Here is a 72,089-nt window from a genome sequence, read left to right as displayed (position 1 = left end):
TTTCGCACGGTGCGAGTTCCCTGCTGGACAGCATTTTTTCCGGAGGCCATATCTCTCTCGTTACTTGGGCAAATGAGGCGTGTGACCTACCGTTGGAAAGCTAAGAACATAAGCTTTCACCTCCACTTGGCCTTGCATCGATATGAGCTCTAGAACTCAAGATATACCAATTTTAAGTCGATCCTTATTCAAACGACGCTTCAAATCTTCAATTGCTTCATCCTTTCACTTCTTCATGTCTTAGCTAGTCTTCCTTCTTGCTTGTAGGTGTTTTGTACAATGGTAGACTTCAAGACATGCCTTTGCTTCCGATCATTTCTCAAAACTCCATTACTTACTCGGCATTAAGAATATGGTAAATGTGACGTAAATCATGTGAAACCACGTCCCAAATGCCGCTTTATTATGCATAAAATAAGCTAAATAGATAGTATAAATACGAGCTTATCAGAAGCCAATCGTTCAAAGAGGCGGCCTAGTATGTCTTAGCTATGGCACAGATGAGGAGCCTGATGAGGAGCCAGTCAAAGTGACGGAGTCCGACTTGGATTCTGATGAGCCGGACGAGGTCATTGATTGGGGAGATGCTGAAGCTGTTGATCCATTGAGTTCTGCAGATGTTGAAGTTGATAGGAGTGCAGCTGAGGAGATGAGAACTGTAGAGGCTACTTCTTGTAGCCAGGAGCCGAGCAAGTAGGCCATTCCGTGGCCATTCTTGATCAACTATTAGTTGATTACGACTTTTTCAAAAACATTCATTTTATTGCTTTTAGACTTTTTATTGCTTTTGTGTGCGCGAGACTTCGCATTTTAATAAGCTTGCTTAGGATTCAAACACTTTAGACTGTTACTTTGGGTTTTGCGCAATTTTGGGCGTGTTATTGTGTGTATTTGCAGGTTTATAGACCATATTGGCTCAATTTATTGAGCTAATTCGAAGAAAATCAGAACTTACAGCAGGTTTTCCAGTCGATCGACTGGCCAGTATGGTCGATCGACTGAGCTGCGACTTCTAGGAGTTTCTGTTCCTGTTCACTCTGATCGATCGACTGGGTGATGTGGTCGATCGACCATGTTCGCTGTTGTACCTGTTCACGACCATTCCCCTGCTGTGTTTGGTCGATTTGCGGAGTTGAGGGAGTCTTTTCTCCACTTTATTCTCCGACTCATTTCTGTTTCTTTATTTTACACATAATTTTGCTTTTCGTAAATTGTTTTATCGAAATTATGCGCGGTACTTTTGCTTCTTTTTAGGGACTTATTGGTAGCACTGCTGGCTACTAAAACCTCCTAGCTCACGCTGGTTTGGGGAGGTTTCCATTTGCTGCGCTTAAAGTCTTGTGAGTTTCTGAGTTTCAACTTCATGTCTTATTTAGTTAATTTATCGCAAAATCCCATTTCCTTTGCTATTTTCATTGTATGATTTTGCACAGTGGGGACATTGTGTGATTTGGTTTGGTGAAGAGTTTTGCATTGCATTCATATGTTTTTGCGTTCACGTTTAATTATTCTGTTTGCATTGTTATTTAATTCCTCTATATATACACAGAAAATTCAAAAAGAAATTGAAAAATTCAAAAAATTCAAACAAATTTTCACGTTTATTTTAGCATATAGGTCGAGTCGGAACGATAGTATTTCTATGATGACGTTGCATTTTCATCTGTTTTATGCCTAAGCCGTGCTAATTGACATGTTATTAGTAGAATCATTTGCATGGTCTACGAGTTTTCGTTAAATTCCTGCTGGACTTGAAACTTGACTTAGATTTTTGGCAAACTACTTATATTTCTGAGTTTTAGAGCTTTATAACTGGTGACATTTATGACCAGTTTATCTAGGATGTGAGTAGTACTCCTTATGAGACATGTTACATAAATTTGCATAAATATGAACTTAATCTGGTTAATACCTGTGTGCATTCGGTTTGTGGTTTGTTGACACATGTGGAAGAGGTTACTCCTTTATTCATTTTGCCCATAAGCTCCACACTGCCAAAAATAGTCTTTTTGTCCCGTTACTACATCCTACACTTAGCCTGCCTTTGTCAAGCTAGTAGTTTATGTTCTTGGGATGGTTACCTTGTTTTTGGTAGTTAATGCTCTTTTTGAGATGTTGTTGGGAAAATGAAGAAGGAAGGGAAGGAAGAAGAAAAAAAATAGAATTGAAAAGAAAGAAAAGAAAAGAGAAAAAAAAAACGCATGATGTACTGTATAATCCGGTCGATCGACTAAAACCCGAGAAAAGAGAAAAATCAAAATCACATGGTCGGAGTTTTGATTAGTTGGTGATTTTATTCCCATGCTTTACTATCATCATTTGGGGAATTACAATTTTATCGGAGATTGTGAGATTTGTGCTTGATGATTAGCACCCGTTTTATTGTTAAACTTGAGCAAGAAGTTGGATGTTGTTATAATTTGGTTCCCTTAGTTACTAGCTTGGCTCTTAACTCTGTTTTTATCCAAATTTATCTTAGCCCCTTCCTGCCATAGCCTCACATATCCATATTTACCTCGGCATGTGTCATGGTCATCTGTTTGGTTGGAATGCATATGTACGGTGTTGGAATATGTGTCCTCAGACAATAATGCGATCACAACTGTTGATCATGATGATCACATGTTTAAATCTCATTTTAAAGAATATAATTGGTAAGTAATATTTTACTGTCAACTGGTCCACACATATCGGTAATGATTGGCTGACTAGAGTTTGACATTACTGTCGTGCGACGGTGGTGAACAGTTGATCCCCTTAGGTCATACCTAAAGGTTAACACACTTAATTGATCATTTAATTGATCGTATGACGATACGGGTCAACTAAATTACTTAAAATTGACGGACGATTTTGGAAGTAATATTTACGTGTCTCATTGTAATTTGATTAAATGAGATACGGTCTAAGTAATTGAATTATTTCATTACTTAGATGAAATTATTGTTTAAGGAAACAATTGTATTTGAATGAATAAATTATTATAAATACAAGATGTTGTGATTTATAATTGGTAAAATATTTTGGTACAAGTAATTGTGAATTACTAAGTCGATTTTTGTATATGACGTATTTTTATTAATACGTTGATTTTTAATATGTTAAAAATACATAACAATTTTATGTGACATGTGACATATGAGAAATTGACATTTTGACAAAGATAAAATGGAGTCCATTTTATCCATGTAAACCGAAATTAAAGGGGTATTAGGAAGATATTGTGTTTATTATGTTAGTGGTAAATATAATCATTTCCTTCTAGACCTAGCCATGCAACCCTAGTGCCTCTTGTGAAGAGCACCTTGTGCATGCATTGGCTCCCTTCCCTTCCCCATTCCACCCAGTTTTAAGAGGAGAAAAACCATGGGTTTTTCTTATCTTTTTACCTTATACACTACTAATTGTTAGTGTATTATTTCATTCATTCATTATTCATCTAAAATTAGAGTTTTAGAAAGATAAAAAATTCTTCCTTCTCTTCCTTCTCTCTAAACCGAAATAATAGAGAGTCCAATAATATTTTTGGGTCAATTTTAATACAAAATTAGTATTATTCTAGTAATAATAATATTAATTTTATTAAGTTGTTATCTTGGGTATAATACTTTTGGGAGGGATTCTCTTCTTGAATCCTTGTTCATCCACTAAGGAAAGCTCAAGAACAAGAGAGTAGGAGAACTCTCTTGTGCCCATATAAACCGAAATATCAATGTGAGATGATGATTTCTTCTTTATTTATTTTGTAGTTTGCATGCATAAGATCACCTTTTAATTTTATCACTAAATTAAAATTATAACATTATGAATATGTTGAGTATAGAGATATAGATTTCTAACAAGCGGTATCAAGAGCCTTGGTTGTTTGCATGCAAATCGGTTATAGTTTTTCCGAGTTATACGATTAACATATAAAACTTGTAAATTTGTGTTATTATGATATACCACGAAAATAATTATGCATGTTAAAGTTTCTGGTCTTAAAATATTTTTAGGATATTTTGGTTAATTTATGGATTTTTATTGTTCATCTTTTATAATAATGGCATTAAAAATATGATTTTATGATTAAAATGTCATTTTCGGACTAAAATTAGCTAACCTTCGAATTTTTCAGTGATTTTTGGATATGTTATCACATATAGTATTTTGAGATGACCTGTAAATTTTCATAATTTTTGGAGTTTTTATGCTCGAAATATGGATTTTTCATAATAAAAATCGAATTTAAATGAAAAATAGGTTAATATGAGATAAATTTCGAATCTGGTCATAGAAAGTTAGTATGTTGTCACATGAAATTTTACAAGATGTGTGTAAAATAATAGGCTATATTTAAGTCATTATGCATGATTTATGGTTTTTTGATGAAAAATAGCATAAATAGTGACTTAATTAGTAAATAATTGCTAAAACATACTCCATGACTAAGGAAAAACCTCACATGTTGTATTTTATTATCGTTTTCAGATCTAAAATTGAAAAGTTGATGAATATAATTTTTCTCATGTTTTAATGATTTTTATTGATAAATCCAATAAACCGCAACATAGTTTTTCCGATAATTTTACGAAATTGTAACCTAAGTTTTTGAACATTATGAGTGTCATGGTATTTTTCCAGAATGTTCATAAGTTTAAATTTCAAATTTTGAATTTATTTGGAATTTTTGTGATTTATTTGAAGTTTATAGCATTTTTATTGTAATTTTTAAGTCCATTAATGAACAATTTTAAGAAATATGAGTTAATTATAGTCAAATAATTAGTGAAGACTAATTTTGAGTCCTAAGAGGTTAGGGTAATTAACTTGTGCATAAATATGAATTTATGTAATTTTTGTGATTATAAAGCGTTAAATCACGCAAATCCGTAAAAACCGTGTAATATACGATATTGGCTCCTTAAATGCGATTTAGCATAAAATTGGGCATGTTCATACATATTATAATGCTACATTTTATTTATGATTGTCATAATTTTAATTTATGTAATTTTTGAATTATGTAATTTTACTTAGTATGGCCTTAGTTTTTCATTGGTATTACCCGAAATGTATGGGAATATCGATTCGGTTGTAATTTATTGTGATCTCGTATCACCGTTTTGTAATTTAATAGATTTATTTTAATTTTAATTACAAATGTATAATAGGAAGTTATGTAATTTGTTATGTAATTTTATTTCTTCCGGAGTTTCTTGAAGACGGTGTCACTCAAGAAGGCGATACATAAAGACGGTGTTACCTCGAGATGCGTGCCAAAACCGAAGTTCAAGGGACCAATGGAGTTGGTTTCCGAATATGTAATAGTTAATTAGATTTTCTATTTTAGGAAGGCCATACTAGGATTTATTTTATGTTTGCATTTTATTTATATGTCGCATGCATCGCTAAATCGCCATAACTAAAACATGCATTGTTCTTTTAATCTAGTTTATCGACCGTATCAATTAGAATTATCGTAGTTCACCGCTTTAGTTCACTTAAAACGTGATAGATAATAAATTGACATGACCTCTCGCTAAAATAATCAATTGAGGCATAGCCTTACCAAAAAGTAGAAACCATGAAAACCTATTTCGCGAGGGAGTGCACTCGGCCCTACCGGGGTACAAAACTTGTTACGTAAGGGAAGTGGGTGATAAATGTCTATCCACCGAATTCATGTTGATAAGGGATGAATCGGGCCTACCGTTCCCAAGTTGATGTGGATTTGGATCATGGACACATTTATTCGAAATTTGGATTGAGCTCAACGGAAGTATTCGTGACAGTAGTCGCATGTGTTCCGGGCTATAGATAAACATTAGAGTAATTTTATCGACCAAGAGTTCTAAAAGTAGAATCGATTAAGCGTTAATCCACCGAGTTATATTGATAAGGGATGAATCGGCCCTACCGTGCCTAAGTCGATATGAATTTGGGTCTTGGAATCATTTATCTAAGTTGGGTAGAGGTCACTAGATAAAGCAATAAAACTTGTTTAAACTTATTTTTACGAGTATTATTATTATTAAAACGACATATGTTTTATTCCTTCTATTTTGTTTTGTAGACCGCTCTTATTTCTCATAACAAATGGCAAATCCAAACACCAACGCCACACCTCTCACTAATACTTCATGGCTCCGATCCTTCATGGATCGATGTAAATTTGAAAAGAATGGGTCAAATTTCTCCGATTGGGATGCCCAACTCAAATTAGCCGCCCAAGGTGACGACAAGCTTCGTTACCTTACCGAGGCCTCTCCACCTGAACCTAATACTAGGTCGACCGCCGCCACTAGGGAAGCATATGAGGCTTACCATAAGGAGTCCGCCGCAATGAAAAATGTCTTGACATTTGCGATGGAGGCGGATCTACAAAGGAGAGCCTTTAAAATGGGCAACGTTAATGAGATTTACTCCACGCTTGTGACAATGTTTTCACAAACTCCGTGGATCGTCCAATATGAGGCGGCCGCGGCATTCTTTGATCTCGACTTCAAAGAGGGCCAAAAGGTTAGCCCTCATGTGCTCAAATTAATGGAGCTAGTCGAGACCTTGAAAATTCAAAAGGTTGAAATCCCCAAATAACTCATTGTAGATAGGATTCTACACTCCTTATCCAAAGTCAAGGCATATGTTCAATTCCGGGTGAATTTTAACATGCAAGACAAGGACGTGTCCCTTGAAGAGTTGCACAAGTTACTTGTGCAAGCCGAAAGGGACATGGGGTTAAATGTGAACCCACCAAAAGATGTGCTTAATATAAGCACCAAAAGCAAGGGGAAGTTCAAGAAGAATGGGAAGAAGAGTAAGAAGCAAGCTCCCACTTTTACCAAAGCTAAGACTTATGAAGCTAGCACTTCTAAAATCAAGAAGGGTCCTCTTGAGAAATGCCATTATTGTAATGGTGTTGGACATTGGAAAAGAATTTGTTCCAAATACCTTGGTGATATTAAGGCTGGAAAGATCACTCCAGTAGGTATATGACTATCCTTTCTTTTATGTTTCTAATTCAACTATGTTATTTTGATACAAAGTTGTGATAATGTATCCCCTTTTTATTGTAAATAGGGCCTCCACCAAACAAGGACAAGGGAAAAGAAAAGCAAGCTTGAGAAATCATCGAGAAGCTAGGAATAGCTTCCATGAAGCTTCGCTTTTTATTGTCTTATTTTAATTATGTTTTGGATTTTAGAACCTTTTGATTTCCGTGTTCGACATGGAAATGTATTTTGGATAATTGATTGTATTTTGGATAATGGTGGCTTGGTTTGCAACCCAAGTCACCCGTTTTATCATTTTTATCTTTGTTCTAAAATTCGTCTATACATGCTTGCTCGTAGAAACATATGATTATTCACTTAAAGTGATCTAATTAACAACTATAATGATAGGATTCATTATATAACCACAAGCTAAAGACTTGTGTATGATCATTTACAAAGTGATATTGAGTTAATGAACTCTCTTAAAGGAAAGTTAATCACCAAGTACACTTACAAAATCTAAAACAATTAGTCAACCTATGAGATAGTTTAGTCAACCTATGAGATAGTCCTCCTTATACTTCAAAAATCATTATTTGTGTCTCAGATGCTATCTTTGAATCTCTAGTGTATTCATTCTAAAGATAGGGTGGGATAAAAATGAGGACACAACACCAAGATAAATCTATGTACTTGTGTAAATGAGATCTACGCAAGGGAGAATGATTTGAATAAAGGTATATCTATTTATATATAGTATGCCCAATAGATGAGATCTATGGTCTCGAATATATCTACATGACAAAAGAGACCAAGTGAAGTAATCAAGAGAATGTTTTCTCAAGATAACTACAGGAGGAGACCAAAAGAAAGTTTTGGAAGAAAATGACTAATGTAAAGTCTTAACAAGAGTTTTGACTAGTTTATGATAAATTTTGACCAATAGTTTCAACATTGATATTTACTTAAGAGCCTAAATGAATCAAAGTTACATCCTAGAAAATAAATGAGATTTATGACTAGAGGTTAGGGATGGCAATTATGACCCAAACCGAACCGAACCCGAATCGAACCGAAGGAAAAAATTCGATCCAAACCCACTCTTTAAAAACCCATTTCCGATCCACTATTTAAAAACCCATATCCATATCCACTATTGGAAAACCCGAACCAAATCCAAACCCGATCCATTCATACGCGAACCCGATCCAAGTGGATATTATTGAAAATTTAGGCTTTATTAACCTTGAAATTTAAATTTTCTTATATAAGATTAAATTTTTATGTAGTAAAATCAAGTTTCGTATTGGGTTTTGGATTATGTAGTGGATCGGGTATGGATTTGGAGCGGGTATGGGTTTGAAAAAAGTATAATGGATCGGGTATGGATTTTAAAATTTTGAATATGGATCGGGTATGGATACGGATTTGTGATCCAATAAGTAAGTGGATCGGGTTTGGATCTTACAAAACCCGATCCAACCCGACCCATTGCCATCCCTACTAGAGGTTGCAAGGATTGATATACCGATATCCTTAATAGCTAAGTTAAATATTAACCACGCAAATGTCATTACTTAACCTCATTTTAAAAATGAAATGGTTAAACCTCCTTCCGAAAAGGGTATTTTGAAGGACGTGTATTAGATATTATTTATATTTAAACAATGACATTGCTACGCATCATTATGATATGAATGAGTTAGAGATTAAAATCTCTTTCCATAAGGTTAAGATGAGACCACTTCAAAATAAGTATTTTGAAAGGATATGATGGGAACATATATGGTTTTATCTCAAATAACTTAAACAAAGCAATATATATTTCAATTCTTGAAATGTCTCAATTGAGGAGTCAATTGCGAATTATGTGGAATTAAGTGGGAGTTGGAAGTTATCATGTGTAGACATGGAATTTAGTGGGAGCAATCATCTTGTAAAATTTATAACTCATCACTCATTGAAGAATGACGAGCTAATACCTTCCTTCACAAAAAAATGGGCTATGATGAATCCAATTACATCATGAGATGTTGGATAGGTATTGAGACATACCCATCGAATCAACGAGGAACGTAGGTTATTCATGTAAATGAAAATGGAATTTCCATTATCAGTCATGGACGTTCCTTGAACCTAAGAATAGTTGATGACATGATTAAAGGTTACTAATGTTTCCGCCATTAGAATAATCATGCACATGTCCAAAATAAATCATATGCATAAGAGCATGATGGATCATTGGAAGCCATAGAAGAAACATCATGAATTCTCGAGGAGAATCCGATAAACGATTTAAGTGTTTGACAGAAGACTCTGTTGTGTGTCAAGAGGTTGCACATATTGCAGTGCGAACACATGTAAGGATTTATGAAAATCCTAAGCTTTTCAAGCTAAAAGGAGAAATAAGAAGTTTGGAAAGATACTTAGTTGAATAAGAAATTACTCAAAACTAATCTTTCCTAATATGCTAGGACTTGTGAGAAGTGCTAGGCTAATCATCTTGACAATTGTTGCAAGATTCTACAAAACATATACCTAGTGCATTGTGTGTGGGTGGAGTACTTGACCAGTTCAAGTTACATCATTCACCACAAATTTGTTCGTTATGTGATAATCGACAAGGAAGTTCTCTCAAGATAAAGAACCGAAACCGAGGTTGGGAACCTGGATGTGTACTTGGTAAGGTTCATGCTATGAGAAGATAACATGAACGTAAAGGAAAATGCGATTAAAAGAAGATTGAACACATGGACACGTGGTATGTTAAACTTCTATTGCAATCAAACAAGTGTTTACACACTTAAGATATGCATCACAAGGTTGTAATATGGTATTGACTACCGGAATGTGATGTCGACATTTGTCGTTTGAGTTATTATTAACTCACCTTATACTTTGTTACATCCAAACGGGTTGTAGAGACAATTGAACCCCGTTAAAGTGAACACGGATTAGCATTGTAATTGCCCATAGTTACTTACATGAGGTGACGTCTCGAAGTGACTAGAGTGTGATGCGATTGATGGCAAGTTCAAGTGCCATAGAGTCATATGAAAATGACTAGTCGATCACATAGGCAGACTGTTAGGAACATTTTGTCGGGCCTTATGACCGCTTATACAGTTCTGGCAAATTTATATAGCCTGGTCGTGGCGAGAGCTACTATAGTATTCAAATGAGTCGATTCTTTTGACTAAAGACTATTCGCCTAAGATGGCACAGTTTCATATTAACTTTGATTTGTGTTACTGCGACCTTCGTAAATGGGGTCAAATGGGCATATTTTGGGTTATGATGGCTGTGGCTAGTCGAAGGGAATGAGTGCGATAGGAATTGTCCACCCCTAGTCAGGGTTATAACAACATCTCAGGGCCACTCGAGGAGTAATGAACTGGAAATGCGTGGCCAAGCTCGGAATATATCCATGGTGGATAACTCCGGTCAATCAGTTGTTCTCCAGATCGAGGAAATCACTCTCGATATGATCACTTGTAAGTACGAGCTGAAAGACACCTTGCATTGAGTGGGAGATAGTAATAGGACAAGAGAATTAGTGACGCACACTTGTCGAGGACAAGTGGGAGATTGTTGGAATATGCGTCCTCCGACAATAATGCGATCACAACTGTTGATCATGATGATCACATGTTTAAATCTCATTTTAAAGAATATAATTGGGAAGTAATATTTTACTGTCAACTGGTCCACACATATCGGTAATGATTGGCTGACTAGAGTTTGAAATTACTGTCGTGCGACGGTGTTGATCAGTTGATCCCCTTAGGTCATACCTAAAGGGTAACACACTTAATTGATCATTTAATTGATCGTATGACGATACGGTCAACTAAATTACTTAAAATTGACGGACGATTTTGGAAGTAATATTTATGTGTCTCATTGTAATTTGATTAAATGAGATACGGTCTAAGTAATCGAATTGTTTCATTACTTAGATGAAATTATTGTTTAAGGAAACAATTGCATTTGAATGAATAAATTATTATAAATACAAGATGTTGTGATTTATAATTGGTAAAATATTTTGGTACAAGTAATTGTGAATTACTAAGTCGATTTTTGTATATGACGTATTTTTATTAATACGTTGATTTTTAATATGTTAAAAATACATAACAATTTTATGTGACATGTGACATGTGACATATGACAAATTGACATTTTGACAAAGATAAAATGGAGTCCATTTTATCCATGTAAACCGAAATTAAAGGGGTATTAGGAAGATATTGTGTTGATTATGTTAGTGGTAAACATAATCATTTCCTTCTAGACCTAGCCATGCAACCCTAGTGCCTCTTGTGAAGAGCACCTTGTGCATGCATTGGCTCCCTTCCCTTCCCCATTCCACCCGGTTTTAAGAGGAGAAAAACCATGGGTTTTTCTCATCTTTTTACCTTATACACTACTAATTGTTAGTGTATTATTTCATTCATTCATTCATTATTCATCTAAAATTAGAGTTTTAGAAAGATAAAAAAATTCTTCCTTCTCTTCCTTCTCTCTAAACCGAAATAATAGAGAGTCCAATAATATTTTTGGGTCAATTTTAATACAAAATTAGTATTATTCTAGTAATAATAATATTAATTTTATTAAGTTGTTATCTTGGGTATAATACTTTTGGGAGGGATTCTCTTCTTAAATCCTTGTTCATCCACTAAGGAAAGCTCAAGAACAAGAGAGTAAGAGAACTCTCTTGTGCCCATATAAACCGAAATATCAATGTGAGATGATGATTTCTTCTTTATTTATTTTGTAGTTTGCATGCATAAGATCACCTTTTAATTTTATCACTAAATTAAAATTATAACATTATGAATATGTTGAGTATAGAGATATAGATTTCTAACATACGGTTGTAGAGATTATTTTCATATTAGATTGCAGGCATGTTCTTATAGGTCGTAGTTAGGTGAGTGTCACTACAAAATGAATTCTTTCTATCTTTTACATATACTCACCTGTATTTATTGAGTGATATGAGCGACCCGTGAGAGTCCATAATGATAAGTCTCTACAGTTGATGGTTCAGCAGTTTTTAACGACTTCATAACTCGTTTGCATGTTTCACATTGCTAATTGATTGTTAGTTGTTGCATTAAATTGGTTTAGGCTATTCGGTTTTTATTTCGCTCTGAGATTGAACTCGTTCCATTAGGTTTTAGGATCGAGTCTTGTTCTTGCTTGGGGACAAGCAAGGGTTTGGTTTGGGGAAGTTTGATGCGTGTCTTAAATATGATGTTTTACACCCCATTTTACACGCATTTCAGAGCTCATTTGTGTAGTTTATGCTACTATTCTCCCTATTTCCGTCTACTTTCGTGTTTTTGTACATTATTGCAGAAATGTGAAGAATCCAGCGGAAATCAAGCTAAATCCGTCCCGGGTACCTTGCATTGCATTTGACGTGAAGTATTTACTCAAGGAACGAACTTGGTGCGCATTTCGAGGCATGAAAGATAATTTTATGAAGAATTAGAAGCGAACTACCAGCTACATTGGTCGATCGACTGCCAACTATGGTCGATCGACCAGAGCACGACTTACAGAAGCTGCTGTTCAGTGCAGACCGGTCGATCGACTGCCTTGCATGGTCGATCGACCATCATACGAGCTGACGCGCAAATTAAAGAAATAGAACGAGAATTCCAAAGCCCATTGTATATTAGGTTTAGGAATAAGTGTTACGTTATATTCCTACATAACGTAACCTGACATTATCGAGTTTTTCATTCAGTTTTTATCATCAGTAATTAGGGTTTTCAAGATTGTTTCGTTTTCAATACAATTTACTTTTGCATCCGATTTCTGGATCTTTATTCTGCAATTCTTCTCACCTGTTTTCATACGATATTTCTGCTGTTCCATTAATCAATTTTATTGCTTTTACTTCGTTCATAGTATAGAATTGCTAGAATAGTTTCCCGAAAGCCAAATTATCGTTTTATGCTAATATTTTGTTCAGATAATTTAAGCATGAACTCATTAGCTTTATTTGTTAATCTTGTTGTTATTTTTATTATGAGTATGAGTAGCTAAATCCCTTGTGCTAGGATGTAGGGAATCTGTAGAAGTAGGCGGCGTAGAATAATAGACCTCGAATCGCGCCACGGTCGATCGACCGCACACCCTGGTCGATCGACTGGCCACGTGAGATATGCTTCGTTTTAATTAATTTAATTTCTATATTTGACGAATCGAGTGCACGCGACTAGTTGAATGTTTAGGAATTGACCGACCCAATAAAGATCGAAAGATAGGGAAGGGAGATAGCCTACCTAATTAAGACGACTAAGTTAATAAGATCGACAGATAAGTTAATTTAGCCTTTTAAATCACTTTTCAGGACGAAAGTTAGCATTAGTGATATTAGGGACCTGTAGCGAGATCGAAAGATGCTACCTGTTAAGAAAGGGCCGAGAGGACTTCTTATTTTCCCGTCTCACATGTTTGTTTTAGACCTACCTAGTATACTGCCGCCGAAACTATAGTGAACCGACCATCTTAGCACCCCTTTATCATTTTATTTCATACATTTCTTTAGTTTTCTTTTAATTTCATTGCCATTAGTATAAACCAACACAAATCAAATCCCCCTCACATTTGTTACCTTAGACTAGAATTAGACAACTATTAATTGCATCGCCTCCCTGTGGTTTGACCCTGACTGCCACTAGCTATAGTAGTAGTTTAGACTATAAATATTATTTTTGGTGCATACAACGACAGGCATCACTAGCAATAATCACAACCGTACTCTATGTCACAATCATACCAAAAGACCTCTTTTTCTCAATCTAAACAATTAGGGTAAAACCCTAAAGAACAATATATTAATCGATTAACGCAACACTAGAGACTTACCAACAAAACCGATACAAAAGCCGAAAGTGTAGACTCACGATCGATCAACTAGGCTTGGGAGTGATTAGGGTGATTAGAGAGTTGAAGAACGTAGTTTAGGTTTTGTCAAAATGAATTAGTAACTGATAACACGACATATTTATAACTTTAATCACCTTAATCAAACCGCAGAAATTAATCCCGTCAGACCAGGCACTTGGTCGAGTGCTTCTGGGCAGTAGCCTAAACTGCGTTTGATTAAGGGTGATTAAAGATTATATAAATCTCGTTTAACAGTTACTATTCATTTTATCAAAACTTAAACTACGTTCTTCACTCCTCTAATCACCTATAATCACTCTCTAGGCAATTGATCGTTCGCGAGTCTTTTGTTCCTCTCTTTCGCATTAGTTTCCTCGGTAAGTCACTAGTACTTTGTCTTTTGGTTAGATTTGTCTTTTATGGGTTTTCCCTAATGATTAGATTTAGAGGAAAAGGTAGATGGTTATGATTATGATTATAATTGTTGTGATTGTTGTTAGGTGAAGGATTCCTAGAGGAATGATTATAGCTTCCGCTGTGTGCTTGTGATTCGGATTCTTAGTAAGGTAGGGTTTCCCTTCTCAGTTGCCTATTTAATTGATTTAAGATGGATTGATTGATGCATTAGGATGATTGGTATTATTATTGGAATTATCTTTCTTGGTTGTTGGATTGGTTGTTGTTTGTGTATGTTTGCGAGGTGCGTCCTCGGCTGAGTGGAGTCATCATTCGGGAATGGCTTCACGCCCTTGATTCACCCCTTGTGGTTCCCGTCACAAGGGGGATGTTCACATTAATGGACATGGGTTATTGTTCGTTGTAATGAGCGGGGCTTAGGTGGGCAAGGCTGCGGCCCCCAATGGCGGTGAGGATTACCTTTTGCGATGGGTAATCTGGCAGGACTACACACTTAGGTGTGTATTCGGTTACTGGATACTATTGAAGTTGGGAAAATGGTTATACATTTGAATTGGATTGCATTGGTTGTTTTCTTTGTAATTGTCTTATCTTGATTATTCAGTAAACTGACCCCGTTTATGTTTTATAAAACTGTGGTGATCCATTCGGGGATGGTGAGTAGATTATGACAGGTGATGATTTCATATTAGCTATGGGGATGAGGATGGGATGTCATCACTTAGAGTCATAGCTTCCGCTGTCACGAGTTTTCGATACTTTGTTTTGATGTACTTTGATTTACTTTCCTTATACTTAGGTTTGCTGTTTTGAGACAATGTAATCAATTAACGTTATACATTAATAACTGATCTTGGATGGTCACTTTTGATATACTTACCCGGGGCAACCTAGACGCTAGCATCGTTATATTCTAGGGTGGTCCTTGGTAAGACACCTTGGTATATGGGGATGTTACAAAGTGGTATAAGAGCGACAATTTTGGAACCTAAAACCAATGAACAAAGTAAACATAGGGAGTTTAATTAAAATGAACCCGGGTAAGAGTTGTTTGGAGGTACCGCAAAGGCTAGGGAGACGTCCTAAAGTCGCATTTTGGCCCTTACAGCTTTGAGTCGGTCACTATGGGGTGTCTTGGGAGTCGTTATGTGCGTTATATATGTTTTTTGTGAGCTTGTTTCATGGAATGGGGTATATTATTGCGTATATATATTGAGCATTGTGGTTGATATGAAGCATGATTGGATGTTACTACCTAGCTTTCAATTGATAGTAACATGTTTAGGGATGAAATATGTATAGATATGTACGTTTTTTCAGTCAAGGGGTAGCTCGTTTGGCATGATTCGGCCGAGCAGGGCGGGTGCTCGACCGAGTAGGGGATACTCCGCCGAGTAACCAAGAACTCGACCGAGTGTGGGTTCGTGTGTTTAAAACGGTAGCTACTGGTTGTGATCACTCGGCCGAGTAAAAGGGGCACTCGATCGAGTGGGGGCATACTCGACCGAGTACCACGTGTACTCGACCGAGTATGTTTTATGTGATTTGGAGGTCAGCTACTGGAGTAGGATACTCGACCGAGTAGTCTCAGTACTCGATCGAGTAGTCCTTACACGACCGAGTACTTCCTGGTACTCGGCCGAGTGCTTCTTTGGCGGGTGATTGGTTTTTTTAAGCCGTAGGCTATGTGCTTACGTTTACCTTGGTTATATCAGCTCAAAATGCCACTAAAGAGATCATATGTATACATCCAATGATCCAAGCTACTGGGGGCGAGTCTTGAGGAGATTGCCAGAATGATTGAGCAGCAAGATGCGCTCATTGAGGCACTTAAGAATGTGGGTAACGAAGAGGAGAAACCGGTGGATGCATCCCAGCTGAGAAATACCATTTCTCGCTTCCACCCCACTAGCTATGAGGGCACTGATGAGCCAAAGTTGCTTACAATTGGCACCGTGAAATAGAGAGTTTGCTAGAGGCAGTGAAGTGTCCGGAGGATATGATAGTGGATCAGGCTGTGTTCTACCTAAGGGATGAGGCTGGGGTATGGTGGCAGAACATGAGGGAAGAGGTTCAGGCATACTACAGGAACCGGGGTCAACCTTCTATCCCATGGGTAGGTTTCAAGAGTGCTATGAGAGAGCACTTTGTGCCGGAGCACATTCGCCATAAGTTGAGAGCCGAGTTCGATTCCTTCTCCATGGCTGTTAACATGAACGTCATAGAGTACTATCACCAGTTTATAGAGCTGTCAAGATACATGGAGGATATGCAACTGAGTCAACGAATTTCGGCTCTTCGTTTTGAGAAGGGATTGGCACCAATGATCACGGATAGACTACCAGCTGGGGTACTCACAGATCTGAAAGAGGTTTATGTAAGGGCGGGTCACGCTAAGAGGCTAGTGGATTTGGCCAAGGAGGCCAAGGAAAGGAATGTAGAGAAAAGAAAGGCTGAGAGTGAGGGCGGCAACCAGTCGAGTCACAAGAAGGGTACTAGTGATAATTCCAATCTTGCATGTTTGAACTGCGGTGGATCGGGTCATAAGAGGTATGAGTGTACAAGTGCTGGTAGAGGAGGAGGGGGTTTTCCAGGGACATACCAAGGAAACCTTTCGCATGCTCCAAGCCAGAGCTTTGCCAGTAATAGGCCAGCTGGGTCGTGGGGTAATCGTTGAGGACAAAACAACAACAATGGCGGCTACAACCGTAATAATGGAGGGTCCTACCAGCGTCCGAACAACCATGTAACGCAAAACTCGGCAGCCAAGCCGAATACTTCGACTACCACGATTCAGGGTGGAGGCCAGAAGAGCAGTGGGAAAATTTTAATAATGGGCAAGCAGGAAGCGGAGAATGATGCTTATGTTGTTACCGGTACTTTTCTTGTTAATAACACCCTATCTTTTGTTCTGTTTGATTCGGGGGCAACCCACTCTTTCGTGTATAGGAGTCATGCCTTAGCTATGGGTTTGGGAGAATATGAGTTGATAAAAGATAATTTTTTTATACCTTCGGGAGAGTCTATGTCATTTTCTTTGTTGTATAGAGGGGTGTCTATGATGGTGGGGGAAGTAGACTTACCGGTCAATCTGTTAGAGTTTCCTATGTATGGGTTTGAGGTTATCATCGGGATGGACTAGTTGGGAAAGTATGAGACTAAAATAGTTTGTCGGCAAAAGATGGTGTCTTTAAAGGGGTGTAAGGGAGTCAAGGTGTCATATTGCGGGTTCATAGTAAAACCTAAGATGAAGTTGATCACGGTAATGACTTTAAAGTCATGTTTGAGAAATAAATGCCCTTTAATCCTTTGTCATGTGAGGGATATGCGGGCAGAGGAGCCATCAACGTCTGACATACAAATGGTTGGGGAGTTTGGTGACGTTTTCCCAGATGAGATATCGGGGTTACCTCCTAAGAGGGACATCGACTTCAGTGTTGAACTCAAACCGGGGACGGGACCTATATCTAAAGGACCGTACCGGATGTGGCCTAACGAGTTGGAAGAGTTGAAGAAGCAGCTGGATGAGTTGTTAGACAAGGGGTACATTCGGCCTAGTGTATCACCTTGGGGTGCACCAGTTTTGTTTGTGAAAAAGAATGATGGGAGTATGAGGCTATGCATCGACTATAGAAAATTGAACCATGTCACCGTGAAGAATACGTATCCTTTGCCAAGGGTTGACGATCTTTTCGACCAGTTGAGTGGTGCAGGAGTGTTTTAAAAGATCGATTTGAGGTCGGGTTATCACCATTTGAGGATCACAGATGAGGACATTCGAAAGACAGCTTTTCGGTCGCAGTATGGTCACTATGAGTATGTGGTGATACCTTTTGGGTTAACTAATGCACCAGCAGTGTTCATGGATCTTATGAACCAGATCTTCATTTCGTTTTTGGATAGGTTTGTGGTGGTTTTTATTGATGACATCTTAGTCTACTTTAAGATGAGGACGTTCCTAAGGTTAGTACTACAGACCTTGCGAGATAATCAGTTGTATGCTAAGTTATCTAAGCGTGAGTTCTAGTTGGAGAAACTGGCTTTTCTGGGCCATGTTATATCGAAAGAGGGTGTGTCGGTGGATCCTAGTAAGATTGAGGCAGTGATAAACTGGAAAGAACCAAAGAGTGTTGCTGAGATCCAAAGTTTCTTGGATTTAGCTGGGTACTACAGGAGGTTCGTGAAAGACGTTTCTAAGATCGCTAGACCTATGACAGTTTTGATGAGGAAAGAGACCATATTTCATTGGGATGAGAGTTGTGAAACAGTGTTCCAAATATTAAAGGAGCGTTTGACCACAGCTCCCGTTCTAGCTCTACCCGAGGGAAGTGAGAACTTTGAGGTTTATACTGATGCTTCAAAGAATGGGTTGGGTTGTGTGTTGATGCAGAATGGGAAGGTTATTGCTTATGCGTCGAGGCAGCTGAAACCGTATGAAGAGAAATATCCAACTCACAATTTGGAACTGGGTGCAGTGGTTTTTACTCTAAAGGTTTGGAGGCACTATCTCTATGGGGCGACCTTTAAGGTGTTTTCGGATCATAAGAGCTTGAAGTATATCTATACACAGAAAGAGCTGAACATGCGACAAAGGAGATGGATGGAGTTAATTGGGGAGTATGACATGGAAATCATCTATCATGAGGGGAAAGCTAATGTGGTGGCAGATGCCTTGAGTAGGAAGAGTGTACATTCATTGTGCACTGCTATGTCTTTGATGAAACTGAGGGATGAGAAGTGTAAGATGGGGATCCATATGATTCGAAAGGGTGATGCAATCGGTGACTTGACTATCGAGCCTGATTTGTATGATGACATAAAGAAGGAACAAGAACTTGATCCCAAGATTCAAGAGTGGAAGTTAAGGGTATAGAGTGGCATAGTTTCGAGGTTTTCTATCCACAATGATGAGAGTGTTCATTGATGGGAGATGGTGTGTACCCAGTGATGTCGACTTGAAAAAGTTGATCATGACGGAGGCTCATTGCACTCCTTATTCAGTACATCCAAGTGGTGACAAGCTCTACAAGGACATAAACAAGATGTTTTGGTGGCCTAGTATGAAGAAGGAGGTGGCTGAGTTTGTGGCTAGATGTTTAACCTGTCAGAGAGTAAAGGGCGAACAACGGAGACCACAGGGTAAGATTCAGTCACTTGAGGCACCGGAGTGGAAATGGGAGTCGATCACTATGGATTTCATCGTGGGGCTACCAAGGACTCAGCAAGGTAACAATATGATTTGGGTTATCATCGACCGTTTAACAAAGTCAGCTCACTTTATCCCGATGAAAGATACTTGGACTAAGATGCAGTTAGATTTAGGATACAGGAAGCATGTGGTTCGGTTACATGGGGTACCAATGGATATAGTGTCAGATCGAGATGCGAGGTTCATATCACGGTTTTGGCAAGAGTTGCAGGACTTGATGGGAACCACCTTAAAGATGAGTACAACATTTTATCCTATGACAGATGGTCAGACCGAAAGGACTATCAAGACTTTAGAGGACATGTTAAGAGCTTGTTCCATGGAGTTTGGCGGGAGTTGGGAGGATAGGCTAGATTGATAGAGTTTTCCTACAACAACAGCTATCACACACTAGTATTGGGATAACACCTTTTGAGGCTTTATATGGCAGGAAGTGTAGGAGTCCGGTATGTTGGGATGATTGTGCTAAGGATGTGGTTGATAGGCTTTATCGCGTACCTATGCAAAGATAATTTCCCTAGACACAATTTAATGTAGTAAAAGGGGTCGAACACAAGGAAACGGGAATTACGTAGTGAATTGCTATGGGTAGATTTTTATCAAGGTCGATTACGATTTAGGTTTGGTTTGTTTGGTTTGATGATTAATGAAAAATTGCAATGTAAATAATATGATAAAAGATAGTCTAAAGGGTTCGGGTCACTCATGCAAAGGTAAACATATGAACATGATAAACTTGATACTAATAATGTTGTCAATTGCTTAGGCTTAAAGATACCCACCTTACGGCATTAGTATCAACCATAGACCGGGTCCTAGAAAAACTCTCGTCCATTACTAGGTCGTCCTACCACACATGCTTAGTCTAATTCAATTCCGTGTCTCTCGACTTTAGAACGAATGAACAAATATAATCTACGACTACGGCCGATAATCAAAGATTAAGCGTAACAAAACAAGCATGTGATGGAAACAATTGATCAATATTATTATGAACTTTATTTAATCATATTATATGTTTGATTTTGCATGGCTCCCCTAGCCTTTAGACTAGAGAATTTAGCTACTCATACTAAGATGTAAAATGTAAACTAATTTGTAAGAAATGTTGAACATGCTTATATGAATTATACTAATTAGGTGATATAACATATGAAAAGAGGAAAACTAAATAAATATGAAATATTTGACTATGATAACTATGTGATAACTAAAGTAATGATGTAAATTGTAAACTTCTAATAAGAAATACCTTATAAAGGAGGACTTGTATGTAAGAACAACCAACTAATAACCAAAAGATTGAATAACAAATGCTTGAGAATCTCTTGAAATACAAAGTGTTGAAAGATTAACTAAGGAATGCTTAAACAACTTAAACTTAAAATGAAAACTAATGAGAGAAAACTTATAATGCTTGAGGCTTAATGTAGTAAACTTGGACGTAAAAATGGGATGCCCAAAACCTAGGAATGCCTCTCCTATTTATAGGAGAGGAGGGGAAAAACGTAAGAACCAACGAGCATGCAACCCCGATCGGGGTTGGGCGGCCCCGATCGGGGCCGTGTGTTCCTCGGTATTTTGCCTTAAATCCTCTCTTAATTCCTTGGAGAATCCTATGTGGGTGATTAAATGTGCGATTAATCACCCGGTTAATGCTTGCATTTGGCATCTTAAGATCTTTTGGAATCCCATGCTTTCCCCTTGACTTTTGACTTGCAATTTGGGCTTGACTTGGATGTTTGATCTCATTTGTATTTTGCTAATTGATCCAACAAATTCTCATGCAAAAATCCATGCAACATCCAATCCTTAGTCCATTTGGTCTTCTTTCCTCTTAGCTTGCAATTTCTAGTACTTTGCAGTTATTTTAGCTCCAAAAAGCTTATTCCCTACAAAATATGTTAAAGTATCCAAAACAACTAGAAATGCAAATATTAGCTATAAAACACTCAAGATAAGTGCTAAAGACATGTAAAATCAAGCTAATATAGGGGGTTAAAATGTATAAAATATGCACTTATCAAACTCCCCCAAGCTAAATCCTTGCTTGTCCTCAAGCAAGAGACCAAATCCCATCTATTGCAATATCCAAACAAGCTAAGCATAATGATTTAAAAACCCGAAACAACATGGGCAAGGAATAAAGCAAGACATGGATGAGATTTACATGATGGCGTAGCATAGAAAACTTTGAATGAACCTTTAAGCTCTTGCATGATCTTTTGACTTATGGACTCTCACGGGACACTCAAACTATTTTATATGTGAAAGGACAATTTTTGTGAATGAACACTCAACTATCCTCAACTTATAACGATGTGCCCGCAATCTAATATGGTAAACATGTCAAACTAGCAAGCAAAGACAATCAAATGTAAGCATGAATAAGAAGCCAAATGGGTAGGAAGAAGGCAAATAAACATGGGTAAGAAGGGGGAACAAAAGAGTTATGGTAATGTGGAGCTAAGTCAAGCTAGCAACTACCAAAATGCAAGGATGCTCAATCCCAATTCTAACCCAATTTTTTTCAATTCAAACCATAAGAAATTTCTCCAAAATATAATGAATAATGCTTGAGAATTTCTCATATCTTTTCTTCTTCTTCTCTTTCTTTTCTTTTCTTTTTCAATGCATACTTCTTTTTTTTTTCATGCTTTTTCTCATTCATTTGTTTTTTCTTTCTTCATTTTTTCATTTTCTTTCATTTCCAATTTTTCAATTTTTCAATTTTTCCATTTTTTTTTTTTTTCTTTTTTTTTGAACATTAAGACCAAGCTCACATGACTTCAAACAACCAAATATATCCCAATGAGCACCCAAACACTATCCAACTAAGCTACTAGCTCAACAAGGGTAGGCAATTTCAATTATGTAGCTAAGGATAAATTTTGTGAAGGGGTCAAAAAGGCTAAAATATCATGTGAATGGCTCCAAAATGCTAAAACAAATGAATGCATGCTTACCAAGAATGTGACACCCTCAAACTTAGCGTTAAATAAACACGAAAATTCTATAGAAAAACTAACAGGATATGTTTGTAATTGGTTCGACTAGATAAAAACCTGTAATTTTAAAAACTTTTCTAAACCATTCACAAACACTTCCAAATGAAGAGTGCCAAAACCTGCAAATCTAACAAACTAATTTACATAACATAGCTAAAGTCGCGAGGATAAAGTGATACAAACCAAAGTAAAAGAGGGAGACATATGTCCCTTCAAAATATATACACAACCATAAGTTTAAAGGTTTACTACAACATAACCAAACTAAGTCCAAGGTTCTTTTGCTCACTAGCTCGTCTCGTGACCCCATCTAATCATCATCAACCCACAATCGCATTTTATACAAACACGAAAGCCACAATTCAGTGGGGAGTAACTTCGAGTCCTCCCAGCCACGAAATGTCATGTTTAATGTAACATGTAATGTAACATGTAAACAACATCACAAATAATCTAATTATCAAGTATTCTAACATATGAATACTAAACTGACCAAATTAAACTATCATGTGAAACATATAACAAGCAGTAATCCAAACTTTATCAATTGTAACCGGCTTGCATCTCACCTATTACAATTCATAAAATCACCATACAAGAAAGGACAATATATATAAGACAGGCATAAGTTCTTAGTACGGTCAATAGTCACTCTATAACTCGAGTCTATACCACGAGGTAGGGAAGGTAATCGAACCGGTATCATGGCTCAGAGGTTCTATCAAAACATGGCCAAGACACAACACAACCCTAGCCTAAAATCTGCGCAGACCTAGACATGCGGATACACACCACCGCACCCAAGACTCACAATTTTTCTAAAACAAAGTGAGTACCCTAAGGAGTCCACCAAAGGGTTGGCTTGTACTTAAGCTGACCACTTACTATCAAAATAAGTAACGAGGTCATGCCCCAACTTGGATATAATCCCACCAAGTCAGGAACACAAAGGCTATTAAGCAGTGAACATATACTCGTCAAAGACTATAAAGGCCTATCTATGACAAACACAACAACCTGCAAGAAGTATTCAATACCAATTCCATTTCCAGCAATATTAACAATATTAAAGGTTTCAGGGAATCTAGGGCCGTTTCAACAATATAAGAACCCATTCAAATCAACCAACAACATATGTGAAATAAAAACATATTAAATGGCCTAGAACAAGAATAAGGCCGATTACCAATTTACACAATAAATTCATCCAACCGAATTTTTACCCGCAACCCCAGTCCTGCGACAGGTACGGGTTAAATCGCGGCTGGCCAATCACACAATTGACTGACATCGATTCAGCCAAAGGGACCAAGGCTCAGTTTTCGGCATAATCATCCAATCATTACAATTATCGCTATAAAATTCATTTTGAGCCTATTCATTACAATTTCATTTTATAACCTATCCTAACATGTGCCAACTACCAAATAAGCATAATTTTACCATTAACATTATATTTACTACTAACATAATCCGTTTCAAAAGATTACCCATATGTTACTTACACTAATTATAACATTAATGCACCCGAAATGACAAACAACGCTTGAAAAACCACGAAACAAGCAACGGGCCGACCCGGGCCAACCCCAAGGCAGCCGTGGGCCTGCCTGGTCTGCCGCTGGCCTCTTTGGCCTAGTGGGCCGCCACCCCAAACCCTCCATTTCTCCATTTTTGTTCAGTTTAACATCGTCTGAAGCATCAATTAGTCATTCCCAATTCATTCCCATACTAATATGTGAACTTAAACATACAAAAGACATGAATTAGACATGAATTTAACCCATTTTATCATATGAAGTAAACCACTCAAATAACATGCACAAAATCACACAAAAAGCAAAGAATGTGACATTAATTCGTCGAGTAACTCGAAATATGTTACCTTTAACAACAAAATGAGCAACTAGCACCTTGAACACCAAACCCTAATATGCCATCTAACCACTATCTTCAACTATATACGAGTCTCCAAACTCGTCCTCTAAATCTTCACCTAAATAAACAATAAAAACACAACAATAAGCACAAAAATCGAAATTATACCCAAAATCAGCCAAAATAGACATAATTAAAACTGAAATTAAAACATACTAGGATGTAGATCTTGAAGAGAGGATTCCGAAAATATAAATTTTGCGAAAATCGGACTAGAAACGAAGAAATTATGATGAAATTACGATTGTAAGATAATTTTCTTTTTTTTTTCTTTATGGATGTCGGTCAAGGGATCAAAAGAAGAACAAAGAAGTGCTAGGAAGAAATGGAAAGGAGGAAAGGGGAGGGTGCCGTGGAAAGGGAGAGGAGGAGCGGGATTTGGCGTAATTTCATGAGTCGGTTTTGGCTCGTTACGACGATAATTAGAACCGCTTGTCAATTGCAAATTCCGACAAGGCCAAAGTTCTTAAACACGAGATTACAAGAAGATTGAGTACTCATATGACCCATTTCCAAAATCGTTTGCCCAATTTTCAAAAGAATCGCCATTTTTCCCGATATGCCCTTATCTCGATATAAAAGGTTTTTACATGGTTTAAACTATTTTTAAACATTTCGAAACTATCAAATTAAATAATTTACTTCAAAATATAATAGAATTACATTTCATTGAATTATTATTACTTCAAATACATAAATTTTAAATTCAACTTGATTAATAAATTACTTTCGCAATATAATAACGGTGCGAAATTACGGGGTGTTACAATCACCCCTCCTTTTAAAAAGTTTCGTCCTCGAAACTTAGAAGGAGAAATTATAGTAAACAACATCTTAATAATATCATCATAAGAAAATATAGGTATCTTTTCAATGAAACGGTGATACTCTTGTTGATCAAGCAAGAACAATCCACATTTCATATCAAAGATAAGGTAAAAAGGCAAATCATTTGTAAAATTCAAAAACCAAAATACCTTCAAAACATTAATGAAGAGTTTTCAAGAATGTAAGTCTCATTCATGGAATGGAATTGGTCTTGTCGTGCACACAAGAACGCTATTTTTCCAAATCAGAGACAAATTTTAAACAAAAACTATTCGCCGATAAGCGTAGAACAAGTTATCAAATATCTCCAATAACTAGTTCTAACATTCGATCAACGTTAAAATCAAAGTAAGAGAAAGGTAGTCTACTCAAATTTTCTTTTGCAAAAAGCCAAAATAGAAATGAAGGTTTCACTTTTAAACCCAATTGGAGTCAAATCCCTAAAATGTAACATTAAACCTTGACAAAGAAGTCATAAATGGATCAAAATTAACAGAAATTGGACAAATCTTAACGAAAACTCGGGTCTAGAAATTAAAATTACGATAAACGAGTTTATATTCAAGAAAGGAATAGGGAACTAAATCAAATTTTCATTTTCAAGTCTTCAAAAATAGGTTAGGTTTGCAGAAGTGACATAAACTTTCAAGAATGAATCGAAACTGGTAGCTTGAAATATTTAGAAATTCCTCGAAGTGAAAAGTAACTTAGACATCATAGGAGCAAGTATGCTAAGAGGATTCAAGCTTAACTAATCAAAAGGGCTGTATGAATTTCATGGGGTAAGAATTGAAGTCGAACCTAAAAGGGTGTCAAAGATGGAGTTTCATAGGTTACCAACATCAAACTTATGAGAGGAGTATAATGAAGTAAGGAAGAGAGGTATGAACGATAACGCTCATGATCAAGGAAGAAGGGAAATTAGTCAACAAGGAAACGCCAGACACTTTTATCACAACAACAACACTCAAAACGGTTCCAAAAACTTCCTAACAACAAAACTCATAACCACATCACTCCCAAGGGTTTCCTCAATTGCTTATGTTACCTCATCCTAATCTGTTCCCTGAAATAAGGTACTCCACTATAAGTGTGATCTCATCGCTCCAAATCCTCAAACATCCAGAAACAACTTTCACAAGTCTAAGGTCAAGGCTTCCAACAAAGCTATATTCGTATCCAACTAGTGTCAACTATGGTTTCCTCAAAACAAATAAACCTTTAATCAAGAATCCCAATACCAAGCTATAAACTCCAAGAGAAAGTTCCTCAAATATACCACAAGATTCTCATTTCAAAACAAGGTAGCAACATACCAACCCAAAATCTGAAAAATCAATAGGATCTCAAATTTCTCTATCCTTTTACTTATTAAGGATTTCCAAAAGCGGATCTACACTCAGCTACAACATCATCCCATCATCTCAAGTACTCAATGCGACCTCAAGGTCTATAAGTCTATAGGGTTAACAAATTCTTCTCTACACTAAGTCTCTCTCAACTCAAGAACTCTCAAGAGCCAACTAATACCAAATCACATCACCAATCCATTATGGTCATCAACATCCCAAGGAGTATTCTTTCGAATTTGACATCCTAAAACTTACTTACCATCAAATTCCCAAGAAACAAAGTCTTAATTGTAACAACACTTTATCACCTCAGAGTTCCTAAAACCATAAATTGAAACTATGTTCTTTAACCTAACAATGGGTGTCAACCATACCTTTACCCTTCAGTTATTAAAACAAGTGCTAAAACTTCCCAATAATGTAGCTTACTCTCACTCTCATACCATAGCTCAAGTAGTAATCAATATCACTCACTAAAACCAACTAATAATCCCACATTTAACATTTCTCACACGGTAACATATACATTATCAAACCCTCATATCCAAAGTGATTATGGAAGCCAATCAAAAACTCGTCTACTTAGTCAATCCTATATCCTCAAATCCACCATTCAGTTTCATCCATTTTAAGTCAAGTACTAGGCACTAGTACCCAAACATAAACAACAATGCCATGTTCCATAACCTTAGTAACCAATGCAACTCACATTTGGCACACAAAATCCACCAATCCAACGTACTCACTTTATCAAGGATCTATAGGTATAAGAACCATCAAGTATGTCTCATCACACTACCTAAGTCTCTCCAATATCAAATCCTCTCAAAACCATGAAAGGGTCAAACACAACAATCCCTTCAAAGGTCATGATGTCCAACCAAGGCCAACATTTCTCAAAAGAGATAGTATTATAAAAAGGCGTTAAGGAAGGATAAGCAAGGAACAAATGACATGTTAGGAAATAAGGAGTCGGACCGTAAAGATAACAGTTGACAAAAATAAGAGGTATTCGGGTTAAGAAGATATCTCGGGCAAGAAGAAGATACGTAAACTTTGGCATAAGAACAGGGTTCAACGAACGTTAAAGAGAAGAAAAGGAGAACAGAAGCGGCATAAAGAAAGGGTTACCGCTTACCAAACACTCATCAAAGCTTATGATCAATATGATAAGGTTACATCACTAAGGTGCTCAACAAAGCCCCAAAAGTCTACCAAATCATAGGACTAACAAGGACTCCACAATGGTAGGTATTCCTCAACTCAATTGGTTCTAAGAGCCAAAATCAATTCACCATACAAATTCATTTGTTACCATCCATGTCCCAAAGTATCTCCTTTACAATACTCGTCATTGAACTTCACTTACTATGTCATCCCCAAATACCATAGCTGGTTTACTCCATCATCTCACCACTTAATACTTCTAGTCTCCGATACCATAAATTAGAATCACATCTTTGAACTAACGAACTACATCGAACAACATTCCACCAAAATTCCCAAATTCAGATATGATTAATAAGGTCAACCACGTGTTCTCAAATTTCAAAAGGTCAACAAGGCTACTCTATACTAGATTTGGTCAACTCGAAAGGTTTAACAAACTAACTAATTCCAAAGTACGATACCAATCCATTAAGCAACGTCAACGTCATATTGTATTCCTTTCAAGGCCTACAAGGATTAGGGCTAACTATCATTCCTTTAATTCTCCACAAGAAACATCGAGACTCTCAAATGAAGTAGCTTAGGTTCATTCCATCTTATGTGCTAAGGTAGTACCCATGCTCAATCATCTATAACGAACAAGCTCTCAATAGACATAAATCCCAAGGTGTTTCTCAACCCACTAGACTCTCATATCAAGCACAACTAACAAGACTAACCAAAGGATCCCAAGTTATATTCTCCTATACAACTCAAACCTTAAACAATCAATTTCTCAACTCGTTCACGCCCTCCAATGATACATATCCTCAAAACCGGGTTCTCTGGAACAAGGGGACTATCCCACGGAATAAAAGGAAGGTGTCCACAAGGACTCTTATTATAAGAAGAAAACGAACCAAGGAGGAATCGGGAGAAAGAATTGAAGAGTAGTTACCAAGGCGAGAGAAGAGGAATTTGAAAGACGAATAAACAACGAGTTTGAAAGATTAAGGTAAGATACACTGAATACGGAAAGAAATATCGAGAAAGTGGAAGCATTCTTCATTTGGCATAACCAATCTTTAACAGCACCAAAATTAATAACTAACAATCAACAAACCTAGCTTGTAAGATTGCATTATCTACATTTCTTGGAGAGCCATCTTGCAAAAGAGAACATTGGTTAAAACCTAACAAATAGCAATCACAAACAGACTAGCACATAAAATCCTAAATCTACCCATCCTACCCATCTCTCAAGTTTATTATTTAAAGGTCAAGTGATTTATATTGGGGTGCACAAACGTGCGTCGGGAGCAACAAGGTCTGATACCAACTGTGACACCCTCAAACTTAGCGTTAAATAAACACGTAAATTCTATAGAAAAACTGACAGGATATGTTTGTAATTGGTTCGACTAGATAAAAACCTGTAATTTTAAAAACTTTTCTAAACCATTCACAAACACTTCCAAATGAAGAGTGCCAAAACCTGCAAATCTAACAAACTAATTTACATAACATAGCTAAAGTCGCGAGGATAAAGTGATACAAACCAAAGTAAAAGAGGGAGACATATGTCCCTTCAAAATATATACACAACCATAAGTTTAAAGGTTTACTACAACATAACCAAACTAAGTCCAAGGTTCTTTTGCTCACTAGCTCGTCTGTGACCCCATCTAATCATCATCAACCTGTCAATCGCATTTTATACAAACACGAAAGCCACAATTCAGTGGGGAGTAACTTCGAGTCCTCCCAGCCACGAAATGTCATGTTTAATGTAACATGTAATATAACATGTAAACAACATCACAAATAATCTAATTATCAAGTATTCTAACATATGAATACTAAACTGACCAAATTAAACTATCATGTGAAACATATAACAAGCAGTAATCCAAACTTTATCAATTGTAACCGGCTTGCATCTCACCTATTACAATTCATAAAATCACCATACAAGAAAGGACAATATATCTAAGACAGGCATAAGTTCTTAGTATGGTCAATAGTCACTCTGTAACTCGAGTCTATACCACGAGGTAGGGAAGGTAATCGAACCGGTATCATGGCTCAGAAGTTCTATCAAAACATGGCCAAGACACAACACAACCCTAGCCTAAAATCTGCGCAGACCTAGACATGCGGATACATACCACCGCACCCAAGACTCACAATTTTTCTAAAACAAAGTGAGTACCCTAAGGAGTCCACCAAAGGGTTGGCTAGTACTTAAGCTGACCACTTACTATCAAAATAAGTAACGAGGTCATGCCCCAACTTGGATATAATCCCACCAAGTCAGGAACACAAAGGCTATTAAGCAGTGAACATATACTCGTCAAAGACTATAAAGGCATATCTATGACAAACACAACAACCTGCAAGAAGTATTCAATACCAATTCCATTTCCAGCAATATTAACAATATTAAAGGTTTCAGGGAATCTAGGGCCATTTCAACAATATAAGAACCCATTCAAATCAACCAACAACATATGTGAAATAAAAACATATTAAATGGCCTAGAACAAGAATAAGGCCGATTACCAATTTACACAATAAATTCATCCAACCGAATTTTTACCCGCAACCCCAGTCCTGTGACAGGTACGGGTTAAATCGCGGCTGACCAATCACACAATTGACTGACATCGATTCAGCCAAAGGGACCAAGGCTCGATTTTATATAATCATCCAATCATTACAATTATCGCTATAAAATTCATTTTGAGCCTATTCATTACAATTTCATTTTATAACCTATCCTAACATGTGCCAACTACCAAATAAGCATAATTTTACCATTAACATTATATTTACTACTAACATAATCCGTTTCAAAAGATTACCCATATGTTACTTATACTAATTATAACATTAATGCACCCGAAATGACAAACAACGCTTGAAAAACCACGAAACAAGCAACGGGCCGACCCGGACCAACCCCAAGGCAGCCGTGGGCCTGCCTTGGCCTGCCGGGCCTGCTGGGCCTAGTGGGCCGCCACCCCAAACCCTCCATTTCTCCATTTTTGTTCAGTTTAACATCGTCTGAAGCATCAATTAGTCATTCCCAATTCATTCCCATACTAATATGTGAACTTAAACATACAAAAGACATTAATTAGACATGAATTTAACCCATTTTATCATATGAAGTAAACCACTCAAATAACATGCACAAAATCACACAAAAAGCAAAGAATGTGACATTAATTCGTCGAGTAACTCGAAATATGTTACCTTTAACAACAAAATGAGCAACTAGCACCTTGAACACCAAACCCTAATATGCCATCTAACCACTATCTTCAACTATATACGAGTCTCCAAACTCGTCCTCTAAATCTTCACCTAAATAAACAATAAAAACACAACAATAAGCACAAAAATCGAAATTATACCCAAAATCAGCCAAAATCGACATAATTAAAACTGAAATTAAAACATACTAGGATGTAGATCTTGAAGAGAGGATTCCGAAAATATAAATTTTGCGAAAATCGGACTAGAAACGAAGAAATTATGATGAAATTACGATTGTAAGATAATTTTCTTTTTTTTTTCTTTATGGATGTCGGTCAAGGGATCAAAAGAAGAACAAAGAAGTGCTAGGAAGAAATGGAAAGGAGGAAAGGGGAGGGTGCCGTGGAAAGGGAGAGGAGGAGCGGGATTTGGCGTAATTTCATGAGTCGGTTTTGGCTCGTTACGACGATAATTAGAACCGCTTGTCAATTGCAAATTCCGACAAGGCCAAAGTTCTTAAACACGAGATTACAAGAAGATTGAGTACTCATATGACCCATTTCCAAAATCGTTTGCCCAATTTTCAAAAGAATCGCCATTTTTCCCGATATGCCCTTATCTCGATATAAAAGGTTTTTACATGGTTTAAACTATTTTTAAACATTTCGAAACAATCAAATTAAATAATTTACTTCAAAATATAATAGAATTACATTTCATTGAATTATTATTACTTCAAATACATAAATTTTAAATTCAACTTGATTAATAAATTACTTTCGCAATATAATAACGGTGCGAAATTATGGGGTGTTACAAAGAAATGACATGAAGACCATACTTGTGCGTTTTGATGTAACACACATTATAAGGAGACACCTACACTCACCTAAGTGAGACCAAATAAAGATGAAATGGCCTTAAAAGAGGTTCTACCTTATCAATTTTGTAGCTTGCCACAAGTCAAGATCAAGCATATTCGGTTCATTCTCCATCTCCCACCTACTATGTCAAGACATCCCCATGTAGCTAATATCCCATCATTAAAGAATAAATCATTAGCAACAAGCTATTAATAGGATAAGCAAAGAGGAAAGTAGGCAACAAGCAAGCACAAAGCAAAAATTTCTCTCAAAAATTTTCAAAATTTCTACACTACATGCAAACTACACTATATGCAAATGCAATCCCCCCCCCCCCCCCCCCCCAAGCTAAACATCACATTGTCCTCAATGTGCCAACTATCCAAATCACCCAATCAAACCATAAAAATGGCTCAAAGCACAAAGCAAGGACTAGAGGTTATGTCTAATGGGTTGCAAGATCTAAACTAATATGCAAAGCAATTAAAAACTTACTCAACTTGCTAGCCCCCCCCCCCCCCCCCCCCCCAAGCTAGCATGAATTCGGGGGATTTCTTCATTGATCAACTAAGAAAAGGGCCAAAAATTGAACCCCTTCCTCCCTTTCTTCTTCTTCTTGCCACTACCACTTGATTCTCCTTGTTGGCCACTTCCACTTGAGTCATCCCCTTGAAGAGGAGTGATCCCCTTGAAGAGGAGTGACATACTCACCAATATCTTTGTAACACCCGCGAATTTCCCATTTTTGCCATTTATAGTTAAAATTGACTATTCCATTATTTTATTTATATTTTAAATTATTTAACTTAATTAATTTTATTCTAAACACGATTTTTATAAAAACTATACTTTTATAAGCCTCTTTATATACAAATACATTTTTGTTAGTCGAGTAGAATAATATTGATAATATTAATAATAGTAAGTTTCGTCTTAAATTATAATAGGTTTGAGACGTATTCCCGTCTAGCATAAGACCGTCACATTTTCATTTTGAGGCTAATTTTTTTCGGACTAATCTGATTCCTACTACACATACTCACACTCGCCTTATACTTTACATTTACATATTATTATTATTATTATTATTATTATTATTATTATTATTATTATTATTATTATTATTATTATTATTATTATTATTATTATTATTATTATTATTATTTTTGAGTCATACTCGTCCCCACCACCTTGTATACTCCTCATTTTCTTCGAAAGCTCACCTGCAAGTCTGCAACAAACAAAAATCAAACATAAACAACAAAAATTGAACCAAATCGGCATCTCTATGCGAGCTTCAAACCTCGATTTCTCCCCCATTTTTCGACCAAATCCGATAATTTTTATACCATTCTCTTCCCCTTTCCTCCCTCCTTCTATCTAGGTAAGAAAAGTGCCGACTTTCCACCTATTTCAAAACGGTCGTCTTACAAGGATTCGGATTTCGGACTAAGTTGTTCCATTTTTGTGTTTAGGGTCATCCTTGGGCGATTCCTTGGACGTTTAAGGAGAGCAAAAAGGTAACGGTGATAGGTTACTCGACATTATGTCAAGATTACTTGTTTATGTGAATTGTTTATTTCATATGTATGTTTGTATGCTGTTTATCTTGCTCCCTTATTGCGTTTACTTGAAGAAAAATCGAGTCTTTAGATCCATGGTTAGTTACTTGTATAAGATGGTTGTTGTTGTGGTAAAAATGGTCGAAAATGGATGGTTTTGTATTGCGTTCTCGGGACTGTTTTTAGTCATAAAAATGGTGATTTAAGGACTGTTTTGGAGTACCATATTTGGTCCGGTTTGTGTAGTGTTATGGGCAGTCGAAATGGACGGATTAAAAGCTAAAATTGAGACGGATACATGTTGAATCTTGGGGATGGGTTGTATGCATTTTTAGGACGGAAATTGGGACTGGTTTTGAGTCAGTTTTGCGGGTTTGAGATTGATTGTGGAGATGAAATGAGAGATGATGAATAAGTGGTTCAGATAGGAGCAGCATGTATGTCATGCGTATTATAAGCTTTGTGAAAATGGTTACTTAGTGTGAAAGAGATCTATTAGTTGGAGGGGAAAGGTTCGTACCTTTTAATGCATGGGATTTTTATTTGATTAGTTAGGTATGGATTTATTATATTTGTCAGTAAGATTATGCGAACTATAAAATTGAGACGGATACATGTTGAGTTCTGGGTACTGGTTGTATGCATCTTTAGGACTGTTGTGAGTCATTTTGTGCAGGTTGTTGAGGTTGTTGTTCATGGACTGTGCAAGCTGTTTTGGGATGTTTTAGTCGGGGTTTTGGGGGCTGATTGCAGGCTGTTAGGTCAGCCATAGCAGGCTGGTTGTGGGCAGAATAGGTGTTGGTCTACCATGTTTCTTTTGAGTAGAAATGCATCATTTTTTGGGATGGTGGAAGGGTGGTAGAAATGGGCTCATTTTGGGTCACTAGATGGTACTCGAATAGGTCGCTTTAGATAGCTCAAATGAATGCTTGGGACGGGTTTGTGAGAACCCAAAACTGGTGTCTCTCGATTGTTTGGGCTACTTTGTGAGAACCCAAAGTCAAATGTCTCGGTCATCTGTGATGGTCGGTTGCGATGCCACAACCTGTTTTGCACGGGTTGGTCTCGATTGGTTTAGGCAAGTTATGGGATGTTCCGTGACCTTCCTTCGCTCCTTTGTTCTATGCACCTTTGTCTATAATTGTTCATTTCCATTTGTTTACATTTTGTTCAAATGACATGTTTCCATTTTAATACGAGTCCAATGTAATTATTCATGCCTTCTGAGTGGTAAATGGTTTAACTTGCATTTGAGTCATTATAATTGAATGCTTGTTTCGCTCATTATAAATGGTCCGTGACTATTTATTTATGTTCTTAATCAAGTGGCAAATATTGAGGAAATGGGTTATTTATTCATGTTTATGAATAAGATTTGGCATGAAATGTCTTACTTGGATTATCATTCGCTCATTATATGTATTAGTTTCATTTTGGTGAGTCGTATTCTTGTAGATATGCCATAATACTATCTTACATGCTTGATTCACATTTACGCCCTACTTGTGCTGTTCTGGCAAGTATGGGTTTGGCCTACTTGTGCTGTTCTGGCAAGTATGGTTTTTGGCCACTTGTGCTGTGCTGGCAAGTGAGTCTTATCTTAGTCTTTCCGCCACTTTCGTGTCTTTGTTACGCGATTGGGGTACTCGATCTCCATTAGTAGTCGAGTCTTGGGTGCGTGATGTGCTGGCGCACGTCGAATCGGGATGTACACCCGAGAATCTGCAGATTTAGACTAGGACCGTATCATTATCGTAGTCCTACCCGGGGAAATTATAGTCTAAGAGTAGTAAATGTTTGCATTCTGGATGGTCATTTTGGTATTGTCTCCTTGAATTACGTACTCATGGTTAAGTGGTCTTCATATTAATCCATTTACATTCCTTCTCTTTTATTTAGCATTGCTTATGTCTTGCCTATTAGCCTATCTCATTCTTTTTCTTATACTTGTATTCTTAAATATGTAAGATCATATGTTTAGCTATAATTCTATTTATTCATATCTTATCTTAACCTGATTATCTGTTTATGTGCCTTGTTATTTTCGTCTTGACATTTTGTGGTGGAGAACCTTGAGTTACTCCCCACCGATCGTGGCTTTCATGTTTACATGAATGACAGGTTCGTGAAGATGCATTTGTGGGGTTTAGACGTGTGAGCTAGCGAGCACCTTGGACTAGTAGTCGTTTTAGTAGGATTGCTTAGACTCACCTTTTATCATTTGTCATTCGAGGGATATATTTTCCCTCACCTTGACTATCACGTTTGTATAATTTAAATTTTTATTCCCGCATTCTCTATTTATGTTTTTAGGTTTTAATGAACCCGCGCTTTAAACTTTAAAAGTTTCAAAAATTTTCTAATTTCCGCTTAATTTTATAAGTTATATTTTCCGCGTTGTCGCGTGGGTGTCACAGTTGGTATCATAGCCTTTGTTGCTCCCGACGCACACACGTGTACCCCAAATTTAAACCTGGACTTGACCTCGAATAATGAATGAGAGATGGGTAGAATTAAGGACCTAAGTTTGTAGTCTCTTTGTGTATGCTTCGTGGTAGGTTCTAACATGTTTGTTGACTGTCATTTATTTTCGTACCCGTGGATTAATAACCGTGAGCTTACCTACGTGAAGATCAAGACTTGGTGCCTATCGCCGGAACTGAAGATTTATTCAACTTTTGAAGAATGCTTCGACTTCTTCGAAGATGTTTCTCATTCTTTGTGTACCTTGCCTCATTCTTTTACTTCTTGATGCTTATCTCCTCTTCTAAACCCTCTTTTCTTTTTCCTTGGAAGTTACTCTTGTACCCTCCCAACTTGTCCTTGTTCCTTGCTTATCCTCCCTTAACTCCCTTTTGATAATACTCTTTCTTTTGAGGAATGTTGACTTTGGTTGGAAAATTTGACTTTTGAGGAGATTGTTTGTGTGTTTAACCCTTAACCCTGGTTTTGAGAGGATAAGACTTAGGTAGTGTGATGAGACATACTTAATAATTCTTAGACCTAGAACCTTGATAAAGTGAGTATTCTTGATTGGTGGATTCTGTGTGTCAAGTGTGAGTTACATTTGCTACAAAGGTTATAGAACTTGGCGTCGTTGTTTATGTTTGGGATTTGAAAACCTTGGGAAATATAGTGGAACGTGTCTTGGGATACTAGTGCTTAGTACTTGACTTAAAATGGATGGAATTGAATGGTGGATTTGAGGATTTTACCATTTTGAGAAACCCGTGGTTGACACTAGTTGGATATGGGTATAGCTCTGTTGGAAACCTTGACCTTGATCTTGTGGAAGTTGTTTGTGGATGTTTGAGAATTCGGAGTGATGAGATCACACTTATAGTGAAGTACCTTGTTACATGGAATAACTTAGATGAAATCACGTAAATGTTTTGAGGGAAATCCTTGGGAGTGTTATAGTAATAAGTTTCGTTGTTGGGAAGTTTTCAGAATCGCTTAGGTTGATGTTGTTTTTTGAGGTTTGAGTATCTGGCGTTTCCTTGTTGTCTAATTTCCCTTTCTCCTTGACCATAAGCGTTACCGTTCATACCTCTCTTTCTCGCCTCATCTTGCTCCTCCTTTAAGTTTGATACTCGTAACCCGCGAAACTCTATCTTTGACATCCTTGTTGATTTGACTTTAATTCTTACCCCTACGATGTTCATCATAGCTCTTTTTGTTGGTTAAGTTTGGACCCTCTTAGCTTACTTAGTATTTATGTTGTCTAAATTGCTTTTCATTTTATACAATGTCTAAACTTTCAAGCTATCATTTTTGATTCGTTGTTAAGAATCTATGTTACTCTTACAAACCATCCCTATTTTAAAATTTGAAAATGAAAATTTGATTCAATTCCCGATTTGTTCTTCGAGTATAGACTTCTTTATCATGATTTTAAATGCTAAACCCGAAATTTCTTTAAATTTTATCCAATTTCTGTTAACTTTGATCTATTTGTGATTTCTTTGCCAAGGTTTGATGCTATCTTTTCACAAACTTGACTCCTTTTTGAGTTCAAAAGTGAAACTTTTATTTTTATGTTGGCTTTTGTGAAAGAAAATTTGAGTAAATTACCTTTCTCTTTTGATTTTAACGTTGATCGGATGTTAGAACTCGTTATTGGAGACGTTTAATAACTTGTTCGACGCTTGTCGGCGGATGATTTTTGTTTTAAATCTGTCTTTGACTTGGAAAGTTAGCGTTCTTGTGTGCACGACAAGAGCAATTTCGTTCCATGAATGAGACTTACACTTTTGAAAACTCTCCGTTAATGTTTTTGAAAGTATTTTGATTTTTGATTTATACAAATGATTTAATTTTCGATCGGGTTCTGTCGGAAAAAAATTTTATTTGAAACTTTTGAAAGGATTTTGATTCATACGATAAGTAACCTGTAAAATGTTTTGGTTACCGATTCCAATTCCAGTTTTATTTTTATAACCTTTCATTTCTACTTTCAAGTTTCGAGGACGAAACTTTTTAAAAGGTGGGGTGATTGTAACACCCGCGAATTTCCCATTTTTGCCATTTATAGTTAAAATTGACCATTCCATTATTTTATTTATATTTTAAATTATTTAACTTAATTAATTTTATTCTAAACACGATTTTTATAAAAACTATACTTTTATAAGCCTCTTTATATACAAATACATTTTTGTTAGTCGAGTAGAATAATATTGATAATATTAATAATAGTAAGTTTCGTCTTAAATTATAATAGGTTTGAGACGTATTCCCGTCTAGCATAAGACCGTCACATTTTCATTTTGAGGCTAATTTTTTTCGGACTAATCTGATTCCTACTACACATACTCACACTCGCCTTATACTTTACATTTACATATTATTATTATTATTATTATTATTATTATTATTATTATTATTATTATTATTATTATTATTATTATTATTATTATTATTATTTTTGAGTCATACTCGTCCCCACCACCTTGTATACTCCTCATTTTCTTCGAAAGCTCACATACAAGTCTGCAACAAACAAAAATCAAACATAAACAACAAAAATTGAACCAAATCGGCATCTCTATGCGAGCTTCAAACCTCGATTTCTCCCCCATTTTTCGACCAAATCCGATAATTTTTATACCATTCTCTTCCCCTTTCCTCCCTCCTTCTATCTAGGTAAGAAAAGTGCCGACTTTCCACCTATTTCAAAACGGTCGTCTTACAAGGATTCGGATTTCGGACTAAGTTGTTCCATTTTTGTGTTTAGGGTCATCCTTGGGCGATTCCTTGGACGTTTAAGGAGAGCAAAAAGGTAACGGTGATAGGTTACTCGACATTATGTCAAGATTACTTGTTTATGTGAATTGTTTATTTCATATGTATGTTTGTATGCTGTTTATCTTGCTCCCTTATTGCGTTTACTTGAAGAAAAATCGAGTCTTTAGATCCATGGTTAGTTACTTGTATAAGATGGTTGTTGTTGTGGTAAAAATGGTCGAAAATGGATGGTTTTGTATTGCGTTCTCGGGACTGTTTTTAGTCATAAAAATGGTGATTTAAGGACTGTTTTGGAGTACCATATTTGGTCCGGTTTGTGTAGTGTTATGGGCAGTCGAAATGGACGGATTAAAAGCTAAAATTGAGACGGATACATGTTGAATCTTGGGGATGGGTTGTATGCATTTTTAGGACGGAAATTGGGACTGGTTTTGAGTCAGTTTTGCGGGTTTGAGATTGATTGTGGAGATGAAATGAGAGATGATAAATAAGTGGTTCGGATAGGAGCAAAGATGTATGTCATGCGTATTATAAGCTTTGTGAAAATGGTTACTTAGTGTGAAAGAGATCTATTAGTTGGAGGGGAAAGGTTCGTACCTTTTAATGCATGGGATTTTTATTTGATTAGTGAGGTATGGATTTATTATATTTGTCAGTAAGATTATGCGAACTATAAAATTGAGACGGATACATGTTGAGTTAAGGTACTTGGTTGTATGCATCTTTAGGATCATTGTGAGTCATTTTGTGCGAGTTGTTGAGGTTGTTGTTCATGGACTCGTGCAAGTTGTTTTGGGATGTTTTAGTCGGGGTTTTGGGGGCTGATTGCGGTTGGTCACCATAGCAGTGGGTTGTGGGCGAAATAGGTGTTGGTCTACCATGTTTCTTTTGGGTAGGAATGCAGACTGTTTTGGGATGGTGGAAGGGTGGTAGAAATGGGTCAAGGGTCGACTAGATGGTACTCGAATAGGTCGCTTTAGATAGCTCAAATGAATGCTTGGGACGGGTTTGTGAGAACCCAAAACTCGGGTCGTCTCGGATTGTTTGGGCCACTTTGTGAGAACCCAAAGTCAATGTCTCCGTGATGTGATGGTGGTTGGCGATGGGCAAAACCTTTTTGCACGGTTGGTCTCGATTGGTTTAGGCAAGTTATGGGATGTTCCGTGACCTTCCTTCGCTCCTTTGTTCTATGCACCTTTGTCTATAATTGTTCATTTCCATTTGTTTACATTTTGTTCAAATGACATGTTTCCATTTTAATACGAGTCCAATGTAATTATTCATGCCTTCTGAGTGGTAAATGGTTTAACTTGCATTTGAGTCATTATAATTGAATGCTTGTTTCGCTCATTATAAATGGTCCGTGACTATTTATTTATGTTCTTAATCAAGTGGCAAATATTGAGGAAATGGGTTATTTATTCATGTTTATGAATAAGATTTGGCATGAAATGTCTTACTTGGATTATCATTCGCTCATTATATGTATTAGTTTCATTTTGGTGAGTCGTATTCTTGTAGATATGCCATAATACTATCTTACATGCTTGATTCACATTTACGCCCTACTTGTGCTTTGTTACGCAAGTATGGGTTTGGCCTACTTGTCTTTGTTCGGCAAGTATGGTTTTTGGCCACTTGTCTTTGTCTTTGGCAAGTGAGTCTTATCTTAGTCTTTCCGCCACTTTCGTGTTTGTTCGCGATTGGGGTACTCGATCTCCATTAGTAGTCGAGTCTTGGGTGCGTCTTTGTCTTTGGCGCACGTCGAATCGGGATGTACACCCGAGAATCTGCAGATTTAGACTAGGACCGTATCATTATCGTAGTCCTACCCGGGAAATTATAGTCTAAGAGTAGTAAATGTTTGCATTCTGGATGGTCATTTTGGTATTGTCTCCTTGAATTACGTACTCATGGTTAAGTGGTCTTCATATTAATCCATTTACATTCCTTCTCTTTTATTTAGCATTGCTTATGTCTTGCCTATTAGCCTATCTCATTCTTTTTCTTATACTTGTATTCTTAAATATGTAAGATCATATGTTTAGCTATAATTCTATTTATTCATATCTTATCTTAACCTGATTATCTGTTTATGTGCCTTGTTATTTTCGTCTTGACATTTTGTGGCTGGGAGAACCTTGAGTTACTCCCCACTGACTGTGGCTTTCATGTTTACATGAATGACAGGTTCGTGAAGATGCATTTGTGGGGTTTAGACGTGTGAGCTAGCGAGCACCTTGGACTAGTAGTCGTTTTAGTAGGATTGCTTAGACTCACCTTTTATCATTTGTCATTCGAGGGATATATTTTCCCTCACCTTGACTATCACGTTTGTATAATTTAAATTTTTATTCCCGCATTCTCTATTTATGTTTTTAGGTTTTAATGAACCCGCGCTTTAAACTTTAAAAGTTTCAAAAATTTTCTAATTTCCGCTTAATTTTATAAGTTATATTTTCCGCGTTGTCGCGTGGGTGTCACAATCTTGGCCACTACCAATACCTTCACCATAACTACTAATCCCACCATAGCCACCATAGCCACCATATCCTCCATAGCCACCATAGCCTCCTTGCAATGCCTCAACCCCATAGTCCGAACCACAAAAGTCCGGGCCGGGCTCATAATGAGCAAATGTACCTGCATCATGGTGAGGAGGGGGAGGGGGAATAGGAGAAGGAGGAGGAAATACACCCGGAGTATAAGTATAGAATGAAGGGTGTGGCCCCTCGGGTTGGATAACTCCTTGCCTAGCAAAATGATCATAAATAGGATGTAATGCAAGTCGTTGGTCATCACGAATTTGATTAACACCTAGGTTCATTTCTCGCATCATGTTCATCATTTCTATGCTAGATGGTGACTCAATGCTAGAGGTGGAATGGCGTGCTTGGGAGGATTGACCTCCCACACGTCTCTCAACGGTGGTAGTTGACTCACCTCTAAGGGCTAAATGGTAGGTCGGTCTAACAAAGGAGTCACTTCCACGACGAGGCTTAGTATGAACCAAAGCCTTTATTTCTTTCTTTTCCTCGGGTAGACGAATGGAGTCTTGCCTACCTATCTTCCAAATCATGTTGGGATGAGCATCTTTAAACCAATTACAAGAAAGAAAGTATTCGTAATAAAGACCAACCCCCTTAGCCCTAGACTCAAGTAAAGGTCTCAACCCGGTAGTCTCTTGGTTAAACCGACACAAATGGTGAGCAATTTTAGTGACCAAACCACTTAAGACAATGCAACTATTCTTGGGATTAGTTTGCTTGGTCAAGTGGACCGCAAAGTGGTAGGGGATATTAATTCCCCACTTCTCATCACCATTAACATTCAAGAAAGCACCCAAGATTTCTAACTCAATCTTCCTCACCGAGTGAGGTTCATTTCGACCAAAAAAAGTCCATCCCATAAACCTTTGCCAAATCCTTATGTCGGGATAATGAATAAATTGATGAGGTGTATGATCAAAACCCGGAAAAGTCAAGTGAGAAATGGCATCCCAAGTTAAAACGGGGTTATAATCATCGGGTGATTCGGTCGGTAAGTCTTTGCTAGGCAAATCAAAAATAGCGGCGAAATCCGCTAAGTCCATCTTATGATCTTCATTAAATAAGCGAAAGGTAACAAAAAGAATGAAACCGGGTTTCCTAGACCAATGAAACTCGAAAGAGCTTAAGAACTCAAGGGTGAGTTCGGGGAAGGTCTTATAATTCATGGTATAACAAGATTTCATGCCAAGATTTTTAAACAAAGCTTTAACATTTTTCTCTATTCCAATATTGTTTAAAGATGCTTGGTTAATGAATTTCGTTGGTTCCATACCTTTGCTTTTCAGAATAAACCAATTCTTGTATTGAGCTAGTGAATTGAAGATCACATTTGGATATTCCGGGTCATGCCATTGTGGGACCTCCTCCATGTGGACATCCGCTGATGCATTTGAAGGCTCCGCCTCACCTCTCCTTCTCTTAGAAGCACCTTGTGAAGGAGCTTTTCTTGGTGCCATATTTCTGAAATTTTAAGACAAAATTCATCTTAAGGCAAACCAAAATTCATCCTAATAGGCATAATAGTATGAATTAGTGAACTAATTCACACTACAAACATGTAATAAACAATCTACAACCAATTTCTAGTACCAAAAAGCACAAAATCGAATTCCCCCAAATTGATTTAGGGTTTGCACAATCTAATTAATTGATTGTAATAGATGAATTTAAAGAGAAAAGAGAAGAGATCTTACCAAGATGATGTTAATGGATGAATAAAGCTTGCAAATCAATGAAGAACTTGAAGTTTCCTTGTGATTTGAGGTAGAAAAATAAAGAAAAAGATGGAGAAAGGGATGAGGGAGTACCGTCGGGTTGAATGAGAGTGATAGAAAAAGTTTTTTTTTTTTACTTACCCGACAAATAACGCGAAAAAGCTACAGTACCACGACTCCGATCGGGGCCACCAACCCCGATTGGGGTTGACCACGAATCAGCTTTTTGACTTCCTCGTATAAGGGGGTGACTTGTTTTTCTTTTTTTTTTTCGAAAACCACGTCCCCGAACGGGGTTTTTGCATGGGGTTGCGTGTCAAGTGCACTTCATTTTCTCCTTTCTTCATTTTCACCTAGAAATCACAAAATAAAAATCGTTAAGTTGAGTATTTTATTACTAATCTACGAAAAACAATTAAATTGCGGAAAATTAAAAAAAAGAAAATAAACAAAAGCAATAAAAAGCTTGGGTTGCCTCCCAAGAAGCGCTGGTTTAACGTCCCGCACGACGAAAAAGCTTGAGTCGGTTTAAGCTTACTTTGGTAGAGGTTGAACGGTCATTTCCTCTATCACACCAACAATCACATTCTCATGGTAGAGCTTCAAACGATGACCGTTTGCTTTGAATTTTTCGCCCTTGGTGGTCACTACTTCAACGGAGCCAAACTTGTTGACATTTGTGACGGTATATGGACCGGTCCACCGTGATCGTAACTTTCCCGGAAATAACTTGTATCGGGAATTGAATAGCAAGACCTTATCACCAATTTGAAATTCCTTGTTCAAGATCTTCTTATCATGCCATCTCTTTGTTCTCTCCTTGTAGAGACGGGAGCTCTCATAAGCTTGCAAACGGAATTCATCGAGCTCATTGAGTTGCAACAACCGCTTCTCTCCACTCAATTTCGGGTCCATGTTAAGCTCCTTAATTGCCCAAAAAGCCTTTTGTTCCATCTCAACGGGAAGATGGTACGCCTTTTCATAGACCAACCTATACGGTGAGGTACCAATAGGTGTCTTAAATGCGGTACGGTAGGCCCATAAGGTATCATCGAGCTTCATACTCCAATCCTTTCGTGATTTGGCAACAACTTTCTCAAGTATTGACTTGATCTCACGGTTGGAAACCTCCACTTGGCCACTAGTTTGTGGATGATAAGCCAAGCCTCTTCTATGATAGACTCCATATCTTTCCAACAAAGCATCAAGTTGTTTCTCACCGAAGTGAGTACCACGATCACTAATGATTGCTCTTGGAACACCGAACCTCGGGAATATGATCTTCTTGAACAATTTAATCACATTGCGAGCATCATTGGTAGGAGTAGCAATTGCCTCTACCCATTTAGAGACATAATCAACGGCAACCAAAATATACCGATTCCCTTTTGAGGAAGGAAACGGTCCTTGATAATCTATGCCCCAAACATCGAACACCTCTACTTCCAAGATTCCATTTAGAGGCATCTCGTGTCTTCTTGATATGGAACACGTCCTTTGGCAAGCATCACAAGCCATCACGAAATTTTTGGCATCTTGGAACATGGTTGTCCAATAGAAGCCGGATTGCAACACCTTTGCAACGGTCTTGGATGGTCCATGATGACCACCATAAGGAGAAGAATGGCATCCTTCTAGCACCCCTTTCACATCCCATTGTGGGACACATCTCCGGAATAGCCCATCGGAGCAATGTTTGAACAAATGTGGATCATCCCATAGGAAGAACTTGGCATCATGTAAGAACTTCTTCCTTTGTTGATATGAAAGGTTGGGTGGCAATTCTCTTCCAACTAGGTAGTTGGCTATGTCGGCATACCAAGGAGTATTGGCTTCCAACATCATTAGAACATCGTCGACGAACGAATCATCAATAGGTAACTCAATACCTCCATCCTTGAACTTCAAACGGGATAAGTGATCGGCAACAACATTTTCGGCCCCCTTCTTGTCTTTAATCTCAAGATCAAATTCTTGCAAGAGCAAGATCCATCTTATCAACCTTGGCTTGGCTTCTTGTTTGGCTAGGAGATGCTTCAATGCGGCATGATCGGTATGAACAATGACTTTGGAACCAATCAAGTAAGAGCGGAATTTGTCTAAGGCATAGACAATGGCAAGTAGCTCTTTCTCCGTCGTGGCATAATTGATTTGAGCCGCATCCAAGGTTTTGCTAGCGTAGTAGATAGCATGGAGAACCTTGTCCTTTCTTTGTCCTAGCACGGCACCTACCGCATAGTCACTTGCATCACACATGATTTCGAATGGTAAGTGCCAATCCGGTGATTGGATGATAGGTGTGGAAATCAAAGCCTTCTTGATCCTATTAAAAGACTCAAGACAATCGTTAGTAAACACAAAGGGTGAATCTTTTAAAAGAAGCTCCGTAAGGGGTTTGGCAATCTTAGAAAAATCTTTAATAAAATGGCGGTAGAAACCCGCATGGCCCAAGAAACTCCTTACACTCTTCACATTTACCGGTGGGTGTAGTTTCTCAATAACTTGGACCTTAGCACGATCCACTTCAATTCCTCTTTCCGAAACAATATGACCAAGTACCACTCCTTCATTTACCATGAAGTGGCACTTTTCCCAATTCAACACCAAATCAACTTCTTCACAACGCTTCAAAACTTTGGACAAGTTATTCAAACAAGCATCAAAAGAAGAACCATAGACACTAAAATCATCCATAAACACCTCCATAATAGACTCAATGTAGTCGGAAAAGATGCTTATCATGCAACGTTGGAAAGTGGTGGGGGCATTACAAAGACCAAAAGGCATTCTACGGTAGGCAAATGTACCATAGGGACATGTAAACGTGGTCTTCTCTTGGTCATCCGGGTGAATGGGTATTTGAAAGAACCCGGAATAACCATCTAGGTAGCAAAAGTATTTGTGACATGCCAACCTTTCCAACATTTGGTCAATAAAAGGTAATGGGTAGTGGTCTTTCTTGGTGGCTAGATTTAGCCTCCTATAGTCAATGCACATTCTCCAACCCGTCACAATTCTAGTTGGAATTAACTCATTTTTATCATTTTTGACTACGGTGGTTCCTCCTTTCTTAGGAAGCACTTGGACCGGACTCACCCATTTAGAATCGGAAATCGCATAGATAATTCCCGCATCTAACAATTTAAGCACTTCCTTTTTGACCACTTCTTGCATGTTAGGATTTAGTCGTCTTTGACCTTGAACACATGGTTTATGATCTTCCTCAAGATTGATTCGGTGCATGCAAAATTCGGGACTTATGCCTTTTAAATCGTCAAGTTTATAACCAATGGCTTTCTTGTGAGACCTCAAGACATGAAGCATTTTAGCCAATTGACTCTCATCTAATTTAGCACTAACGATTACCGGGCACATCCCCTCATTATCAAGAAAAGCATACCTCAAATTGGAAGGAAGGGGCTTAAGCTCGGGTTTTTGTACCTCAACATCTTGGGGTGTAGCAACCAAGCCTATAAAGTGTGAGCTCTCCTCCAATGATAGCTCCTCTCCATCCAATTCTTGCTCCAAAGCATCAATCTCCTCATTTCCAATCTCATCGTCACCTGCAAATGATTCTAAAAGCAAGAGTGCCTCCAAGGGATCTTTAGACAAAGATCGAGGTGTAGAGTCTTCTATAACAATGTCAACAACATCCAAAATGTCAATAGAGTAACAAGACTCTTCTATCATAGGACTCTTCATGGCACTATTCAAATTATATGTGACCTTATCGTCACCCACTTCCAATGTAATTTTACCGTTCTTGACATCGATCAACGCACCCGCGGTGTGTAAAAATGGTCTTCCCAAAATGATTGGGATTTGGGCATCTTCGGCCATGTCAAGAACAATAAAATCAACCGGAATGAAAAACTTACCAACCTTAACGGGAACATCCTCCAAAACTCCCAAAGGGCGTTTTATAGAACGGTCCGCCATTTGCAATGTGACACTAGTGCACTTTAAGACTCTCATATTAAGCTTAGCACAAATAGAGTAAGGTATTACACTCACACTAGCACCTAAATCGCATAAAGCTTTATCAATTTGGTAGGTACCAATTGTGCATGGAATAGAAAAGCTACCGGGATCTTTTAACTTAGGAGGGGACTTGTTTTTCAAAAGAGCACTCACCTCGGCGGTGAGAGCTATTGTTTCAACCTCATCAAAAGTCCTCTTCCTAGTTAAAATGTCTTTCATGAACTTAGTGTAAGACGGAATTTGAGTGATTAATTCGGTAAAAGGAACGGTTACCTGTAAATTATTCACAACTTCCATGAATTTACCGAATTGGGAATTCTTTTGATGCTTTGCCAATCTATGAGGAAATGGCACTTTGACTTTTTCCGGAATCTTTGCTTCAACATCTTTCTTTGGAGGAGTATCCTCCACTTCCTTGTCTTTCTCAACAACAACAAGTGGGTCATCCACTTTCTTTGGGATTTCTTCAATTGCCTTATCATTTGGAGAGACCTCTAACTCAACAAGTACCTCCTCATCATCTTTGGGCATGGATGGCCCATCATATTTCGTACCACTTCATAAGGAGATAGCATTAAGGGTAGCATGTGGTTACTCACCTTGAGGGGGTAGTTGACCCGATTTCCTTGAAGAGCTAAAAGAGGCCAATTGAGCCATTTGTTGCTCCAACATTTTGATTGCGGCATTTTGAGCTTGCTCATTATTTTGGATTTGAGCCAACAATTCCTTTTGCATACGGATTATCAAGCCCTCAAGCTTACCTCCCTCTTGGTTATTTTGTTGGGCATTTTGTTGTGGAGGTTGAGTTTGTTGGAAATTGTTTTGTGGGGGCCTTTGTTGATTTTGATACCCCGGTGGAGGGATATATTTTTGTTGTTGAGGGACATAGGCATTTTGTTGTGGTGGGGGTTGTGGTTGAGGATTTAGCACATTGTTGCTTCTATAAGACATATTCGGGTGGAATTTTGAGTTTGGATTATATGTATTTGAGAACGTACCCGGTGGATAAACATTTTGTGCATTTTGTCTTAAAGCTAAAAAGGCATTTACCTCTTCAATGGGAGTTTGGCAATGAGCGGCATAATGACCCGCACCTCCGCAACCTTCACACACAACGATTTGGCTTGTTGAGGACATGGCATTGACTTGTTGAATGGAATCTCTAGCATCCCTCTCCGCCAATTGTTGTTGGAGCAAAGCAATTTGAGCTAGCAAAACAGAGTTGTTAGAGGATTCTTCTTTACCTTTAGATGGCACAACTCGAGAATTGACATATTGGGCGTCATGGATCGCCATAGATTCGATCGTGGAATGAGCAAGATCGGTGTCAATTTGATCAAACCTCCCATTGTTGGCGGAATCAAGAATCCTTCGGAACTCGGCACAACATCCATTGTAGAATGTTATTGCTAGAAACCAATCATCTAGCCCAAGATGTGGGCATTGCCTTTGAAGCTCTTTGTACCTCTCCCAAGCATCATATAAGCTCTCAAGAGCTTGTTGACGGAATCCGGTGATTTGGCTCCTCAAGGTTTGAGTTTTCTCCGGTGGAAAAAACTTTTGGTAAAAAGCAAGAGCCAACGTCTCCCAATTGGTGATTCCCAAGGTGGTGCGGTCAAGGCTATTGATCCAAAGCTTGGCCTTGTCCTTCAAAGAGAAAGGGAAAAGTATTTCCCTTATTTGGGCTTGGGTGACGCCCGTTTACCGGATCATGGAGCAATAGTCACAAAAGTTTTGCACATGCAAATTGGGATCCTCCAAAGGACTTCCTCCAAAGGACTTCCTCCAAATTGCTTTCTCTCCACAAGGCTAATAAAAGCCGGTTTGATCTCGAAGTCCGGCGCGGTGATTTGAGTGGTTGTGATTCCGGCCGGAAGCATAGCCGTGGTGGGCTTTGAGTGATCGGAAAGTCTCACCATCTTTTTGGTAGTAGATGGTGATGGTGGTGGAGATGATGAACTTGAAACCTCCTCCTCTTCAAGGGCTTCTAGATCGTCTAAGTAAGACTTTCTAGCACTTTCAACTTGTATGGGAGAAGTGGTTTCTTTCACTTCCCTCCAAAAACGTCGTCTTCTCCTAAATGTTTTCTCGGGATCGGAATCCGGTGAAAGCAATTCTCCACTACGAGAGGACCTGGGCATAAGACAACAATTTCTAGAGAAGTGAAAGGTAACGGTCTCAAGGAACAAGTGTTCCCCAAGACAAAGGGAAACAAGATAAAAATCGACAATTCAAAAAGCAATAAAACCATTTCCCCGGCAACGGCGCCAAAATTTGATAGGCTCTATCGCGTACCTATGCAAAGATAATTTCCCGACACAATTTAATGTAGTAATAGGGGTCGAACACAAGCAAACGGGAATTACATAGTGAATTGCTATGGGTAGATTTTTATCAAGGTCGATTACGATTTAGGTTTGGTTTGTTTGGTTTGATGATTAATGAAAAATTGCAATGTAAATAATATGATAAAAGATAGTCTAAAGGGTTCGGGTCACTCATGCAAAGGTAAACATATGAACATGATAAACTTGATACTAATAATGTTGTCAATTGCTTAGGCTTAAAGATACCCACCTTACGGCATTAGTATCAACCATAGACCGGGTCCTAGAAAAACTCTCGTCCATGACTAGGTCGTCCTACCACACATGCTTAGTCTAATTCAATTCCATGCCTCTCGACTTTAGAACGAATGAACAAATATAATCTATGACTACGGCCGATAATCAAAGATTAAGCGTAACAAAACAAGCATGTGATGGAAACAATTGATCAATATTATTATGAACTTTATTTAATCATATTATATGTTTGATTTTGCATGGCTCCCCTAGCCTTTAGACTAGAGAATTTAGCTACTCATACTAAGATGTAAAATGTAAACTAATTTGTAAGAAATGTTGAACATGGTTATATGAATTATACTAATTAGGTGATATAACATATGAAAAGAGCAAAACTAAATAAATATGAAATATTTGACTATGATAACTATGTGATAACTAAAGTAATGATTTAAATTGTAAACTTGTAATAAGAAATACCTTATAAAGGAGGACTTGTATGGAAGAACAACCAACTAATAACCAAAAGATTGAATTACAAATGCTTGAGAATCTCTTGAAATACAATGTGTTGAAAGATTAACTAAGGAATGCTTAAACAACTTAAACGTGAAATGAAAACTAATAAGAGAAAACTTATAATGCTTGAGGCTTAATGTAGTAAACTTGGACGTAAAAATGGGATGCCAAAAACCTAGGAATGCCTCTCCTATTTATAGGAGAGGAGGGGAAAAACGTAATAACCAACGAGCATGCAACCCCGATCGGGGTTGGGCGGCCCCGATCGGGGCCGTGTGTTCCTCGGTATTTTGCCTTAACTCCTCTCTTAATTCCTTGGAGAATCCTATGTGGGTGATTAAATGTGCGATTAATCACCCGGTTAATGCTTGCATTTGGCATCTTAAGATCTTTTGGAATCCCATGCTTTCCCCTTGACTTTTGATTTGCAATTTGGGCTTGACTTGGATGTTTGATCTCATTTGTATTTTGCTAATTGATCCAACAAATTCTCATGCAAAAATCCATGCAACATCCAATCCTTAGTCCATTTGGTCTTCTTTCCTCTTAGCTTGCAATTTCTAGTACTTTGTAGTTATTTTAGCTCCAAAAAGCTTATTCCCTACAAAATATGTTAAAGTATCCAAAACAACTAGAAATGCAAATATTAGCTATAAAACACTCAAGATAAGTGCTAAAGACATGTAAAATCAAGCTAATATAGGGGGTTAAAATGTATAAAATATGCACTTATCAGTGGTTTTGGGGCCACATATGGTGCAAGATATGATTGAGCAAGTTCACCTGATCCGCCAGAAGATGAAAGCAGCTCGGGACCGACAAAAGAGTTACGCGGATTTGCATTGCAGGGACATTGAGTTCGCGGTAGGTGACAAGGTCCTTTTGAAAGTGTCACCTATGGAGAAGTAATGAGGTTTGGTAAGAGAAGGAAGTTGAGTCAGAAGTTTGTCGGCCCTTATGAGATTCTAGACCGAGTAGGTGAAGTAGCTTATCGGCAGCTTTACCACCATCGCTTGATCGGGTTCACAATGTCTTTCATGTATCACAACTCCGAAAGTATGTGAGTGATCCATCACATGTGCTTGATGTTGTGTGGACACAACCATCCGCGTCGCGCGCACCCGCGCGTTTGTTTTGAGGCGGCGGCACTTCTCCCATGGAATTTCGGCGCGAGGGCTCAAGCACGTCATGGGCCATTACCGATTTGTAAGGCATTGAAACCGGTGAAAGGTTTGACCAGCCTGCATATGTGGAGTCAAGACACAAAGTAGTGACATGAACACTAAGATATTTGTTACCCTTATCATTCTATGTCTAGAATGACTCTCGTGATGCCAATAAACACGAATGTTCACAGAGATCTTGAGTAAGGGGTGAGGGTACGTATTAGGAAGCTCGTTTATTTTAACACCTAATCTCGCCCTCCTCGATAGCAGCCTGTACTAATGATCAGGGAAGTTGTTTATACTCGATTTGTTATCAATTCTATGCATGCAATGCAACGTCCACGTTTTAATCCTAGCATGTGAATATTAACTATGTCGGTTGACAGGCAATTTAGCACTCAATTGGGTCGAAGTTGGAAATTAGATTAATTACATATGAATTGCCAAGCAAATAAATCATACAAGAGCAATATGAAATAAGAAATAAATTACAATTGAGTTACAATGGACAACTTGAATTTACGTCACAAGTACGCTCGAAAACGGAAGGGTTTGAAAAGAAGATAAAAGAAACGAATTTTAAAATATGAAACTACGTCGAATTATTAGTGAAAATACAAAATAATAGTAGATTAACAACCTAAGCTAAGGCTACGTCTAAACGAGATGAGTTCAGAGGCAGAAACCACCTCAGAACAGGCGCAATATCTGCTGCGTCCTATAAAAGAGGCGCATCAGACCGTGCGTCTGTTCTTGAGTTGGGTTCTGATTGTGAATGTCAAACTTGTTAAATCGTTACTGTTCGTTGGTTAATTAACGTTAATTATAGTTATATAACTCGAGTAAAAGTGATTTAATCGTATTACGTGTGTATAAAACCGTCATAAAGTGATGAAAGCGAGTTAAGAATGAAATATTACAAGTTATGGTTATTTACGATGTCGGAATCGATTTATACAAAACATGAACTAGAGACGATTGAAAGCAAAACAAAATAAAATCTGAAAAATAAAGATTATTATGTACAAAAGACGAATTGCAGGGACTTCACATAGATGAATTGAATCTCTAAAATCCGGGTTTGAATTTGTGACGAAAACCCGCAAATATTAGTTACAAGGGATTTAAGTCGGAAGAGATTAAAAAAGATTGACAAAACAAGACTTATAAACTGGAAATATGAAAATTGAAATGAAAAAAAAAAGAAAGAATATAAAAGAAATGGATACTCGATGAAGAAGAACAACAATAGCAGCAGAGAAGCAACCTCTGGAAGAGGCGCAGCAAATGCTGCGACTATTCCAGAAGGCGCATCTGCTGATACGTTTCTTTTAGGACTTCTTTCGTTGTTGTTTTGAAAACTAGGTTTGAAAAGATGATTTTGAAAACGGTTTTGAGCATACTTGTGATATAAACTCGTACATTAATTAATACAAAATGAAGTACAATAAATAAAATTGGGATTTACACCCTTAGACTTACATGTTTGACGAAGCGAGATTAACTAAGTTGTCGTTTTAGTGATTGCTCGACTCAATGCAATATGAAAGTGCTCTCTTAAGAGGATTTAGAATAAATTGATTGAGTTGATTAAAGTGTAGTGGTAAAATTTGTCCGTCTATGCAACATGACTCGTACTCAGAATGATCCGTGCTTACGTGGTCGCGTAGAGCAAGCACATAGGCGTCGAAAAGTAAGAGCGCGGTCTTATAATGCAAAGGGAGAAGAGAAGGGCGGACACTCGCGTGAAAAATATGTGAGGCGGAGGCCTCTATTTATACTAATCATGTGAAGGAATTATGGTAAAAGTAGGATTAGGAAAGAAATCCGGAAGAAATCTGAAAACTTGAGAAAAAGCAGCCCAGGAAGAGGCGCAGAAGGAACTGCGATCCTTCCAAGAGGTGCAGTACCTGCTGCGTTCTCTCTTGGGCAGTTTCCTCTCAGCAAGGAAGATTTCCGTGGTTTTATTTTGGAATTAGGGAAGATGTATGCTTCCTTATTCCTCAACGTAGATATTTTCGTGATAAAAGATAAGATTTAGGAATAATACTCCGGAAAATTCCAGAATATTCCGACTCGGTTTTAAGACGATTTAGATAATGGAAGCGGTTTTTGACCCGGACTCCAAATGAATTCTAATTACTGTCAAAACAACCGTATCGCCACGTAGATCACGACCATGAGGTTGACTCGACTTTTTGAGCTATCACGTATCGAGGAACTTATGAAATGTCATAAATCGCTCCGCATGATTAACATGTGGCCCAATCATCACTGGGTGGCTGGCCGGAGATTCGGAAATGAGGTGTCTACAGAGCCCTCACTTTGACTGAGGCTTGGATAAGGTAAAAGTCAAAGTATAGCCTCCAGGTCAATCGAAGATTACAACTTGAAGACTATGGCGACGCGAGGCGGCTCAAGGGGTCTGAGCCAAAAACCTGTCGTCGGGAACATTTTAGAGTCTGTCGACTATCGAGGAGGGTCCTTTAATGTCCTTTAGACTATGTGAGGAAGCTCGCCAGCCATAAGAAGAAACCATACCTGAGATGTAGGCGAACTGGAACTTTATGGCGAAATCGTATGATGTCGATGGACAGAGAAGGGACTTTCAAAGGACCACTAAGCAAACTTGACGTTATAGAGGAGCGAAACTTTCCGAGAACGGTTGAAGCAACGAAACTTTCTGAGAGCCGCTAATAATAATTATTATTTTGGTTGAAGGCGAGACTTTTCGAGAAGCGCTGGAGAATAATTGACTTGGTAGAAGGCGAGACTTTCCGAGAAACGCTGATAAAACTTGATTCCGTAAAAGGGCGAGACTTTCTGAGAAACGTTGAGAAAAGACAGGATTTTCCGAGAACTGCTGTCAATCATTTAGTTTGGTAGAAGGCGAGAGTTTCCGAGAAACGCTGAAGAATAATTGACTTGTAGAAGGTGAATCTTTCTAAGAACTGCTAGATAATAATCGTTTTGTAGAAGGTGGATCTTTTCGAGAACCAAATGCTTGAGATAAAACAAGACTTTCCGAGAACCATGGATAGTTAATTTGCATGGAACTTGTATTAAAGAAATACATGGGCTGTATAGCGGTAACGAACTCTCGCCGGGGAATAAAATATTGCAACCGCTGGGGAGAATATAGATTTATTGGGTGAAGAAATACGCCCGTAGGAAATATACGGAGTAAAACTTCCCCTAGCTAGAAGAAATATCCAAAAGCGGGAAAATATGGGGTTAAGGTCCGCAAATAACGGACTTGTAACTGATGTAAGGAAAAGCTGATGTGAAACCTGATGGGGATTAGGCGCAGCAGAGAACGGGCCTAGGGAAGAGGCGCAGCAAACACTGTGTTTTCTCCCGCGCTTGTCCGTGCCTGAGTAAAACAGAAATCAGCGCTAGTTCTTATCATTTTAAACCAAAACTTCTTCTTCTTCTTCTTCTTCTTCTTCTTCTTCTTCTTCTTCTTCTTCTTCTTCTTCTCGACAAAACCCGCATACCAAACCATACTTCACAAAAATTTGATCAAAATTCGCCACAAAGTATGACAAATCCAGGTATGTATCTCGCCCTTACTTTTATTTGCATTTGTAGTTTGAATTAGATAGAAAAATTTAGGGTTTTTAATGCCCAAAATAGTCAAAAATTTGGGGGTTCCGTCCCAAATGAATTTGGCCCTTGAAATTGACATTAGAAATGCGTAATTGAACATGCTAGGAGCATAACCACATATTCATTTCGAATTTTCGTTGAGTTTTGATGAAATGAGACCAAAATAAGACGATCTTTGCTAAACCGCTTCAAAGGGCTCGAAAATGGCCTTAAACTAATCGAATTTCGATGAAACTTGATGTTTTGGAACCCTTGGATGATGGGTAAACTTTCTATCATGTCGGATTTTTGGTTTGTGATAGGTCTTTCGGGACACTTTTGTATGGGTTTTGGCCATAGTAGCGAAATAAAGCCGAAATTTCGGATCGTAGCCATGACTAAGCTTAGTTTAGATACGTAGAAACGTAATTTTATCACTTTAGTCGACTTGCTTGATCGTAGGGCTCGAGAAAATGGCTAGAAAAAACGACTTAAAATAGCCTCTAAATGCTTTGATTTGATATGTTTTACAGAGGACATACCTTCTACATCGGGGCGAGACCCTATAGAGGTGGATGTTGATCCCCTTACGACCATGGTGGTTCACATGGGGGAAATGGAGGAAGAGGGAGAGGCGGCCAAGAGGGTCAACGTGAGGAGGAAGGGGCGTCAGCTGGTGCCTGCGCCTCAGTGGGCTGATAAATGGGATGGCCGACATCTCATTTGGGCAGCAGAGAGTCACTTATCATTCCGTGTGGCACGAAGCATGGTGAGATTTCAATTTTTGTCTTACATTGTATTAAGTCTTTCTTTATATTATATGCTTTTACTTAGCTAATAAGCTAATAAATTCATTTGAAAATGCAGAAGACCGGGAATATGAGGTCATTTTCCGGGTACATGACCATGATGGAGGCCTACGAGAATCTGTCGGAGGAGGAGAAGGCGATCATCGAGCATAGGGCCTTCAGATCCTTGGTGAGGGGCTGGCAAGAGATCAAGGGGAAGAAGATTCGGGCCAACATGTGCCTGATTCGAGCTTTCCTGGATCGCTTCTTGGACACGACCTCGACTTTCCATAAGACTTTTGGAGAGTTCAGGGTTACTTTGGAGGACTACGGCATGATCTATGGCCTGCCATGTGGAGAGAAGCCGATAGTGTGGCCTGTGACGACCGTGAGAGCGAATTCAGCCGAGGCTAGGGGTTTCATCGGCTTGGAACTTGGCCAAGTCTGCGGCTAGGGTAGCTGGTTTGGTTCCGTAAGACTTCGGCAAGGGTGCAGATGACTACAGGTGGTGGTATTATGCCTCCTCCGCCGTGTACAGCTGAGCAGCGAGCCCGACTGTGGCTCTGGTGGTTTCTATCTTCGATTTACTTCGGAGACAAGGGGGGGAGGCTTTTGACGAAGCTTCTTCCTTTCCTTACTTACTTCAGTAGCCTGGGTCGTTTGGACTGGGTTACTCCTAGCTTCGCGGTCCTCATACGGTACATGAGGGCCATGGTTCGTCCCGAGCTGATGGAGAAGGGGACTTCTCCTGCTATTGTCAGTCCAGGTCTCATTTTGGAGGTATGAACCATCTTTTCTTTTATGAATTTTTTGAATTTTAGAAATGATAAAATACGTCACAATTGAAAGATCATTTAATTAAAATAGAAAGTGGATAATAATGAAGGATCATTTTGAATATGAATCGAAGTAAATATTTTGAAAATTTATTTGAAATGAATTTGAATTACTGGAATTAGAGATTAATTGAAATAAATAGGCAATGAAAGATCATTTTGAATATGATTTGAGTTATTGGAGGGTTGAATGATAGATCATTTTTGAAGAGAAAATGGAATTTTGGGGAAAATTGAACGGAATAAAAGATTATTCTTGAACGCACGATTATAAACGAATGATCATTTCTTCTTTCAGGCGTGGGTGTACTCGTACTTTCCTGGCTTTGCTCCCAAGAGGGTTGCGGACGTGGTGAGGAAGTACCCCGTAGTTAGAGACTGGATCATGTGTCAGCAGAAGAGCCAACGGTCTTCTTATGACACCTGCAGGAAGGGTGTCAACGTTGTGCAACTTGACAGTGTAAGAACTTTTACCTTACTTTCGATTTTATTTACCTTTCTTGAATAGTTGTGATCATAGGAATGACCCTCGGTATCCATTTCAGTGGGTGCCGAGACCTTCGAAGGACTATGTTGGCGCTCCAACTTTTTTAGGTGACCTTCTCCGACCTAGCAGTTCGAGTAGGCTGCTTCTGGCGACGGCCATGGGACCTGTGTGGCACCTGGGTAAGCGGTTGGCTCGGCAGTGCCTTCGTGACGCTTTTATGGTTCCCATCGATCCTTCATGGACGATGTTCATGGAGCCTTCAAAGGCTGAGAGGACGGCTTGGCTTGTAGGAGTGAGCGACGACACTCTTTTCCTTCCCGAGCTTGAGTACTCGGAGTTTGTGCGGAGGAGCCTGGCGTACTGGCCGATCACCATAAGTATACCCTTTTTCTTAACCATTTAAAACGATGAATATAGCTTGGAAATGATAATTTTGACTTTGCATGAGATCTAGGTGGCGGGCATCGAGCCCCCAGCTTTTGCCGAGACGTTGGAGTACCCAGGGCCGGCAGGTACGACGGTGCTGATGGAGATCCCGTCTTTTACTGAAATGGTGACAGTGGCTGGACTCGATGAGTGGCAGTACATCGTGAAGAGGGTAAGCCCCAGTTTAGACTGTCTTTTCCCTCTTTTGAAGTGATCGTGTAAGAACACGGTATTATCCTGGTTTATTATTGAAATGTAGGTGGCACCGTCGAGGCACGCAGAGTTGTGGAGGATGGCCAACCGGCTGTGAGCGATGGTTGTGGAGGCTCTTTCAAGTGGCACGAGTCTGAAGGTATGAACCTCCATTTCTTTCTTTCTTGATAAGCATGAATATTTGAAGTACTTTCGGAGTGTTTGCTTTTCTATGCCTTGTTTACTGTTACTTATCAGCCTTCTCTTCCTTTCAGAGGGAGCGTGAGCTAGACAAGTCACACGAGGAGATGGCTCGCTTGTGGAGGGAGTTAGAGGTTCGAGATGCCGATATTGCCATTCTTGAGGCGATGGTGGAAGAGTTGAGGGATCGCCTGGCTGATCATCGTAGCTAGACTTGTATTTTCGTACATTTGTTTTGCTTTCGGGCATGAGCTCGAATTTTGTTGTACATATGAACGTTTTGATGTGTATATATGATGGCCTGCGAGCCATTTATTGCTGCTGGGTGTAAAATCTATCGTACCTGCAGGTTAGCTTGGAAAGAGGTTTGGAATTTTGACAGTTTACGTCATCATGCTGCCGAAATTCACATAGAAAATCGTAAATAGAACACATGTAACATAAAAACTGGCCTAAACAGCACAAAATGTAACTTGATCAAGTCGAAAAGAATGTATAAATAAAGAAAATGTAGAGAAAAAGAAAAAAAAAGTGCCCCATAGTGAGCAAAAAAAATGACTCGACGCGCGACACACAACGGGAGAGCTTCGCTTTAAAAAAATGAGAAAAAAAGTAAGTGTAAAGAAGTTGAAAATAAAAAGTGAGGGAGCGAAATGAGTTCCCAAAAGTAAAAAAAGAAATTAAATGAGTAAGTGTGCTTGTGACTAAATGTGAAATGATGATATCGTCTCGAAAAGTGAACCCGTGTTGGAATAGAATTCCGCAACGGAATCGGAGTAAAAATTTGGTAAGGAAATAAAAAATTTCATATTTTACCAAAATATATTCATATAGGAATAAGAAAGAATAGCTAAATCCAGAATAGGAAAGATCCTTGCGGAATTAGCAGGAAACTTGGCAGGGGAAGAGGCGCATCAAGAGCTACGGTGCTTCCAAAGGGCGCAGTGTCTACTGCGTTATCTCTCCAGCTGGTCTCTTCCTGAGCGAAATTAGAAAAGGCCGAATAGTATAAATAGAGGCCTCGGTTTAGCTTCTATTCTCACAATTCTTCCTTCTATTATTCCGTGACTCATCAAATATAACAATTCTCTCTAAAAAAATATTTCCAAAAAACGGATGCTTTGGAATCCCGACACAAAAAATGGACCAATCAATTTTCGAACGCGGAGAAGCATGACATGGACATTTTTGGATCGATCATCAGTATCAAACAAGTAAAAGTGGTAAGACCATTTCATTATGCTTGTCTTGAATATTGGAACCCGAATTATCATGTTTTCGCCTTTCCTGGAGGTGAAATTTGTCCTTTTCCCGAAGAATTTGCAGCAATTGGAGGGTGGGCTATAGAAAAACTTTCGGCCTTACCACCTAGTTCCCAAGAATATAAGAATAAATTTAGAGACCTTCTAGGATTGACCAAAGATGAAGTGGATTGTCTTGTAACCTCTAAGGGTCTACGAATGTTTGACTTTGTGGACCATTTTATAGATAGGGAGGACTCTTCTATTTCTTATACTGCATGGCGCAGGGCCTTTGGATGTTGGCTTCTTCATTGCTTTGTCTTAAAAGGCCATGTTGATGCGGAAATGAGAGGTGACCCGCGATTTTTGGGTATTATTGAGCAAATGAAACTGCGCAAGGATCTAACTTGCTTGGTATTAGGAGAGACTATCTTGGGGTTGGATAACCGAAAGGCGAACCGTATCTTGGAATTCCTATAATTGTATAGGTAAAATGCCTCCGTCTTCTTTTTATTTTCGTCCTTTTTACTTCTTTTTTTTGCCGTTTTTTTGTGTTTGTTTTTTTTTTTTTGGACGTAAGACGGGAAACATTAATACTTGTCTCCTTTTTGCAGATTCGGCTAATGGAAAGACAGCGATTGATCGAGCCCCTATTTGATGTGCCTGGATATCGATCACGACCGATCGTGATGAGGGCGAGGCTATATATGCTTGATTTTACTCGAGTTTGCAACTACTTGGAGAATAAACTAAAGAACGAAGGAGGTCCATTGATTAGATGGATCGTCGCTTGGTGGAACCTCAGGGCATTGACAGGAGTGTCAAATCTTGATCCTACTCGGTCTATTCGTATCTCAAGTATCAAGTTTATGGTCAAAATTTTCCCAGAGTGACTAATCAGGCAATTGGTATGAAACCGAAAATTCCCGAGCTTGATACCATTCCGCAGAATGCTTTGGCACACACTTCTGAGACCTGCCGTGAACGGGCATTGCGTTGGACCCAAAGGAACATGTGATTTATGCCTGTCCCTGTTGGTTCGTTGTGGGTGTCGGATTCTTATTTGCAGTGGGTCAAGGCCAACACCTCAGAAGAGCGCGAGAAGTTGAGAAAGCATGAGCTGATTGACTACAAGATCTGTGAAGTGGCGAAAGAGAACCAGAAATACTTGACCAAAGAAGAAGAAGAAGCTGGATTCCGAGTCGTCCGCCCGAAGAAGAAACCAAAGAATGTTCCTGTTGAGAAGATGATTATAGATTGAAATAGAAAGACTAGGCCTCGAGAAAGACCATTGGTGATTAAGTTAGAGATAATGCAAGAGCCTCCCCCTCGAGGTCGATACAAGAAGTATGACAAAAATGACAAAGGCAAAGGGAAGATGGAAGAATAGAAATAGCCTAAGTTCTTTATTAGTATTTATTATTTATTATTGTTGTAATAAATGGCGGGATTTTTAGAATCATAGCCTAGCATTTTATTTCAGCATTTTTATATATTATTTGACGTATTACTAATAAATGAATAAACTGATTGTTTTCAGTTAGGAACGTAAAATCAATTTCCTTTATTTATTCTTTCAAATTCCAAATGCCAAAGCAAATCTCTTTCTATTTACATTTTTTGATTAGAAATTGATTGGGTATCCTGTGAAGGATTGCCTACATATTCATTGAAAATGAAATCAAACCCAGAACGTAGTTCGAATTAGAAAATGTAAATGAATAAATGTCCCAAGCAAGAGCTTGTAATAAAAAGAGGAAATCAACATGGTGCTTTACTTACTCTTAGTAATGCATTTAAGTTATGTTGATGATACTGAGGATGAATAAAGAAAAATGTCAAAACACAAGAGCTAAGTGGCACGTATCTCGAGGTGTGGCTGGTGCTATGTATTACGTGTCGCAAGAGCGGCACGTGGATCCCGCGCGGCGCGTTTTTGAGGTCTATTCTAAGGGTAATATCGCTTGAGTTGGTCTAGATTAGTCAGATTTGAGAACTCATTCCCGTTTAAGTCTGTAATTCTAGCCGCACCCCCTAAGAGTATAGATATGACTAAATAAGAACCGGCCCAATTAGGTTTGAATTTCCCCCTTCAGTCGACTGGTAGAAGAGCTCGGACATATTTAAGCACTAGTTCTCCCTCCTTAAAGTTTCAGGGTTTGACTTTCTTATTGAAGGCTCTCCTAATTAATAGCTGATATGTTTGAACATTATGCAAGGCACGTAATCTTCGTTCGTCCAAGAGAACGAGTTCCTCATACCTGTCCCTATTCCATTCTACTTCCGGGATTTGGCTTTCGAGTAGAATACGTAGAGATGGGATCTCTAGCTCTACTGGTTGTACGACTTCCATACCATATGTTAGATAGAAAGGAGTAGCCCTAGTGGGTGTCCTGACGAAGGTTCGATATCCCCATAATGCAAAGGGTGTCTTGCTAGGCCAGTCTTGATATTTATCGATCATTTTCTTGAGGATCATGACGATATTTTTGTTGGCTGCCTCTACTGCACCATTAGTCTGATCAAATCGGTAGGGCGAAGAATGATGATGCTTGATTTTATAATTGGCCTACAACTGTTCGGTTTCAGCTTGAAAGTGGGACCCGTTATTGCTGATTATCTCATGTGGACACCCATATCGACAAATGATATTGGTTTGTATGAACTCAGCCACATGCTTAGATGTCAGAGCAGTATAAGATGCTCCTTCTACCCATTTCGTGAAGTGATCGATGGCTACTAAAATAAAACAATGAAAACTTGTCCCGGTTGGATTGATCTTCCCGATGATGTCAATTCCCTAAGTAGAAAACGGCCAAAGAGATGTCATCGTGTATAGTAGAGATGGTGGGACGTGTTGTACATTCCCGAAGATCTGGAAATTGTGACAATGTCTTACGTATTTGATGCAATCTATTTCCATCGTCATCCAATAGTATCCTTGACGCATGATTTTCTTTGCCATCATTGGTCCACCCATATGAGGACCGCATTCTCCATCATGGATTTATTCCATAACTTTCTTCGCTTTTGACTGATCAAGGCAAAGCAAAATGATGCCTTGTGGCGTTATCTTGTATAACTCCCCTTGTTTTAGGACATATTGAGATGCTAATAGACGAATCGCTCATTGTCCCCTCTTATCCATATCAGGTGGGTATTCGCCGTTGAACTTGTAATTCAAAATGGCTTGATACCGTTCCAACATCCAGTGATTTGTTTGATGATTAGGGATGAGTCACCGTGGACTGGAAGTCTTTTGATACCTAAACTGAGTGCTGCTTGTAAACCGATGAGGCATGCCTCATATTATGCCGTGTTATTAGTCACCTCGAAGTCGAGTTTGACATAAATTGGTGTATGATCGCCTTTAGGAGAACTGAGAAACATTCTTATACCATATCCTCTTAGGTTGGAAGATCCATAGAAGTAGAGGTCCCATGATTCTGCATTGGTGTGTAGAATATCTTCATCTGGAAAGGATAATGTGTCTATTACTTGGGTATCGTGAATAGGGTTGTCTGCGAAGAATTCGGCCACTGCTCGTCCTTTGATGACCTTCAAAGATACATATTTGAGATTGAACTCTGAGAGCATCAAAGTCCTTCTTGCCAAACTTTCATTTAAGACAAGTTTTTCGAAAATGTATTTGTCAGGATCTATCTTTGAGTACACCTTGACGGAATAGCTAAGAATATAATGGCGTAGCTTCTTTGTTCCCCATACAAGAGCGAGGCATGTCTTCTCAAGTGGTATATACTTAGTCTCGTATTTTAAGAACTTTTTGCTAAGGTAGTAGATAGCTCTTTCTTCATTCGCGATGACTTGTGCGAGTATAGCCCCCATGGCCGTTTCTGTGACTATGAGGTACAAATATACGGGTTTATCCTTCTGCGGTGGCATCAGAACTAGCGACTTGGCCAATATCTCCTTGATTCTGTCAAATGCCTTTTGACAATCGTCATCCCACATGGCGTGGTCCGTTTTCTTGAGCTTTTTGAATATGGGTTCGCCAATCATAGTGAGCTTCAAAATGAAATGCTTATATACTGTACCTTGCCCGGGAATCCTCGAACTTCCTTTTATGTCTGCGGCTATGACATTTCGATTATAGCCTTGATCTTGGATGGATCAAACTCTATTCCCCTTTCACTGACTACATACCCCAATAGCTTGCCGGATGTGACTCCGAATGCACATTTTTTAGGGTTAAATCTCATGTTGTACTTGCGCAATCTGAGAAATAATTTGCGAAGGTTAGCGATGTGACCTTGCCTATCCTTGTACTTCACAATCATGTCATCTACATATACTTCTACTTCTTTGTGAATCATGTCATGCAACAACGTAATTGCGGTGCGTTGATACGTTTCTCCATCATTGATTAATCCGAACAACATAACGCTGTAGCAATAGGTACCCAACTAAGTGATGAACATTGTTTTATGCATATCTTCTTCAGCCATTTTGATTTGATTATATCCCACATATCCGTCCATGAAAGAGAGGAGTGTGTAGTCCGCTGTATTATCCACTAGTATATGTCGATGTGTGGGATTGGGAAATCGTCTTTTGGACTGATCTTGTGTAGATCTCTCAAATCAAAACAAACCCGGATTTGCCCATCCTTTTTGGGTACAAGGACTATGTTGGCCACCCAGTCTGAGTACTCGGAAACTTTGATGAACTCAGATTTGAATTGCTTGTCCACTTCCTCCTTAATTATGAGGGTCCATTCCGTTCTCATTCGGCGAAGCTTCTGCTTGAAACCTGGCCTGATTGGGATTCGATGTTTGACAATATCCATGTCTATTCCTGGCATATTCTTGTAGGACCAAGCGAAAACGTCTTTGAATTCATGAAGAATGTCGATGAAACGCGCTCTTTCATTTGGGTCTAGGGTTGTCCCTATCCTAAGTTCTTAGGGTTCTAGATTTGTCCCTACATTGATAGATTCAGTGTTCTCTATAATCGCTGCCCCTTTCCCCTCCTCTAGTATTTCTTTAATTATGTAGGGAGGTAGTTCAATTGAGTCTGGGTTAGGATCATCCTCAGTATCATCGTAAACAGAATTGCAATCAAGATAACACGAAGAGTAAGCAGAATCGGATTTATTCATATTAAGGTTTGAAAATAGCTGAAACAAAAAAGCCATCTTTGCGGTAGTCAGTGGCGGTAAACGGATAGTTGCTGGGGCATTCCCCGAGCTACTGTTACTAGATGATGCTAAATTAAGAGAAATAATGGGATGGGGAGTGACAATAGAAGGAGACCCTCTAACGACTTTCCTAGACTTAGACAAAGTTCCCGACTCCGAATCCGACTCAGATTCGAACTCGTCGTCTTCTGGTTCTCCTTTGAACATCTCTCCTTCTCTAGTTGTGAGCTTGAAGAGCCTTCCTTGATTGTTGGTCCGTTTGATTGACTTTCTCAATCATTTCCGTTGATTGGTTGGGTTTACATCTGTGATGAGCGATGCGAGGTTGAAATGGTCATCCTGAGTATCATGGTAATAATCTTGTCTTAGGCTGCCTTAATGAATCGATCTTCTCCGAATAAAAGGCTAACAGCTTGTTCGTCGAGACAAGGTGTCGGTCGCTTTTTGACGGTAGAAACCGTTTCTTGAGGAATGAAACAGCAATCATGGAACACTTCGATTCCAGCTAGCTTGTTGCCCCTGAACACCCAAGGTTCAGGAAACCCGTGAAAAGATTCATGGTCTCCTTCCTTGACAAACTACCCATTTAGTGTACGGTGATATGGTCGCATCTGGATTCCTCGATGTTTACGATCATGAAATTGAGCGAGCATTTCGAAAGCTTCAGATACTGTAGCCTTGTATTCCAATCCTAATGGTATCTTCTGGGAGTGGCCTTCTGTGAAAGGTGGGAAGGTGTTATTCCGGATAGGGTTTAGTGGCATTCCTGGGAAATAACCCTGGGACTTTAGTATGTGGTTGACCACTAGGTTAGAGTTGGGGTTGAAGTATAGAAGTGCCAATTCACTTTTTCTACGAGATTGATGATCTGAAATCCTCCTAACTCGTGTACTGGATCAGACACGACTTGGTTGCTGGATATTTTCTCCATTACTGCTTTGATAGGTGACGAAGTGATCGTCACTATCCAACCATCTAAAGGGATTTTGATCTTTTGATGAAGCGTGGATGTCACGACTTTGGAAGCGTGAATCCATGGTGTTTTAGCAGGATTTTCCCTGGAAGGATCTGGCTTGATTATTGAGTAATAAGGGTATCTAGCTCTTTAAATTAGGAATAAAAGTATAAATGAATGATTGGAAGGAATTAAGTATAAATAATGTTGTTTGTATTTCTTTGATAAGCTAATCACAAGGTCGGTGTATACAATTGAATACTCATGAAAAAATAGGAGGTAAATTGTATATGTATGATGAATAATATGTGTCCTTTACAATTGTTAGATCATGCTATATATAGTCTTCAAATATTAACGTTGGATGCAACCTCAAAGTTCCTCTTGACTGTTGGAGCTGTTAGCTGAAAAATAGGGCACATTTCCTATTAATCCGCTTGACTTAGTCTTCCTCAACAAACTTTGGCTTGTCCTCTTTTGCACGATCTGGTTCATGAGAATAAGGTGTTCTTGGAGTTGGACTTGGTCTTACATGAGAATAGGACGTGGACATTTGCCTTTATGTAACCGTTTTGTTGCTTGACGATTTAGTCCAGCCTGCTTGAGAGTCCTGCCAGGCTATTCTATGCTTTCCTATCTTGCCATCAGGTCTTTTCCCAAGGTTTAGTAGCTTGCTTACCCTGTAATATTCTTTACCTGTCAAGCAATAATTAGATTTGTCCGGACCTTGGTTGCCCCAGTCAGCCTAATTATGCCAGGCTAGACTAAGGTCGGTCCAGGCTAATTTGGGCTTAACACATGGCCTTCCTAAAAGTATGTTAAAAGACGCCTCGATGTCCACTATCTGGAAATTGGCCTTTCTTTCGATTGGTCTAGTGGCTATAGTAAGAGTGATGAGACCTATCACTTTGTGTCGCGTCCCATCGTATGCGCGAACACCTTGATTAGTTGGGGGCCAATATGACTCTTTCATGCCTAGCTTGTAAGCTGTTTTCAGTGGTATGACGTTTACTGCGGAGCCATCGTCTACTAGTGTCATGGGTACATTCTTTTTAAGACATGTGGGGATGTACAAGGCTAGATTGTGAGCGACGCCGAAAGGTAGCAAATATTCATCTGAGAAAGTAACTGGGTTACTTAGCTTGATTGAGTCCTGGAGGACTAGGTTGACCACCTCGTCTGGAGTAGAGTTGTGTGCTACATTGAGTTTAGCCAATGCTTGTAGCAAAGCTTCGCAATGTGGAAATGAACTAGCAACTAGTTTCCAGACTGAAAGATCGGCCTTTGTCTTCTGTCGTTGCTTCATTAGGGTGTCAGTGATCGAATCTTCATTGTTCTCTGTTGGAGATGTGACATTCCCATTAGTGGCTGGATTATTTGTTTACTGGAGTGACATTTTGATATGGGCGACCAGATCGAATTAGATGATCTATGTCAAGATCTTCCAAAGTTTTGACTAAGGGATGTTCTTTGGGGTAAACATCTTCGTCATCGTCAGCCCAAACGGCATTGTAACACCCCCATACACCAAGGTGCCTTACCAAGACCACCTATTGCATGGAAGTACTACCATCTCGGTTACCCGAGGCAATGTATATCAAATTGACCATAAAAGAACGTACTTAGATAAATAAGTTTAAATGATTACATAACAAAATCCCAAAACTGTAAAGTGAAATACATCTGTTCCAAACTATCAAAATCAACTAAAAGAAATATAAGTTCAGCGACACAGCGGAAGACTCTAGTAACACGTGGTGACTCAATCCCAGCTATCCCATGCGGGTCCATCTCATACCTACTCAAGAACTGCTCACCATCCCTGAATGGATCACCACATTTTTTAGAATCACCACAATTTTTAAAATAATTAAATGGGGTCAGTTACTGATTACACAATATAAGATTAAACAATATCAACAATACACACAATCACCCAACTCCGTCACATCTCCACACACCTGACTAGCCTGAAGGTCTAGTCCTGCCAGATTACGGTCGCAACCAGTAATCCTCGCCGCCAGTGGGGGACCGCAGTCGTTCCCGCCTAAGCCTCACTCATCATCACCGAGCGAAAACCCAAGTTCCTTAATGTGCACATCCCCCCGTGACGGGAACCACAAGAGGCGAATCAAGGGTGTGAAGCCACTCCCGCAAGTGACTCCACTCAGCCGAGGACGCACCTCGCGAACCACAGACAAACACAACCAACCAACTATACAACAACAATTACCAATCACCAATACCAATATGATATAGATCAACAACAATAAACAACTACCCACAATCAACCATCAAATACAATATAATCAATAACCGAGTAGGGAAACCCTACCTGGAAAAGCAATCACCAAGATCGTCACAATAAGCTATTCAAAACCGTTCTTCTACGAAATCACCTCTTATAATCACATAATCATACAACTACTATCTGACAATCACAATACTCCCAAAACCCCCAAAATACCCAATTAGGGTTTCAACTAAAATCAATGAAACGATATAAAAATCATACTAGAAGCTTACCCACGATGCGACAGTCTCAACGGCGTAAAGAACTCAACGATCTGACGATTCTAGCCCTTAGGATTTGATAGCAATGAGAGAAGGGAATTCTACGTAACTTTTCTTTTGTGTAAAAAGTATAGAATAAGTGAAAAAGCGAAAAAAAAAAACCGACAAAATAATTTTATATAACATTCTCACGTTGCTATAAAAACCCGGCGAAAACAACCCGTAAAACCGACTTACTCGATCGAGTAAGTCACTTACTCGATCGAGTTCCCCCTACTCGATCAAGTGACACCTACTCGATCGAGTGACACCTACTCGATCGAGTACCCATAAGACAGTACACTGTTTCGAAATCAAAACTCACTTACTCGACAGAGTAAGCCTTACTCGATAGAGTACCCAACAGTACAGAAAACCGTAGTATTAAGTCTTCCCTCCTTAAAAATGAACTTCGTCCCTGAAATTCAAACCGATACTCCAAAAGCAAACATACTAACTCAACTATGACACAACAACGTAACAAAACTCAAAACAAAACCCCAACCAAACCTCAAACCGACTCAAAACAACTACTAACTGTACAAAAACTAACATAAAACCACACCAAAACCTTATGCGATCATCTCCTACCTTCCTAAAAGAAACATGGTTAATCCCTGTAACCACACATACCTGATAAAAAAGAGACAGATAATTCTCCCTCATAGCCTCTTTTGCATCCCAAGTAGCTTCCTCAACCTCATGAGTACACCATAGAACCTTAAGCAACACCGTTTCCCCGGACTTAGTTTTCCGAACCTTGCGATCAAGAATCTGTTTTGGCACCTCAAGATAAGACAAGGATTCATCCAACTCGATGTTCTCTACCTCTAACACATGGGAAGGATCACTCACATACTTCCTTAACTGAGACACATAGAACACTTTATGCACCCGATCCAAAGCTGGTGGTAACGCTAACCGGTAAGCAACCACTCCCACACGATCCAAAATCTCATACGGTCCTATAAACGTCTGGCTCAACTTCCCTTTCTTACCAAACCTCATAACCCCATACATAGGAGATACTTTCAGAAGAACCTTATCCCCAACCTGAAACTCTGTGTCACAGCGATGTAAATCTACATAGCTCTTTTGTCGATCCTTGCCCGCTTTCATCTTTTGTCTAATCACTTTAAACTGTTCTATCATCTCCTGCACCATCTGTGGTCCTAAAACCACTGCCTCAGCTCTATCATCCCAGCAAATCGGACTCCTACACTTCCGTGGACATGGCCCACCTGCAAGCCCAGCCGATCTGTGGACATACAGCGGTCTTTTTGAAAGCCACGTTCGGCGGCGTAAAAATGCTTTCGACCGGATCGTTTTAGGTCGGTCGGTTTCGTCTCGGTAAGGGTCTCGAAACGATTAGAGATGTTTGGAGTCACCACCAAGCATTTGTGGGATGCCTGGAACCCGTTCCAATTCCACTTTATACCTCGGTCAAATCGAAGCACAAAGCAGCGTTTGACATAGGTACTAAAGATAAGGAAATCGTCCCTGTTTAGCATCCTATCTCTAGAATGACTCTCGTACGCCCTGGATAAGGTCGTCCACTATCCAAAGTTTCTGAGTAAGAGGTGAAGGTACGTATTGGGAAGCCCTTTAATCAGACACCCAATCTCGCCCGCGTTTAGCGCCTCTCCGATCGATCTTGGTTGGTTGAATGCAAAAGTTGATAAAACGGTTTAAATGCATGAATGCGCATCCAATGATTTAAACCTAACATGTGAGAGCTTTCTAAGTCGGTTGATTTAATCCAAGTATCAAGTATAAGATGTCGAGTTGGATTAATGGTTGATTTGCATGCAAGACGAAAATTAAACATCCATTTACCGTATTAGGTTTAGGGTGCATAACATGATCCATTTGTCTTAGTAAGGCATTTTGCAAATATGGTTTGAACAGTCATCTGATCCGTCCTATATCCGGGTTAACCGGAGTTGGGATCGTCCTAGACTAATGCTGGAAGGGAACAGGCCCTGTACCAGACGGCTATATGAGGCGCGAGCCAGCCGGCGGTGTAAGGGGCCTCCCTCTGGTTTTGAAAATGAGAAATGGAGAGCCTGTTTAGGCGCGGGTTAGCCCATGGTTTATGTGCCGTGTTCTGACCTTTTAGAAAACGTTATAAAACGTGTTGGAAATGGGTATTTGAACCCGGTTTGATTTGAAAGGGTCGTTTAGACCGCATTTGTTAATTTGAAGAACTAGACTCGAATAATCATCATTATTTGATAATATTCGGTGTCGGGTTCGGTTTGATAAACTTGACATGAATAGTTTTTAAAATGATTATGGACTAATTGTTTTAAGTCCATTTGAATGTTATTAGTCGGTACTCATCATCGTACCCGGGTTAAAATCCGGCATGGTATGTAGAACCAAAGATGACTTTGTGTTGGTGACTAATATATTTGTTTGAAAATAAATAAAAGGCTTTAAAATACTTTCTAAATGTTATTAACTAAATATTATCACCCAAGCACGGATTTAACCGTCATGGTATGAAGAACTAAGGGTGAAAAATGCTTTATGGTTAAAACAGGTGAAATAAAACAACAAAGGTTCGAAAATACTTGAAATGGTGAAAACCGATTACAAATATGAAAAATGGATTAAGGGAAATAACGAGAACAAACACGTTGATTTAAGTCCGAATACCCCATTTAGGCGCGAGCTAGTTGGCGACCTAAGGGGCTTCTGCCTCAGACCAAAAATCAGTTTTGGCTCGTTTATTCCATGTTTTGGTTCATGTTATGCATGTTTTAGCATGTTAGAGTCATGAAACGAATGAAAACATAATAAAAGAGGATTTTTACACCTCATACTTACATGTTTGGTTATGGCAAGTGACCGACGTAAGTGTAACAACTCGTTTGATCGGAAAAAATTCGGTTTAAAACCGTTTTGGTAAGTAAAAGAGGGTTTTAAAAGTTTAGTGATGGTGTAGTGGTCGAAGTGGTCGGTCAAGTGATTTAATGCATGATGACGGTACCAAACAATGTGTAAGGCTCGTGTTTACGATCGGTAGGTCGTAAATACGCGTCGGATTGTGATTTTAGAAGTCGAGTCGAGAATTTTAAGGGAGAAAAGAGGGGGCGGACACTCGCGTAAGTCTCAAATGGGTAGCATTTGAGGGGTATTTATAGGAGAATGAGTGGTTGTGTGAGTTTTGAGCGACGTGGCCACTTGGGCTGCTCAAAGAGGCGCGAGCCACGTCACGGGTCTTCGAGCTGTGTTGTCACTTTCACAACAAACGCAATCATAATTTGTTCAATCCTAGGTTTTGTAGTCACATGTTTGGTACTTGACCAACATGAATCCGGGAAAACTTAAGGTAGAAGGTTTGAAATGTTTGGTTTTTTGTGGTTGACTCGGTTTGACTCGTTGTTGGAGTCGGGATTTGAATTTTTGAGTCGGTTTTTGGTCCGGTGTCGGTTTTGACTCTAGTTAGTGTCATTGCGACCCCGTTATCGTGCATTAAACACTCCAGTTATTTTTGAAATGTTTTGAGATATTTTATTTTCGAAATCGTTTTAAGTTTTCCGACGTAAAGTTGTACACAAACTGTCGATCAAACGCCGCGATTCCAAAACATGTTGTAGTCCGATAATCATCGGGTGTTTGTTGGAGTCTCAGCAGATACTGGGTATCTACAGAGCCCCCACTTTGACTGAGGCCTGGACAGGGCAAAAGTCAAAGTAGAGCCCCCAGGTCAATCGAAGATTACAACCTGGAGACCCGAGCGACGTCGAGGCGGCTCGAAAGGATTCGGGCCAAGTACCTGCCGTCGGGAAGGGCGATGCCAAGGCGACTCGAGGGTACGAGTCAAGGACCTGTCGTCGGGAACATTTTAGAGTCTGTCGACTGTCCGTGCGGGTCGTTTAAAGTCCATTAGACTACGTACAAAGGCTCGCCAGCCATAGGAAGGAGTCATACCTGAGGCATCTTTGGATATGTCCTTGCACGTTTGCGGACAAAGGCTCGCTAGCCAATGTTAAGGAAATGTACCCGAGGCATCTTCGGGATGTGTCCTTGAAAGGTTGCGGACAAAGGCTCGCCAGCCGTGATAAGGAAACGTACCCGAGGCATCTTCGGGATCTGCCCTTTGAAGGTTGCGGACAAAGGCTCGCCAGCCGTGGTAAGGAAATGTACCCGAGGCATCTTCGGGATCTGTCCTTGAAAGGTTGCGGATAAAGGCTCGCCAGCCGTGGTAAGGAAATGTACCCGAGGCATCTTCAGGATGTGTCCTTGAAAGGTTGCGGACAAAGGCTCGCCAGCCATGGTAAGGAAATGTACTCGAGGCATCTTCGGGATGTGTCCTTGAATGCTTGCGGACAAAGGCTCGCCAGCCATGGTAAGGAAATGTACCCGAGGCATCTTCCGGATGTGTCCTTGAATGTTTGCGGACAAAGGCTCGCCAGCCAAAGGCACGGTCGGTTAATGG

At 38.8% G+C, this 72,089-nt stretch overlaps 1 protein-coding gene, 1 long non-coding RNA gene and 1 other non-coding gene across 3 annotated transcripts; 2 read left to right on the top strand and 1 right to left on the bottom strand.

Moving 5' to 3' along the window:
• The first annotated feature begins 16,099 nt into the window (after positions 1 to 16,099).
• LOC141648988 (uncharacterized) lies at positions 16,100 to 16,980 on the top strand. Its single transcript, XM_074457693.1, has 2 exons — positions 16,100 to 16,145; positions 16,268 to 16,980. Exons 1-2 carry the CDS (start codon positions 16,100 to 16,102, stop codon positions 16,978 to 16,980), a joined length of 759 nt encoding a protein of 252 aa, XP_074313794.1.
• A 12,438-nt stretch (positions 16,981 to 29,418) lies between these two features.
• LOC141646056 (uncharacterized) lies at positions 29,419 to 31,366 on the bottom strand. The gene is made up of 3 exons (XR_012545308.1): positions 31,255 to 31,366; positions 31,046 to 31,156; positions 29,419 to 29,487 (listed from the first exon to the last, which is right to left on the bottom strand). It is a non-coding gene; the product is annotated as an uncharacterized LOC141646056 (long non-coding RNA).
• Positions 31,367 to 48,391: 17,025 nt separating this feature from the next.
• On the top strand, positions 48,392 to 48,499 carry LOC141650820 (small nucleolar RNA R71). The gene has a single exon (XR_012546833.1). It is a non-coding gene; the product is annotated as a small nucleolar RNA R71 (small nucleolar RNA).
• The last annotated feature ends 23,590 nt before the right edge of the window (positions 48,500 to 72,089 follow it).

Source organism: Silene latifolia, chromosome 3 (genome assembly GCF_048544455.1).
Source record: "Silene latifolia isolate original U9 population chromosome 3, ASM4854445v1, whole genome shotgun sequence".
In the NCBI taxonomy this organism is placed as follows: Eukaryota; Viridiplantae; Streptophyta; class Magnoliopsida; order Caryophyllales; family Caryophyllaceae; genus Silene; species Silene latifolia.
Note: the sequence above shows the minus strand (reverse complement) of the source record. Positions and strands in the feature narration are given on the sequence as shown.

Excerpts from the sequence above, each read along its gene's own strand:
- LOC141648988 (XM_074457693.1), top strand. The coding sequence starts at position 16,100 with ATGATTGAGCAGCAAGATGCGCTCATTGAGGCACTTAAGAATGTGG. Across the intron at positions 16,146-16,267 it reads TGAGGCACTTAAGAATGTGG|AGAGTTTGCTAGAGGCAGTG; the intron begins GTAACGAAGAGG and ends ACCGTGAAATAG.